We start from the raw sequence: 72089 nt of genomic DNA, 5'->3' as shown, positions 1-72089 counted from the left end.
AGGCTGTCTCTTTGTCTTTCCCTTTTAGGCCCAGCCCATGAGACTGCCAGTTCCTGTGGGCTGAATACCAGATCTATGATTCCATTGAGCAGTCTCCCTGCTGGGTCTTCTGCTCCCTTGCCTTTTTCAACACATTGTGAAACTTGTTCAGTTCGACTAAGACTTTAGCATATCTGTCAGGATCATTAGGGTAAACAATTAAAGGCCCCATATACCTTTCCTGAGGGAAACAAAGAGTATGTTCAAAATCAAGGCGGAGGATCACCAAGCTGAAGAATGCCAAGCCTAATTACAGCATCGCCTGCTTCTGTAAAGAAAAGCAAACCAAACCCATTCAAATTCCAATTTTGGTAAATGTTATACTTCATCATTACACATGAATTTCTACACTTGAAATGAAGGGGATATCACTATAGTGTTTGTTGTGCATATTGTCAGAATTGATCACATCTGCAACCAATTTTTACCCCCAAACCAACAACTTAAATAGGCACTATTTTCCTAATAGCTACAGTGATTGTAACATTATACATTGAACCATCTGTAACAGATGTAGGCCATTCTTTGTTGCCTGAGGTGAGGGAAGGAGGGTAATGTGCTTGAGTTCCATAAATTAGATTTCTGCATGATGCCCAGTATGAAGTTGGAAAACTACAAGCATTATATTAACAAAGAGAGCATTTGTTTATGGTTTTGTTGCAGGTCTGAGGCCCTGCACAGGAAGGAAGTATGTTTTTGTATTTGGTTTGTTCTTCTTTTGTGGTTTTTGTAAAAATTCTAAATAATTAGAGTCAGACGCTCTGCCTGTGACGTGCGGCCAGCTGAGTGTGTTTACAGGGAATCACAGCCGAGGATTGGATGACTGTATTTCATTGACCGGCTGGTGGGCATGTCCTTGTGGAGCAACCACAGACACACTAGTACAAGCCAAGGACCAGAACCATGTTACCCCCTATAACAGACCTGTCTTTTGTAAAGAAACTAAAAACCACGAAACTAGAATGTCTTATTCAATGCAGTGATTAGTTTAGGGATTTTTAATCCCACAAGTATAGAGAGGTGTATCAGCACGACTTCACTGTATAGCAGTATTCATTGTTGACGACAACCTTTTATTTTGTAGTTGTGTTTTTCCCAGTGTTTTATTTTGCCTTATTGTTTGTTTTGTTCAATTGTTGTATGGTTGCCCATATTATATAATTGGCATTATAAATATGTGGCTATAGTTTCTGCTGCTGCATTAATACCTTATTCCTTCTAATTTAAGGCATACTTTTTAAACCAAATTTTTCTTCTCAAACACGTCCTGCATATTAAATGAGTATAGAGATGCATGTATTAAAACAAAAGACACAAACAGCAACATGACTGACTGTCGAGAAAAGATGAACAAAAACATCCTTTCCCGATCTGGAATCATCCGTGACATACAGGCAGCCATTTTCAAAGAACTGTTATTAGCTTCATGAGGCGTTTGAAGAGAAGCTTTTACTTTTTCAGCTTTTCGTTATTAGGCTCAGTCCTAACAAACAGTACCAGCTTGAACAGATCGGAAATGCTGATCAGACCCATGTATTTTTTCGACATGCCAAGCAATACCACAGTTTGCAAAAAGGGAAAAAAACATATGTGAGTAATCACAGTTGGAAATGAGAAGCAGCACATAACTGTAATGCGCTGTGTGACAGCAGACGGTCGCAGACTGACTCCATCTTTATTTGATGTTTTATTTTTTCCTTAGATTGAGGGTGGGAAATTGACTGCGTTTTAAATTTGACGATGTCTTAAATTTGAAGGAATACAGTAAATCCTGAGTGTCTGGGTGGTGTCTTCACCTTCCCTTTTGTGTCCCTCCCAGTCTGTCAGCAGATAACCCACAACCTCTATCACAGGCCCTAAAACATTTTCAATAGTTGGAGTCATTACTGTTACTATACTCTAAAGTAGTTAGGAGCCGCAGCTATGTTAAGATATTAATGTCATACATGTTCACAGTTCAGTAGAGCAATCCAGTTAGTAGATTACAAAAGCAGCTTTGTTGTTTGTTCAAGAAACAAAACCTCAAGAGAAATGACTGCATGAAGAATCCATACCAAATGTCTTTAGAACTTTATAAAAAAAATTTAAAAAGCTAGAGTAAACTAAAACAGACCTATCTTAATATAATGTAATATGTATGACAGCTTATCGGGTTTCTTCTTTTGGTACTGAGATGACACGAGATACTAATGTTGAACTTCACTTTATTATTTCATCCCCTGACTCGAAGTTTTATTTTCATTTTTGATATGTTGTAAGAAAGGTCTTCTCTGGTGTTTTAAGGCATATACTGTGCTGCATATCTGTTGTATGCAAAAAATGTACAGTTTGCTGGCAGATCTCAAATTTGATATTTTATCATTTCCAAAGAAAACTATAATAAAGTTTTTGTTGTTGTTGTTGTTGTTTTTTTAATGGGAAAGTGGCGAAGTCAACATGAATTGAGTAACCATTTCCATGTGTTTTTTAGGTGTTTATTGGCTATGCAGCGATTACATTTTTTTTGTATCAGGGTTGTTTTATAATTTTGTATTGATTAAAAACAAAAATTCGAAGCCATTATATTATATATTATATTGTTTGTGTATTATGAAAGCATATGTTAAATAACTTTAAAATATAACCTGTATGCTAGGGGTATGCAGACAGTTGATAGGTCTGGAAGGGGTTAAGTGACAATCAAAAGTTTGCAAACAGCTGGTCTAGAATGATAACACTTAAGCCTTGCAATCATGATGTTCCGCTTTGTTTGATATCATGTGTATTAACTTAAAATGTCAATTATTTATAATAGGGCCTATGGAAACATTTATTTTGACAGTCTATACATTACTGGGACCTGAATGTTTCTGTATAATTCTGTGTAAATAAATATAAAACTATAAAGGGGCAACAATATTCATCCAGAAATAGGACAGCAGGTTTTTTTTTTAATGCTGGGTTGTTTTATAGATGATAATAATAATAATAATAATAATAATAATAATAATAATAATAATAATAATAATAATAATAATAATAATAACGCAACAACAACAACACAACATACATTTCACTTGTATAGCACTCTTCCTGAAAGCATTCCAGGGTGCTTTACAAAAAAAAAAATATAAAAAATCTAGTATCTAAAAGTCTAATATATACCAGCTACAAATAAACAGACCCAAACAAATACGTTTTCAAACAGGATTTAAAAGATTCAATTGTGCTAGCATTCCTGATATGAATGTTGACCAAGTTCCAAAGTCGACGGGCATTCTAACTAAATGCCTTGACTCCGCTAGAGCTCAAACATATTTTAGGGACTGTCAGTAGATTAGCATTTTCCGATCTCAGGGAATGACCAGGGAAATATAGGTCAGCAGATCTTGAAGATAAGAAGGTCCAAGACCATGTAGGTACTAAGAATACTTTATAATAATAATAATAATAATAATAATAATAATAATAATAATAATAATAATAATAATAATAATAATAATAATAGCATCAGTAATAAAGCAAACGAATGAGATGGATGCAGTAAATGTATCAATGAAATATGTGATTAAAACCAAGGTTAAGAAAAAAATGTAATTGTGAGATTAATTGTGATTGTTTTTTTAATTGCTTGACAGCTCTAATTATGATAAAATCAGGCAAACTGTCATTTCGGTGCCATTCTCACAAGTTTGTCAAATGGATCCACGTTTGTATGATGGTTCTAACAGTAACAACCTAAATCATTATTCCTTCAGTAAAAACCTGCTATTTTAAATATGCTTAATATCAGTTAATTTACATTAATGATTATTTGACATGTATTTTTGTAAATTCTGAGACACGTTAACTAAACTCATATCTCCTTCGACTAAAATTATGTCTTTTGTTAGCCCTAGCTATGGGGTAAAGTAAAAAAAAAAAAAAAAAAAAAAAAAAAAAAAAAAAAAAAAAAGATTTTCCTTAGAAATGCTAGTAAATGAACCAGTGATAACCCAGATTGATCTGCGGTCAGAACCAATGGAGTCTATTAAACTGATCAATTAAAAAGTACTGCAGCTGTTCATTTTAAATAGGATCAAAATTTGCATATACGCACTTTAAAGAGCAAACATGACTAAAGAAATGCATACATACTCAATCATAAATTTTGATTTTCATACACTTTGGGCTTCATTTTCCATTTATGTTTTTTTTTTTCCTACTACATTTAAGTATTAGATATTATTAAATAATTTCATCCCAAATGGCTAATCTAGGGTCACATGACCAAATTTGTCATATTTACCTAAAATACCTTCAGCTCATTGTTGAGTGTCCTCCTGCTTCCTGGTGGCTGGGAGGTTACAGCAGGACGCGAACTCGAGCCATCCTCAAGTAGCAAGCAGCTGACTGTTGGGTGTCTTGAGTAAGACTTGCAAAAGGTACTGCAAAAAATAAGTGTTATTAACAGATTTCTTCAAAGTTATCCCATGTTTTCGTAATATTCTCTTTGTAGGTAGAAAGTAGGAAAGACAAGTTGTAGATATTTTGTAATAAGAAAAAAGAAATCTAATTTTAAATGTTTTGTTCTTAGTAACAACACAGTCTTACAAACAGAGAGGAATGCACGTAACAGCACTTAAAAAATATATAAGAGGTATCCAGATGACAAGATAAAATGTGTTTAAAATGCATACAGTTAATTCTGTTTGAAATTGAGAATATGTTAAATTTATACTAAGGAAGACATCTGAAGACTCAGTGATTCTGAGGGAAGGAAATAACCATCTCACAACCCTAGTGCGTCCCTGGAGGCGCTTTTAATACTGGCCACATTACAGAAATTACCTTGCTTAAGCTTGCTCAGAGACAGTCTCAATGGGAAAATGTGCTGGTGACGATATTAAACATGCCAAATATCTGTGAGTGCAGAAGTCCAGTAAAGAATGATAATTAGGAATACATGGCATGATTTCCATTACATGAGAGTAGGTGTTAAAACTTCATGCCGATATTGGACTCCGCTCTCACCAAGATAAGCGCCAACTAAGACATAGCTTCTTTTACTGTAAAATAATGTGACTGTGTTCCAAGCTGTTTTCTCAGAAGCTATTTAACTCCACGCTTGTGACTGTTGATGTTCTTTTCTCTAGTTCCTGTGACCAGGTTCACAGGATCATTAGGTTCATCACTAGTTGTGTTTATGCAAGTCCTCCTCTCATCTACAACAGGGGTGCTGATATCCTGCAAACTCTGGTTTGCTTCTTGTCACTGGATTTCATTCGACTGACTTCATAAAAAGTACTGATCAATGCGAGGCCCTTGTCCCTTCTCCCTCAAGCATTTCATTCTCCCTTGATGAAACTTTGCTAACTGCAAATCTTGAGCTAGTTCTTTCTACCCCCGCTCTTGCAGACTCTAGGGGTATTTTTCTCTTTAATTTCTTAGAAGCCTTGGGTGGGTGTCTCCAGCATCCTGTTCAATTTGAAAACACAGAGCTGGGTACTCCCGGCAAGGGTGGCTAACCCCTGCCAGCACCAGTGGAGTCTCTTTCCTCTTGTCAGCTGTCTCTCCAGGCTGTCATAGTATAAGAAACAAATAAACTAAATATCATACAAAATTCAGAGGGAATGAAGTATTCATTTAAAACAACCTTTGAAAAACATAATGTGAGAAATCACAACCACTCAGTGAGATTGCTAACATCTTAAAAAGGTAGGGAAACAGAAAGAGAAGTATATTTAAGCATTATGAACTGTTTCGGGCAACATCGACCTATCCTGAAGTAGATTGTATGTTTACATTTTTGGCTACAGTTCTAATTATAGTCTTCACTATTTCCGGTCAGGTAATAACAGGTGCGCCAGGATAAAAGTCAGTAGGTGCACCTATTATTCTCACTCCAGAGTTCCCCTGATCTAACTTACAGACTGAGCTGCTCAGATTGCTAGGATATGGTTTGCCTGGCATCACCTGAAGTAGTGGCATCTGGGATTAATTAACTCAATGGCCTATTGGTTTTAGAGATGTTTTATTTTTGTACTTTTAGACACCATTACATTTGTAATTGTTTTAATGTATGTAAAATTCCTACTGCATCACTGCCCTGTTCCTAAGCTGAAGCCAAATCATTCACGACCTGACATTCCAGCATTTTGCTTTGGACCAGCTCTTTTAAAACGTTCTTTTTCATCCTCGATTTGTACGTTCTAGTCAATTTATCCCAGCACTTGGAGTTTTCTATTTTCATTTTCAGACATTTTTGGAACAGAAAAGAAAAAAAAAAACATGAATTTCTAGCACTGGAGTAACAATAGTAAAATGTAAAACTAACCCTCTTTCACAAAAAAAAAAAGATACCATTTGAAAATGATAGGTTACTCAATTATTCTTGAGAATGATGCACTTCCACTGTATGTGTTTTGAGGAAAGATGTTTTATTAACTTTAGGTATACCAATTATACCAGTACCAGGCCAATTGTGACACATCTTCTAAATTTGATTAAACTACACAGGTTTGTTACACATACATTATTGGTAATCAAGGAATCAAAATATATGATCCTAAGTTTAGTTTCAGGACACCTCCACACAGTACTTAATTTGTACAGAACTACACATTCAAAATTATATCAAGTTTATTTGAAAGAGTACTGTACGTACCAGAGTTAGATGTTTACAATCACGTATTCTGCATCATATACAAAGTAGTTGTATGTGCAGAAAAATAAGTTAAAAGTAACCGCTGGACAAAACTATGCCTGTAGGCTCCTAACCCATAGGGCAGAGGGGCACGTGCCACCCCCACTTTGATTACAGGCAGGGGGTGGCAATGCTCAGTGTATACACACTATTATTATTATTTGTTTATTTAGCAGACACCTTTATCCAAGGCAACTTACAGAGACTAGGGTGTGTGAGCTGTGCATCAGCCGCAGAGTCACTTATAACAACATCTTACCCAAAAAAAAGGAGATTAAGTGATTTGCTTAGGGTCAGTGAGGGAGCCAGGATTTAAACTGAGGATCTTCTGTTTACAAGCCCTTTTCTTTAACCACTGGACCACACAGCCTATGTTTTGTTATGGTTTTGCATTTAAACAGTTTACAAATAAATACAAAAAAAATGGAAAGGCATTCAGAGGACTTTAGAAGGCCAACATTGATAAAAAAAATAAATAAAAAAATCAATAAACCACACCCTACACACTCTCTTTAGCGCACGCAAGAACTTGCAGAATTGGTACAACTGTTGAATTTTAAGAAAACACATTTGTGATTTGTAACTTTTGTAACTGAAGAGGTGCTGGGGCTGTCCACACCAGGCACAAATTAAGCACTGCCCCCACAGTTGTACTGTTTAAAAGGGATTTCTTGGTGCACCATTAAGATTGTCACAATTGGATCTTGTAAAGATAAGGTAAGTTCTTCATTGTTGCTGCAAATGAAAACATTCTATCACGTTTCCTGCATTAAGGAGTAAGTAGCAGGGTTCTGAAAAATATAGCTATACATCCTCACGTGTTTAAATAATATAACCAGTTTCTCATTTCATTGTTAATGTCCCCACAACTTTTTTGCACTTATAACTTTAATGTCTGTTTCAAAGCTATTTTCAAAATGTCTGCTCTAGTGCACTGGGATTTGAGATCTGTCCTCTATATCACTGCAGGAAGAGTGAAACATAACAAATTTGTAAGGGCAACTTTACACCTACACAGCAAAATGTTCCAGGGAATATGCAGATAAGTCATTAGCATCTCATTGACCTCTGAGATGCTCCTGAGTACATATGCAGAGCAGATGCGCCTGTGCATAATGATATGTACTAAAGTAAGGATCTAATAGCTCCATTATTTGCACATTCTTAACTTTGCCCCACTTAGGACTTGGCGTAAATGATGAGATGGGTCTATAAAAAGGTGTGCTTTTATGAGTGTGTGACAAAGTGGCTGAGTGACAGCAGGTGCAGGAGTGATGCAGTGCGTGAAAGAAGCAGACAGAGATAATTGTAATCCGGTTTGGAGGTGTTTTTATTGGAGTTTTTCAGGTCTGGCGACCAACCAATAATTCCCCGACAATACACGCCAATGTGTACAGCACGGGGTAAATAACATGAGAAAAGACGGTCCCAAATAAGAAACAATATTCGCCCCACAATAATACAAACACGGGCACCAGTCCAGGGTGCATGCAGTAGTGCTCGTGGTAGGTGATACACGTTTATATTTGTGACAGTGGTGAAGTGCTATCCGGTTTAGTGCTGGTCCTTGGCAACAGCTCAGGAACTGTGTTAGCTGTCTAGTAATGTACAAGACAAGATGAGACAATTACAAACAAACAAAACACAGCACTCATGATACAGTTTCTGGTTACTTTCTGTTAGACCTTCTCTGTTTTATCCACAACAAACAAATGCGAAGGAACAGATTACGATTCCCCGTCCCCTTTTATGTTGTCACAAATGACCCCTTGGAGTGCAACCGCCTCTCCAATCTGTGGCTGCCATGTCTTTTCCCTTCCGGGTCAATGCGTTATTGCAATGGAGTCTTGCCCCCTTCCAGACTGACAAGAACTGTCAGGCCAGCCCATCCATGGAACTCTGTTCTTGCTGCTTAGTGCCCTCACAGGTCAGGAGGGAGATTTACAACCAAAAATCATTGTATTTCTATCAAGAGTGTTTTCTCCAGACAGAGATAAGTCATGAAAAGCCATGACCTACAGTATTTCTGTCATGGGCAGATGTGGCAATAACATATGTCATGGCCTTTAGTGAGATATCCTGTTTATACCAAGAATGCATGCATCCATAATATACTGTATATACATATTTAATTTTGTTTATGTACGGCTATATAAAAAATTAATTGTATATTTTATTGTAATGCCCACATTCAGATGCACAGGTGCAGTTTAACACCCCACAGCCCACAACTTTTGAGATACACGCCATTGACATATATAGACTTGAATATGAAAGTAACTGGGAAACCAGGACTGAACCTGTTCTAAAACATATATTACAATCAATGTTAACCAGGGTGCAAATTGTTTTGAAATTTGGTGCTAAACTGTTTTGAAAGTTTAGCACCCGAGAGCCTACTGGTGCTAAATGATCAAACCCAGCAGGGTGAGTAGTTCAGACCCACTGAGAAACTATCATCATCTATGGTTACAAAGGAATATAAATTAAAAAAATAAAACATGTCTGCTAGTGCTAGAATTGAATGCTGAAGTACCCTGATGCTAGAATCTAGTTTAATTTGCATCCCTGTTAATGCACAACTGAGCCAAACTAAGGCAAATGGGACAAAACTAACCACAACTCTCCATTATAAATTGCCTTCACCATAAACACAGATCAGAACAACCTGCAGAACTGTTTCAAGCGTTGAGACTTTTAGAACATTCTCACCAACTGTTGTTGCCGACCCAAGACAAGCAACAATTTGCTCCCAACGTTCCTAACCCCACTACAAATGTATTCAGTTTGTTGCCTTGTTATTTCAGTGCTTACATCCATGCAAATATATAGGCTGTCACATTTTAGATGCATCCAAGTCTGTATTAACATGTAGGGCTTTATTATTGTCAGCTTACAGAGTCATTGACACTTGAAATAATGTATGAGGGACAGTATCAGCACAACTGCCACAACAGATTGACATGATTTCTGTTCCTTTAGAACAAGCAAATTAGATTTGTGCCAACCCACCCCTCCTGTTGCATCTAGGGGAGTCTGTGAAATTATTTTTGAGAAGTATTGGATCTACTGATCACTTTGCTTTATAAAGCTTTTACATGCAAATAAATTATATCTATATATAAGGTAGCAGGGAGAGGGTCAGAAAAATATCAAATAAAACATCAACATCAAATATTGTGTCTGGGTCAATTTTTGAGAGGGGCTACGAACCCGAGCCGCAAGGTATCTAAATAGTGCAGACAGTTTGTTTGGGGCTGCTGTGTGCAGAGCCCGCTTGAGAGTGTATATATATATATATATATATATATATATATATATATATATATATATATATATAATATATATATATATATATATATATCAATATATATATATAGTTATATATATAAGGTCCTGAGGCAGCAAAGCAACCCCAAACCATCACACTCTCACCACCATGCTTGAAGGTTGGTATGAAGTTCATCTGTTCAAACGCAGCGTTTGGTTTTCGCCAAACATAACATTTCTCATTGAGGCCAAAGAGTTCTACCTTTGACTCATCTGTCCAGAGAACATTGTACCAGAAGTCTTGTGGATCATCTATGTGCTCTTTGCAAACTTCAGACAGGCAGCAATGTTCTTTTTAGAGAGCAGTGGTTTCCTCCTGGCTATCCTTCCATGAACACCATTGTTGTTCAGTCTTTTTCTGATAGTTGATAAATGAACACTCACATTAGCCAAGACGAGAGTGGCCTGCAGATCCTTGGGTGTCACTCTGGGGTTCTTTGTGACTTCCTTGATGATTTTCCGGTTTGTTACTGCAGAGCTGATACTGCAGATTCCATCTGAAACAAAATCACATTGGAAATGTGGGAGGAAAAAAACTAAACAAAAAAAAAAAACCCACCAAGTTATCAAAAGTGCTCAACCTTTTAAAGTGTAGACATCAAAAACACAACTGTAAAAGCGGTGGGGGTCGAGGTTGCCCCAATTGTTTCTACTAACTTATCTTGTGTTTTTGATATCTCCACTTTAAATGGCTGGGCACTATTGGTAAGTTGACATTTTTTCACATTTCCAATGTGTTTTTGTTTCAGATTATAAATACACTGTACTCAATAATAGTGACATGATTTACTTGCATTCTGAGCAGCCTGGAGCGTCTTCTTGAGTGGGAGTTTTCTTTTCGGAGCTCTTTGTTCTCTTTAATCAGTTTTTCCAACACTGCAAAGGGATTTTCATCATGATTTGATCTATGTTTTCCTCTGGTGGAGCCTGGGGTGACATGACTTCATCAATTATTGTAAAGCTGAGGAAACTCCTCTCAGAAACTTGCTTGGATTTTACATCCAGCGAGGTAGGGTTCCATATGGTGTTCAGCTGAGCAGGTGCCACAGGGGCAGTGGACAGAGCGTGGTTTGTATCGGGAACACCTGAAGGCAGACCATCATCTTTCTTTACACCAATATTTTGTCTTATTTGGAATTGAAAAAGTTTCCTCATGGAAAGTGTTCCATGTTCTTGGCAATTGTCCACAAACATCTTTTACACAGTCAACATTTTTTCCTTACTTCAAAGAGTCCAGAATCTGAGCGGTAGGCTTGTTTATTCACATTTATCAATTTGCAGTACTGGTTTTCCATTTCTTTACAAAATCCAATGTCTAGATTTTTATTAAAAAAAAAAGTTTACTGTGCTTACAACATCCTATTATATACAGTATACCAGACAACCTGTCAATCAGGTAGGGTTTGTGGTACAGTATGTGGGTGCCCACTAACAACACTGTCAATGTAGCTTTTACCAGAATTAGTTATGGAACTTGTCAATACTTGAAAAAGTGCACTAACACCATCTATTGTAAACCTTACCTTGGATTTAGCGTTCATGTTGTATTCCCACTCCCTCTCACCCACCTCACACTCTTTCAAATCCCAAACTAAAAGATATAAAGATATTTAGACAGTTTTTTTTTTTTTTTTTGGTTTTAGAAGGAGATGAAAACATTTTATTTTTTTATTGTGCCAATTAGAATCCCCCCCCCCAATGTTCTCTCAATTTGGAATGCCCAATCACTTTTCTCCTAACCGCAGCAATTCCCCACATCTCAGGAGACCTGATGATTCAGTGGGCGTCCTCCGATCACGACCAAGCCAGCTTCCTTTTTCACTATAGAGCGATGAGGAGAAAAAGTTCACTACCGGTTTTACCTCCCTAACCCACAGGAGTGCCTGGGCCAATGTGACGCTCCCTTCGGAGTCCCCAGCGAAGATCGGTGTACTCCACTCAGCCAGGACTCACCCTGCACTCCACACACCAGGGCGTACTTGAGGCTGGCAAGGGAGAGTGTAGTGTGCATGGGGGAAGGCAGCAACAGGTTTATTAGGTGATGTAATCACATACAAAGACATAAGCCCGATATACGCTTGTGACAGGATTGAAAGGAGTCCCTGTCGTAATTTGCCCTCCCGACCACCGGCAGCGCTGTGTAGGGTTGACCGTGATTGGATCAGGAGGCTGAACTCTGACCATACAGGAAGTTCCGGGTCAGGTGGCCATCTTGGCCCAAGGTAGAACCATGCGGCCGTCGGGTCCCATTATTGCAATCAACTGTGCTGTTCTCATTGATTGGCTGACGTGGGTCAGCGTGCTGATTGCAGGGGTGGGACTTGGCAGTATTTAAGCGGTATGATTTTGCCATTCGGTCTCCCTGGGCTGAACTGAAAATGATGTGCTTGTTGTGTTGCTTTTATTCACTGCTGTTATTCACAGAAGCTTGAAAATCTTGGACACTGTGTTGGATTACCGGAGTGAGGAACCTAGGACTGGCCATTAATCTGTGGAAGGGAGCTAAGAGGCGGTGAAAGGAAACCCACTGCAGTAGCACAAAGAAACCCAGTGCTTCCTTTGTTGTTATTAATTTTATAACTGTGACATTTTTTTGTTTACTCTTTTTATTTCAAAACTGAGTTTACCATTGCTGGTATTCCAGGTGGTTTTCTCTGTTCTATTTTTTTTTTTGGTAAAATAAAACCCTTTACCATTGATGGTACAGGGCTCTAAGGAGTTCTCCATTTCCGGCTCCTGTGTGCTGTATTTCTGGTCCTACAGTGGTATCAGTGCTATGCTGCGAGAGGTCCTGGGTTCGTGCCTGCCCTCCGCCTGTCTGGATTGCCTCACCCTGTGTGATGCACCTGCCTGCGGGAACCGAGAACGCTACAATATAACAGTATCTGCCAGCATAGGATTCTCTAGAACATGATCAAAATGATCTAACCTCAGATTGTAGCAAAAGGTATTCCATTAGTGGTCAACATTAGGTGGTTTTCTTGTTTATTTTTTGCAATACTGGACTGTTCTATTTTTATTGTTTGGTAAAATAAAACCCTGCCCTGATACCATTGATTATTATTATTATCCATAACACTATTCAACCACACTCCGTAATACGTTAATGTAAATAAAAAAGAAAGTCACAAATGCATCTCATGTTGACCAAAAATTACTTAGATAAGCATTCATGTATTTACCCTATAAATTATAAATGACCTTTGCATTGCATGTTAACTGTTCACTGTACCATGTGGTACTTTTTTTTTTAATTTACTGCCATATTCAGAATTTTTTCTGGAAAAAGTACCATGCAAAATTGCAGCCTGCTCTCTGGCTGGGGGGTAGTATAAAAGGGCCAGCATTCTACTTTGTTTGCCTTGGCCAATCAGGATACTGTAACCCTGTAATTAGGGGTCTAGAGGCAAAAACAAGTACCAGAGCTCTGGCCCCACTACAGCGCCTGCTTCCCATTTTAGCACATAGTAAAGACAGAGGCTAATTTACCACCCCTATTTCCCAAGCTGTTTTACATAATTTTACATCAACCACATTAATTAAAATACAAATGAATGAGAAGCGGTAAAAACGTGTTATTTAACACGCTGTAAATCCCATTTACTGTGTGGTATGAGGAATGATGAATACCACGCAGTAAAAATGCTACCAGCCTTTAGTAAATGAGCAGTGAAATAGACATGCAAACAAAAATAAACCATTAACTATACAGAACAGATTGTGCACCATTTATACATGCAGGTGCTGAATACAACCTGTTTGAACAATAATAGCCTGGGGGTGTGGTATTGTTTATTTCTGGTTTGGTGACTTTATTGGCTGTGTTATTACTTCATGAAAATATAATTTTAGAGTAAATAGCTTTTAAAATCTAGCCCAAAATGTTTCAATAATGGTGTTTTAAGAATTTGGATTTTATATTTGGAAAAGCATGAAAACCACATCAGTTTAAGTCAGTAACAGTCTTTGCCATCATAATAATTTAAAGTATACATACCAGTAGAATGAAAAAGCAAAGCACTTTCATGTTCCTGTTCTCCCAGGATAACCTGCTTTCCCTTCAGTGAGTTGAATTTGTAGTTTGAAGGATACTTTACTAGAAATTTTCAGTTCGGATATCTTTTTTGTCCATACTGAAGAGTCAAAAATAATAAATACACATGTGTAGTACTCATCCTTAGCTTGGGCCTCCAGTGTTTTTAGAAGTCTACATCGAAGAAAAAAGCTATGTTTAAAAAACCCTCACTCCCTTTAGGATGAAGCTTTGTATTCTTGACTATCTAGGAATGCTACATATCAAGCTGTTACATTGCAAGTGTCTGGCCTTCAGAAAACATTTGTGAGGACTTCAGCATGTTTTAAGCTTGCGTCTAGAATTTAAAAGTAATTTAAGTCATAGCCTGTGAAACAATTTGCTGAAAATGTTTAATACTTTAAATCAGAAGAGCACTTAATTACAGTGGTTAACATGGCATTCAGGTAGGCTTCTGCATGCTTTCTGATTAAAATGGAGGACAGGCCTCTTGCTTGCCTTTCCACTGTGATGTCATACGGAAGAATGCTGGGGGGGGTGGGGGTGGGCATGGGAGTAAAGCTCAATGGAAGGGACAGCAAGCCCTCTGCTGATCAAAATCAATAATGTAAAACTCATAAACAGAAAAAAGAAATGCACATGTTTTAAACTGTACAAACTATAAACATACCCTATCATAAATACATATAGGTTGTATGAATGTTTCACTTGGAACATTGATTACTTAGGTCCTATTTATGCAATGATCTTATTTACATTATAATGTTGTATAAAAGGGTAGTGTCGTTGCTGTCCATGTTTGATGGTCTGTAGCACATTCCTAGTGTCAGTCCTTTAGTTTTTTTGTCAGTTACCTTAACACAGATGGATTCACACAGGTTTTGTATTAAACTTATGTACATTGGTTTTAATTGATTTTTTTTCTCCAAAACACAATTAACAAGAATCAATAGTTGAGTATTTCGAGAGGGCACTCTTTACATATTTAAATTAACAGATACATTTATTTTATTATGTAGTCTCTGGAGATACATTTTTTAATAACATTTGAAAATTGTCCATATTTTTGAGTAGTGTAGTTTAGAAAAGAGAAAAAAAAAAAAAGGTTTGCCACTATCGTTCATATTATCGGAGGTGTGTGTTTGTTAGGCATATTTAGGCAATATGTGTTATCCTTATTTTTTGTTCTCTTTGCAGCTGTTTATTAATTGGCTTTTATGTAAGGATTAATCCTTAATGGGATCTGAAGTATTCTGAAAGTATGCATGCCCTGGGCGGTTGACAATCACCAGGGAAACTGTTGCTTGACGGGGCATTTGCTGTGGAGGCCTGAGGCTCACAAATAGCTTTGTCTCTCTGCCAGACAGTTTGAGGCTATGAAGTACCGATACAAGCCATGTCTTAACAAATGTGGAAATATAAAAATGAATGCTGTAATTCTTGATATGCATTGTTTGTGTACAACTGTAAGTCGTCCCTGGGTAAGGGCGTCTGCTAAGAAATTAAATAATATTATGACAACAATAATACATTTGTTGAGGACTAGGACATTTGACTAATAGCCTATTTATAATATGTAATACAGAATAGTGATAGTGTTTGCGCCTAAAAATGGTGTGCTAAAAACAATATAATTTAACATCTGTTCTGGGTACCAGGATGTAGTTATGATGGCACCATTACTGGGGGCTGATGAATGAACTACTTTGGCGAGTACCTGTGTTGTCATGACAACTGTCAGCATCTGCCATTTAAGATTACAGATAACAACGCCTTGAATATGGAATGAAATATGCTAGACAGAACATTGCTCTGTATAATTCTCTGCTACAGTGATTCCATCCTATTACTGTGGTTTTCATAGGACCACAACAGAAAATGAATAATTTGACATACCTAAATATTAAACTTGCTTTGTATTTTAGTTTTTTTATTGTAAACTCCCTAAATCTATTTTATTTTGCAATGTGGCTTTCAAAAGGTTTAAATTTAATATTGCATTGTTATTTCAAGCTTAATTATTTAGCAAAGCTCTAGATGACATTAGCAGGCATTCAGAATTATTATTATTGTTATTATTATTATTATTATTATTATTATTATTATTATTATTATTATTATTATTATTATTCAGTTTACATAATTCATGCAGTATTCTGAATAGTATAGCATATTAGTATGTCCTGTACATTTTGTTTCTCAACCCCTTTGAAATATTATTATTTATGTATACAAATGATTTTTAGTTTAGATTTTACAGACATGCAGAAGATTGCTGGTGTCTACCACGACCACCCCTGTATGAAGTGTGTTTGACAGGAGAACATCTCAGTATTTTTATGCTTTTAGCATGATTTACAGGTTTGTGATGACAGTGCATGAGTAATGGGATAATTAGTTTAATATTGCTACACCTGCAGAAAAGGGAGTAAGGGGCCTGTGACCGGGTACACCATACCCTTGTGTGTATTTTGTATTGTCTATTGGTGTTTTATGATTTTAGTTCTCTGTAACTCATGTTCCACCTCTGAACACTCAACCCTGAGCCAACGATTCTTGCCTCTTATGCAGCTGTGCCTGGGCTCGATTGCTTGTTAAATCATTCAAATCAGGCTGAGCTACAGTCTGCATGTGAACTGCTTGGTGTGTATCCCATCATAGGGCCTCAGATAATACAGGGAAATCTAAAAATTGTAAACCAAAAAAAAAAAGTTTAGACACGTCTTTGGATAACAGACAAAATAGGTGGGAATATTCTTTGAAATCATGAAAGACCATTGTCATCTTTGCGTAAATCTCTGGAAACCATGTGTTACTCTTTAGTAAACTCTGGCACTTTTAATTTAAATGAAACATTCTATAGACACTTCAGGCAGATTTTAATGGCTGTCTGAAGCACAGTACACTCTGTGGGAGAAATTCATAGTTGCAGTTGAATGTATTTGGTAAAATGACATTTGAATTCTTAAACTATGAGACTGGGGATGCTGTGATGTTAGTTAAGTTTGTCCTTCCTCCCAAAACAGCCTAGGTGTACTTCAAAAGGACTAGATATTAACAACAGGGTTGTAAAGATGCAAATCGGGGAATGGTTTAGATTACCTGCTGTGCTGACCTGCCAGTCTTGTTTAAACAAACAAAGCTGATTCTTATCTTTTACTTAAGAATGTCTGTTTGTAAGACAATATACACTTTTCTTCCTATAAAGGGTTGACACTTTTCTTTTTATAAAGCAGGGGTTCCCAAAGTTTTGGTGATGGAGGGCCAATTTCCGGAGATTTATGGGTTATTCTTCAGTAATGAGGCAGATGCATCTTGACTTGTACAACTAACCACTTCACTGAGAGCTGAATATATGTACAGTGAACTCTGCTTAATTCAAATCTCTGGGGACCATACAAATAGTTTGAGATGTGCAAAATTTGAATTAAACAAATTATTTAACTTACATTTACAGCTATTTCCATAGTTAATGTGCAGAAATAAAACAGACGCTACTTTATTTTACCTTGATGTTTTTATTTATTTTTTCATTCTGAAATCAACGAAATAATCACACATTTCTATTTAAAGTGCAGCATTAATTATTCATAATCAGCACAGCAAATCTACTGTGTACTATAGGCGCAATTGTTTTTTTTTTTGTTTTTTTTAAAGGGACAGTGCACATATAATGACCGTAACAACTTAATTAATAACATTGGCTTGAGAGGGTCCAGATTTGATCCAAAACATGTAAAAAAAATGTATGCTAAGGAATTTATGAACTTTGCTGTTTATTATTAATTTCCACCAAATTACATGCACAATTTTTTACAAACAATTTCAGAAAATGTAATAATAAAGTAAATGGTCAGAAAGGGTTGGGGGATTGAGGGTCTGGGTTGAGGGTGGGCTTTGGGGGGCTGCACCAAACGTCCTTGCGGGCCACATTTGGGAATTCTTGCTATAAATGGTCGTCACCTGGTGGATATGAGGTGTTATGACTGCCTCCCATGAAATGATTAACACTAGAACCGCCACAGCAGTCATTTTGATGGTTTAGGGGTTTCAAATTTAAATTACTTTGCAGTTGTCTGTTTATATATTTTTTTTAAATACATGTATTAAATACCCTGACACTGTTTGAAAGGCAGCATCACAAAAATAAGCAAGTGTGACAGAAATTTAATGAGTTCTGGTTGTAAAGGGCGCCGAGTAGCGAAAGGGGAAGTCTTCAGATGGGCCGGCCTGACAGTTCATTTCCTTGGTCGGGAAGTCGGTCAGCCTGGAAGAAGACGAGACTCCGTTGCAGGAACGTATTGACACTGAAGGTAAACGAGGTAGCAGCTGCAGGCAATAGAGTCAGCTGTAATTGTCTACCAAGGGGTCATGCGTGATAGCATAAAGGGGCCAGAGAATCGTAAATCTTTTCCTTTGCTCTGTTTGTGTTATAAACTGTAAAGACCGTGTGAGACGCAGAAAAAAGAGTACGAGAAATATTTGTGAGCGTTTTGTTTGTTGTTCGTGTCTGTTTAAGTAACTGTCTGTGTTTGTATATCACTAGACGGCTAAACACGAATCTGGAGCTGTCGCCACGGGCAATCACAAAACCGGATCAACACTGCACTACAGGTCACTGTTAAACTTGTTATCACGCACCACGAGCACTACAGCATTCACCCAGATTTGGTGATCGTGTATTGTATAGTGTGGATGTACTAACTGTGTTTATTATTTGGGACTGCAAACCCATGCAATACACATTGCTGTGTATGGCCTGAGATTATTGTTTGAGGTCATCAGACCTGGATTTAAAAAATAAAGCACCTCTTTTTAAACTGGTTTACAATTGTCTGCCTGTGATTATTCAGCAGCCACTTTGCCTCAGAAAGTTATAATCCTGCCCATCTAGAACTGCCAAAGCAGTCATTTTGACTGCCTTTTACAATACATGTTTTTATTTTGAATATAACCTACAATATTCATTACAAACCTATTGTTATCTCTACACCCACTGAGTTTACAGCAATATGTCTTTGAACAGAATATGGCTCTTGAAGTCTAGACATGCGTTATCCAAAGATCTATGGTAATCCAGTCAGTTCCTTGGATAACTGGCATCTGGCTGTTTACGTGAGCATATATAGTCTGCTGTTGTATAGTATTACTATTTTACTCTCAAAGGCACACAGACAGACAGAGACTAGGCTGAAACTCAAAATAGCTCAAAGATGCATGACCACTCAAGAAGCGCTTGATATGCTTACCGCTTTGCCTGAAAATGATTCTGATGCAGGGAATGTGAATGAACACGACAGCGATGAATCCTGGATTTGTGAAACAGGCAGTTCCACCACAGAAAGCGAGGAAGGTGCCACTGAAGTGCCATGAACACAAAGAGGGCTCCCCAGGCACAGAAGAGGTTGAAACAGAAGCAGCAGTCCTGGGGATTCCTCTGCAGTGCCAGCCGCTTTGCCTGTATCCTCTCCTGCAGCAGCTGTAGGCGTGCCAGCCATGCCAACCACTTCACCCGCAGCAATACCAAGGACATCAACTCCAGCTGCATCACAAGCACAAACAGGCATTATTTGGGAAATTATACACAAAAATATAAACACAGCATGTAAAGTGTTGGTCCCATGTTTCATGAGCTGAAATAAAAGATCCCAGAAATTTTCTATATGCACAAAAAGCTTATTTCTCTCAAATTTTGTGCACAAATTTGTTTACATCCCTGTTAGTGAGCATTTCTCCTTAGCTAAGATAATACATCCACCTGACAGGTGTGGCATATCAAGAAGCTGATTAAACAGCATGATCATTGCACAGGTGCACTTTGTGCTGGGGACAATAAAAGGCCACTCTAAAATGTGCAGTTTTGTCACACAACACAACGCCACAGATGTCTCAAGTTTTGAGGGAGCGTGCAATTGGCATGCTGACTGCAGGAATGTCCACCAGAGCTGTTGCCAGAGAATTGAATGTTCATTTCTGTACCATAAGCCATCTCAAACGTCATTTTAGAGAATTTGGCAGTATGTCCAACCGGCCTCACAATCGCAGACCACGTGTAACCACGCCAGCCCAGGACCTCCCACATTCGGCTTCTTCACCTATGGGAAACTGATATTACTAATATTACAACTCAATACTACATGCAATTGAAAACTACTTCCGAACTGAACTTGAAAAAAAAATGCAGTCTTCATTCCAACACAACAGATGCTGTTTAACACAAAGTGGCAGGGTAGCAGCGAGACAGAGACTCTGAAGCCAGGAAACTGCAGTACAATGTGCGAAAGTGCACTTTAATAAACAAAATAACACCAAAGTACAAACAAAAAGACACACGGGACAAAATAAAGGTTTAAACAAAACTGTGCATTTGCCTTCCCTACTTACAAAAAACTGTTTAGGCTAGGCAGAGGATGCAGAGGGCAAGACACAGACACAGACACAGACACAGACACAGACACAGACACAGACACAGACACAACACCTCATCTCTAATGGACCCCTGTGCTCTCCACTTATAGGATGTTGCTGCTCCCAATTAGCACCAATTGTTCAATTAGGAGCAATCACATTCTCACATGTTTTTGGCAGGAACAGGAATTAATCCCATCCCTGCCAAACACCACCAAAACACACACCACCACAATATTTACAGGCAGAGCTCTTGCTCTGCCACACACAGTAACTGTACGTAATGTGCCACGAATCCTGCGTGCACATGTACGTAACCATACTGAAGCCTGCATGTTTATTCATTGTTTACAAACATTATTAACCAGCTTAAAGGTCTATACTTATCATTCTGGTACATTATTTCTAACACCCATATTCTACTTACTTTTGTGAGCCTTCATAAACTCGGAAGTATTTGATGTGTTGACTACACAACTCAAAGAAAACGGAGAATACTAATGATTTATTAGTAAATACTGACTAAACTCTAGATCCTTAAACATATATATATATATATATATATATATATATATATATATATATATATATATATACACACACACACACACACATACATACATATATATATATATATATATATATATATATATATATATATATATATATATATATATATATATATATATTAATGTTAGTTTTTATTGACTTAGTTATTTGACAGGTTAACCTCTCTTGATCTTGAAACTGGAAGCCTTATATTTGTTCTATTTTGTTCATAGTTCATTTGATATATTTGAAAAATCGAATAATGCATAAAGACTAAAACCCTAGTTTTATATTTCAATATTAATCACATAATGGAGGTGTTGTTCTGTATATTAACAAATTAATATTAACTAACATGTATATTACCAAATATTATGTCTTCCTAAATGTGCACTACACTTCCCAAACCCAAATTTGCTTGGCAATCAGTATTGTTAATAAATCCAACAAACACATAGACATGATAGTAAACAACATACTGCAGAGATCCAACTGCAGCTTTATTTTCTGTCAGTGAAATTATGTCTGCTTTTAATTGAAAGAATTTCAGACCAAGTTCTTAAAACTTGGGAAGAGAAAATAAGTGCCAGAGAGTTACAGTAACTCTTATACTGTTTGATGTGTGAACACTTTTTTCTTTAAATTATATCCCTGACTGCATATAAGGGTTTATGTAAAAAAACAAAATACTTGTAGCCCAGAAAGAAAATGTTTTCTGGATGGTGAAAGGCTGGATATTAGTAGTAAGACAGATTGTTTTTCCTGTAAGCCTTTCAAATCTGTCAGATGTCTTACACTTGTACATGGCTCCAAGACACATCAACATCTAAAGATGTCAGGTTTTCACATCCACGAAGCCTAAGGTTATAATTAAAGCTAATGATATTGACTAAAATAAAGATATGCTTTGAAGGCATTTTATTGCATTATGTTCTCATGAACTCACAGCTTTAATTCTTGAGTCTGGATAATTGAACTGCTTTGTGGAAAAGTGCAAAGCAGTTTAGAAGCAGTTTGAAGCAGTTTGACAGTTGCTGAAACTAAACTTAAACTTACAAAAAAACAGTAACATGGCCTTCAATCCAGTAGTCTGTGACACCTGCATGATGTGGGAAATCTGAGCAGACCCAGTAGAGCTAAACCAAGTGTGTGTAAAGTGTTGCAAGATCCAGGACTTGCTTCAACGAGTAAGTATGCTAGAAATGGAGCTGCACAAAATGATAGAGCAACAGGAGTTTGAGGAGCTGGTACACCTGAAATTCTTGGAAGTTTGCACCCCTAACAGACAGAAAGCTATCAGGGAGACAGAAGAGTGTCGAAACAGTTGGGTTCACATAGGCAGACAGGGAAAAAAAGAAACATCAACAAGAAATCATAAAAGTCAAACAAAGTTGACACAATTCAAAATTTAGATGAACAAAACCAGCATCAAGAGAATGAAAGGACAACAAAATCCAGGGCCCCATAAATGGTGCTGGCCAGGCAGGAAAAAAAAGGGAGGTTGTTGGGTTGTTGTTGGGGGACTCCATATTGAGAAACACAGCAAGTTCAGTGTGCAGTCTGGACCCCCTTACAACAGTGTGCTGCCTTCTGGGAGCCTTTGTCATGCACATCACTAAGAACATGGACAGGCTCCTAGAATGAACAGGAGATGACCCGGTAGTAGTCGTCCACATCAGTACAAACAGCATTGGAAGAGACAGACCAAGATCACTGCAAAACAAATTCAGAGATCTAGGAAGGAAATTAAAAGACAAGACCAAAGCCAATATTATCTGGGATATTGCTGGAACCTTGCAAAGGATCATATGGATAGCTGGAAATAAATAATCTAAATGTATGGCTGAAATTGTGGTGCACACAGGAAGGCTTCACCTTCCTTGAACATTGGACCACATTCTACAACAAGGACTATCTATATAGGCAGGACGGCATGTACTTAAATAAAAAGGGAACCAATCTACTCGGAGAAAGGATCCTCGAGGAAGTTCAGAAGCATTTAAACTAAAAAGGAAGGGGGGACAAATCAACATAAAACAGAAGGGAGACTACATAAAAACAAGAGCAATAACTCAGGTAAGGCAGCCATTAAATGGATTTATCTAAATGCTAGAAGACTGTTAGAACTTGAAGCTACTGCACTAACAAGCAACTATGATGTGATAGGTGTTGCAGAAACTTGGTTATCAGAGAGTGATGGAGATGAATATAATATTGTGGGTATACACTATATAGGAAAGACAGGCAGGACAGAAGAGGTGGAGGGGTAGCACTATACATCAAAAATAGTTTTTAAGCCCAGGTGTTAAATCTGGAAGAAAAAAACAAATGCAGAATCAATATGGGTCAGAATAATGGACAAAAACTCAAAGGGCATAATGATAGGGGCATGCTATAGACCGCCAAATTCGGATACCGAGCAAAATAATCTGTTATACAATGACAATAGAAATGCATGTAGCAAAGGAGAAGCCATACTAATGGGGGATTTCAACTTCCCCCATGTACAATCAGAAAACCTGGTGGGCAGCACGACGGCCGAAACTGAAATGGAAGAAATGACAAATGACTGCTTCCTAACGCAATTTGTCAATGCACCAACTAGAGGGGGGCATGTCTTAATTTAGTCTTTTCAAATAACAAAGACAATATAACTAAAACAGAAGTCGACCTAAAAAAACAAACAAGGACCAGGTGTCACAAACAAAGATTAGATAAAGGGGCATTCAGAACAGAAAATAGGAGGCACATTTTTATATAGACCATTGTGGGAGTCTGGAACCAACTCCAGGAATGTTGTTGAAGCTTACATCCTGGGATCCTTCATGAAGCTGCTTGATGTGATTCTGTGATTTTTTTTTTTTTTTTTTTATTGAGAAAGGACCGAGGTCAAATGTACTGCAAATCTTCAGTTATGTTACAGCCTTCACTCTCACTAAGCTGTTCAAAAGAAGCTCCTTAACAATTTTCATCAGAATTGGAAAAATTGTCTTTTGATAGCCTGTGCTAATGAATGTCCAAAGCATTTCTTTAGATATACTTAAACGGTATGACAGACACATAGTCAGACAGACATCCGCCATATAAAATGATACACTGAAGTTCCATCACAATTGCAGACCTCACTTTGGGAGATGATGAGATGTGAAGTATTAATTGGGTTCTGTTACAGAACATTAAGGTACTATTGTTTTTTGTTTTGTTTGTTTGTTTTGTTTTTTCTAGTGCAGAACATTAACTACACAATAGAACACTGGATATAATGGGTCAATTGCAATGAACTTGTAGATTTAGAACAGAGTTGCGTTCTAAGTTGCGGACCAGATAATAAGCTACTATCGCAGGATCATCCCACCTGCATACTAACTTCCCTTATGAAAATGAAAAAAACTGAGTCTAAGTGGAAATGACAAAGCAGCACACCATTCCCCAATAACACCTGGAGACATGGAAAAGCTAAAACAAATCATGTTATCAGACTTATTTATGTAATTTGCAAAGTTGTATTTGGCCATTAATGAGTGTTAAACAATTGATAAACAATCAATCAAATAATTGTGACACACAGTCTTGGTAATTATACTAAAACCCGTGCCAATGCCTTTTAATTGAGTATGTATGTATGTATGTATTATTATTATTATTATTATTATTATTATTATTATTATTATTATTATTATTATTATATATATTATATATATATATATATATATATATATATATATATATATATATATATATATATATATATATATATATATATATATATATAACATTTTTCACCATTTTTCATCCCCTAGCTCTTGGGATTTATTCAAGTAGTTTGTAGTTCATGTAAATTGTAGTTTTTTGTTAGAAAATGAAGAGGACTAGAATCCAATACAGAAAGCGAAAGATACAGGAAGTAACGAAGTTATAGTCAATCATGTGACATTTTAATATGCCTTTGACCTGGAAAAGGAAGAGGTTGCCTTTAACTTATAACGTGGAGTTGACGTGGAGCTACACACAGCAAAACAGTATTTTATGGCAGTCTTTATCCGTAATTTAGTAGCATTATTCGTGGTATTATTTATTTTTTAAAAAGATGTGCTTTAAGGAAGTGTTTCCATAATCAATGGAATGCAATTTAGCCACACAGTTCACAAATCCAGCTGGGTTTGAGAGCAACATACCGCCGTTTGTACAATAAAACACATTAACAAAAACATTATCTTCATGTAAATAAATTACGTTATTTATTCATTTGTAAAAGTTGCAAAGTACTGCAGTACTAGAACTGTGTTTTTAAAGGTAAAAGCCTATAGTGTGTGAGTATTCTAGCGTTCAACTTTTTTTGTTTCATCTTCTTAGCAAAACTACAGTTGTTTTTCTTTGTTTGTTTTTTTTTTCACACAATGTCTCCGATGGGTATCCGACTTTCCCCTCTCGGAGTGATCATATTTTGTTTATTGGGGCTTGGTGTGATATACCATCTGTACTCCGGGGTTATAGCTAATCGAATAGCCTCGTTTCGGCAACCGAAGACTGTGAATCTGCGGGAGCTTCTGGCACTGTCTGTGGAAGCTGCAGTTCTGGGAGGACAAGAAGTGAAAAGAATTCGAGAAGAAAATGCTCTGCATGAGAAATCTAAAGGGAAGACTAGAGAAGGAGCGAAGGAGATGCTTACTACGGGAGACTTATTTTCACACAGGAAGATGTTTAATCTTATAAGAAACACATTCCCCAATATACGGGTAAGTTACATTGAATAAACTAAATAGTCAGTAGAAACTAGCGTTTTTATTATGTGTGTTTGCGTGTTTAAGTCCGATATTTACGATGATCCCGTTCTTTTTAGATTTTAAACTAGTTGATTTCTATTACTTTGTGCTTTGTAACCGTAATGAAAAGACACCATTGTACCAGCAGTAGGATCAAGTACTCCACGCCATGCACAGCAGTAAAATTGGGTTTCATTGGGTCACAGTGCATACAACTATACAGCTACCTTATCAGACAGTACTGCAGGTGATAAGTGGTGTTCAGTGATGTACTGTAATATTAAATCAATATAAAAATAATACCTAATAGAGACATCACATGGGTTGTTATTGCAGTGTTATCTGGCAATGTGGCCAATAATCCTTACACTATCAGCTATAATACTACTACTACGACTACTACTACTACTACTAATAATAATAATAATAATAATAATAATAATAATACAGCTGATAGTGATCCTGGTACTGCAGAGCTACACCTGTCCTGGGGCAGGTTTTTCAAAACTTTGAATCTGGATCAAAGTGATCAGGATTTTGTAATCCTATATTTTGTGAGAGTATTTTTGTCTGGATCATCTTGATATTGTTTTTTCAGAAAATGTGTGCTGAATTACATTTATCTAGATAACAAATAATCACGATTACGAAATCCAGTTTTTTTGAGTAGGCCAGTTCTTAATCAGGCTTCCCACCCAGAATGGCAGGGAAGCCTATTGTTTTATTTGTATTATGATTACCATTATTCCATCAACTTCAAACTGCTCCTGTTCGCACGCAGTGTAACCAATCAACAAGGATCTTGGTAGGCGTCATCCTGTGTTCATTAGTTAAGATGCTAAACGCACTCCTGCGTCAACCAAGATGACCATCTGAAGCGTTTTTTTTAGAAACCTTTCAAAGTCTTCGTGGGAACCGTTGGGCCGATTGATCTGACACTTGGCATATATCAAAAGCAACCAAACTCGCTTCAAGTTTGCGAAGCAGAAGTTTGTGATAAAGCTTACTGTCAAAATGGCTGCTGCAAATTTTACTGAAATACGCCCCTAACGGCAAACTGTGTTTATTTGAAAGACATTTGACCAATAAGCTCCAAACTTTGTAGGCAGTGGAATACATGGTGTTTTGTAAAACAATATGGCTGCCAGACGGACATTTACTTCTTAGATTTAAAACTGCCTAAGTTGACAAACGGTTTACTTAACTAACTCCAAATTTCACGATCATCATCCCTGTCACTGTATCAGTACAACTCACTCTTTAAAAAATGGTCTTGACCGGAACCAAAATGGCCGTCTAATGCATTTTTTTTTTTTTAGAAACCTTAAGAAATCATGTTGGGAACCAGTGAAGTGATTGACCTGTGAGATATATATCATCTTGGCATATATCACCAACCAAACACGCTTCAACTTTGCAAAGCAGAAGTTTCTGTGACAAATTTTACTGTCAAACTGGCTGCCACCAAATTGGCCAAAACGCACACCAAACAGCAAACTGCTTCTGCTCGAAAACCATGTAACCCATTTACTCCCAACTTGGTAGGCATCATCCCGGTGACAGGTTTGTCAGTCACCTTAGTCAGTGACAAAATAAATTGTGTACAACACAGCATAGGGGCCTTTTCCCATTTAAAGACTTTGATATTTCACTTTTGACGAAATAAAGCGTATTCTCATGTGTTGTAGGTCAACTCAGAAGAACACGATGATGCTTCTGTTCATGAAACTAGTGTGTGGAACCATGTGATCCCTGAAGACATAAGAAATACGATCAGTGAGTCAAGGGAAGTGCCGGCAGAAAGCATCACGGTGTGGATTGACCCACTGGATGCCACTCAAGAGTATACAGGTCTGTATTCAGTGTGCTTTTGCTGTTTTATATTGATGTTAACATTTTATAAAAGTAGTGATGTCTGACCAAAACACTGTATTTTCCAGGGCCCCCCCCACCGAATATCTTGATTAAAAGATTAGACATACAAAGATGTGGTATCTAGAAAAGGAGCGAAGTTGCCAAAAAATGCCTTTTCATAGTTGGAACTGATTTATAACCACAAGCTCATCAGTGATCTTTTTAGTTTTAGAGCCCTGGGATGCCTTGCCATGAATAGTGCTCTATAAGAGTAGATTTTAAATATAAAAAGTGGTGTCCGTGAAGAGAATTCAGACTCATATTTTGGTTTGTGAATGAAACAAATGGAATTCACAAAGTTTTAAACAAAATGTCTAGCACGCATGTTAAACTGGTCATCTTGCAGTTTACATTATAATGTTGTAGAAAATGGTACCACATTTTTTGATGACTTATACTAAAGTTGCAGCAGGATATGTGGTGTCAAATATTCTTACTTCCTTCAAAAATCAGAGTTGTTTATAACACTATAAATCAACATAATTAAGTACTTTTGCAAGAAGATCTTGCCTGAGTTTGCCATAAGATTTGTAGTGCTATGGAAACTCCTTTCGCAAAGTTATTTGTCGCCATTAAGTTTGACCTAAGATGGCCACCTATAATCTTGGATTCCCTAGGTCAAGTTCAATCATGGGTGCTGAAGCTGCCCTCACTACAGTGTCAAAGCCTTATATCTCATCCCATTTGAGGTAGTTAATTCATATTTTCAGGTTGATATAAAGAAATAATGTGTTTTGACGACCATGACAGTGACCTTTTAAAGTTATACGTTTACAAATCATGCAGTCTGATGTGAACTCAGTAGTAAAGTATTTGTTTGTGCTGTTTTCATGCAGAGGACCTCCGTCAGTATGTTACTACTATGGTGTGTGTTGCTGTAGATGGTGTACCGGTGATTGGAGTTATCCACAAACCTTTCTCAGCCTACACAGGTATCTTGAATTGTGTTAAATGTCTTCTCTTATATTTAGGGGTCTACCTAAATCGAGATTTCGCGGATTACGAGGGGTTGAGGGGTCACTGCGAAATTCACCTCTCTTAGGGGCCAATGCATACCGGACAAGTATGGAGAGAAAAATAAACAAACCTTGTTTAAATGAACTGCTGCACAACGCAAGCTATGCATCTTCCTTCTGTTAGAAGCCCTTTTTTATTCCTTCGCCGTCCTGTGAGCATTGCACTTAAGCAAAAAACAAACAAACAAAAAACATACAGAAATAACATTTACAAAAAAAATTCTCCAAAGCGGTTAACGTTCTTGTTTACTATTCAGTTGACAACAACGTTTTAATCAGTCTATCAGTGCGTCTATACTGCTTTTATGTGACCTGTACTGTGCAGTAGAGGGTGGGGACAAAGTTAGTGCTGCATTGTTTTGATTTAGGTTGCTAAAATCAGCATTGGAGGTAAAACGGTAGAAATGGATGACAAAGCAAAAAAGCAAAGTATACTTCAGTGAATGATCGTGTCAAGATATTTCCCAAAGAAACTGTACATGCAGATTGAGCTAATTGTTTTGCATATCTTAATATGTCTTTGGAGAAAATATGATTGATCGCTATTTAGCTTCAGAATCACACATTAAACAAAAGGCTACTACAGAGGCTGCTAAACAGAATGTAAAATAAATAGCTTTCAGAAACCAAACTGGAAAGTCAGCACAGACAAAAAGGATTCCTGTCTGCAAGTTAAATCAATACTAAAACGTATTCTAACATAGCCACCTTGCTTCAGCCTGCTGCATACTTTTTTGCAGTTGGAATTTTAGACCCGAATAGTCACGTTTTCTTTGTTTTGACTCTGTTCTAATAAAATTAATTATATTGCCTTTATTAAAGTATGCCAGATGTCCTTGGGTGACCGAGTTTTTGTTTCTAATCGATTTCCATGTCTCTATAGCTTGGCAAAGCTTTGCCTTACACTTCCAACCAATTCAGTGGATGCAGAGCGTGCAGTCTCATGTATGGGCAAGTCAACTGAAGGGGAATGCTGCTTGCTTGTCTTTAACAAATGACAGCACTCTGTTTAGTAAGGAAGCAAGTACCGCTATTTTTAGGCTTTTTAGTGTTGTGAAATACTGGCTACTTGGGTTTAAACAGGTCAGCGAAATATCTGCGAAATCCTCATTTTATTCCACAACTTACCTGTGCAAAATACGTAAATTTACCGTGATTTAGGTAGACCCCTACTTATATTACACCAAGTTATCGGCATTGGAGTTTTCTAATTTTGACTTTGTGGTTTATTTTTCAGCTTGGGCATTGGTGGATGGTGGTTCTAACATAAAGGCTCGTACATCCTATAATGAAAAATCGCCACAAATAATTGTTTCCCGCTCTCATGCTGGGAAGGTGAAGGCCTTTGCTCAGAAAGCATTTGGAAATGACACAGTTATCATTCCAGCTGGTGGAGCAGGTAAGACACTGTTGACAGTAGTATAATAATATGTATATTCCCACAATTAAATACAATACAATACTATTGTTTTTTATATAGCACCTTTCACAACAGTTATCACAAAGTGCTTTACAATCTTGAATAAGCCACTTTTTTTAAAAATCATAAGCAAATCAGCCTGACGGATATTTTCAGCAACCGAGTTCCTGAGTTGGAAGAACGGAGAGAGCAACCCGGAACGTACAGTGTCACCAGCTCACGAATATAATCTGGACCAAGTTCTACAAGCCTTAAATGTCAGAAGTAGGACCTTAAAATCAATTATCTGCTTTACAGGCAGCCAATGTAAAGAAGCCAAGACAGGGCTAGTGTGCTGTCTTAATTTGGTACGAGCTAGGAGGCGCGCAGCAGAGTTTTGAAGTAGCTGAAATCGTGACATGGTAGAGTTGGGAAGGCCAATAAGAGAGAATTACAATAATCAATCCTGAAAGAGATAGAAGCGTGAATCAGGATCTCTGCATTGAAACAGCATGGGCCGAATTCTAGAAACATTCCTAAAATGAAAGTAGGACTTTTTTGTAATCGCACGGTTATGAGAATTAAAAGATAGCTCAGGGTCAAAGGTAACTCCCAAGATTCCTGGCTGTGGATTTAAGTTCAAGTTGATTGTCATCAAAGAACAGCGAGTAAAAGGAGGATTTTTTCAACTGATGTCTGGAACCAATCATAATAACTTCAGTTTTACCTGAATTAAGCTGGAGAGGTGTTGCACATACTGGGGGATTGATGTGTTTCTATGAAACGAGCAAAGTAAAAAATCAGGAAGTTAATTAAAAATGATTTAATATCTAACTGATAAAAGACAGGGAAGACAAATAGTTGATTTAAATTTGAAATTGGTCTTGGATAGAAAGATTACATTGTTACCAGAGATATTAAGTTTATAGTTGTATCTATCCTATTTGGATTCAGTGTGAAAAAATATGTTTCCAATTGTCTTCTGCTTTACAGGTTCGTATAGTATTTTAGTATTTCTGAAAATATTATGAGTAGGTGTTGAAAGTGGGAATCTCATTGTAAATGTGGAGCAATATACAATTGTAGTCAAAAGTTTACATACCCCAATGGAAATGTGTAATTTCCAGAAATTTCTCGAAAACAGATAATTATAGGAAAAATCTTTTGTAGCAAAAGTTTTGCTTTTGTGGATGTGGAAAAAGTTACAAGAAACAATGTCTACAATTATTTATTTCAGCAATCTTTTTGCAAAACTCCAAAAATGCTAATTCAAACGTATTCATACCCTGACAAGGAAAATGAAACAAATAGCTAGTTGAGGTAACTTTTTGCAATAATAACCTTTTTTTAAACAATTAGGATATTTCTCAATGAGCTTTTGGCTTGATTCTTTAGTGATTTTTGACCATTCTTCAACACAAAATTGTTCCAGTTCATTCAAATTCCGAGGACTTATCTTGTTCACAGCCTTATTCAACTCATACCAATGATTGTCAATCGGATTTGGATCGGGACTTTGACTAGGCCATTCAAGAACCTTGATTTTTATTCTTCTTTAACCACTCTGGAGTAGATTTTGATGTGTGCTTGGGTCGTTGTTGTGTTGGAATGTCTACTAGTGTTTTAAACCAAGTTTTGTAGCAAAGGGTTTCAGATTATTGGCCAGTATCTTTTGGTATGCTATGGAATCCATTTTACCATGTATTGGAACAAAAATGTTCTGTACCATTAGAGGAACAACAGCCCCATAGAAGGATATTGCCACCTCCGTGCTTGAATAGGTATGATGTACTTTTCTTTGTACGCCTCACCAGACTTTATCTAAACATATCGCCTAGCAGCGTTTCATCACTCCACAAAACCTTTGACCAGAACTCATATCCATAATTTAAATGCTGTTTTGCAAACTTTAAGCGATTGTCCTTGTGACATTTTCCTTGGCTTGCGACCATTGTGACCTTTACCATGCAATACTTGACCTATGGTTGAAATGGAAACCCCAGTCCCATTTGCAGCCAATTCACTGAATATGTTTGGCAGTTAATCTCGGATTATTATTAACCTTCCTGACAATTCTTCTACTTGTTCGTGATATAAGAACATTCTTTCTTCCAGACAGAGGGAGCGCTGTGACAGTACCATGAGTCTTGTACTTATTGATAATAGTCCTCTCATGCATGAATTATGAAGGCATCTAGCAACATTTTTTTTAATATATTTTATTACACTTTAGGCAATATAAAATAGGAAAGTTTTTTTTTTTAATGCAAAAATTAAAGAAGTGTCAATTTTAGTGGACAACATGCATTAGGGAAATACAGAATTACTCCATGCTCTTGGCACAGCTGATTGTAAAGCGAAATCTGAAATTCTTATTTGTTCAAATAAAGCAAACCATAAATGCAAAGGGTAACCTCCCTGTACCAGTCCAATGAATACTGTATCATTTTGTTCACATTTAAATCCACATTGTGAACAAAAAAAACCCCTCAATGTAAAAAAAGAAAATATATAGATATAGATATATAGATATAGATAGATAGATAGATAGATTTAAAAAAAAAAAAAAAAAAGTATTTTTTTTCTTCAAGGTTTGCTTCAGTTAGTGCAATGTATCATACATTTTCTGTTCAATATTTACATGTAAACTGAATTTTGTGTATGTTAGTGCTTGATGTGAAAGTTTGCAAAGCAACCTGGACACAATGGCCCCTGGCACTTCATGCAAATATACTTTGTTTTTCGTGTGCAAGTAGCTTCATGGCACCTGTTGGCATTTTTTTTTTTTTTTGCAGTAGTTAACTTTGGCCAGTGATCGCCCACACTGAACCTCTTTTTCCATCACGCTGGGGTGCACCAGCATTGATCAGAGCTCGAGCTATGGATGCCTTGAACTGTATTTGGTCCTTGTCACTAAATCCTGACATTTTGCACAGTAACTGAAGTGGATGTTTGGTTTTATGACGATCGGGGGGAAAAAAAATAGTGAGCATCCAAGTGTTCTTTATACCAAATTATTCCCTGAACATCACTTTTATTGAGGTTTTTTTTTCTTCTTGTAAAATGTTTTCTGATATGCTCGACATGCTCAATGTCGCAGAACTTTTCTGTCCCGTGCTGCTTTTGTTTTCATATATACAGTAGTTGTAAATTAGTTTATTTACCAGCAGATGGCGACCTTAATAAGCTAGGTTGATGTCCACTGTAGGACAACATGCATTAGAGGTTTTAACCCTCTGCGGTCCATTTATTCAGCACCTGTCAGGTGCGTTGGGTCCAATTTATTTTCACACGTGCTGTTTAAAAGTATTTTTCTTCACAGTAAAACAGGTTTAAAAGGCACTGCATATCAGCAGGACACTCAGTACTGCAACTCCAGCCCTGCCCCACTCATTGTTCGCTGTATTTATCACATACCCCTTCATAGTCGTTCATACTGATAAATCCTCTCCTGATCACTCGTTTTCTCACCAAACTCCTCAATAATGCGATCCATGTCATTATTTTATAACTATAACATCTCAAAAGTGATATTCTTTCAGCGCTGGATGCTATCTTGTTGTTTATGTCCGTGTTATCTCTGTGGTGCATGGTCTAGCTGTATTGCTCAGATCCACCCCTTTTTTTTGGCTTCTCTCAATTCCTATCAGTATCACTCAGCCATTGAAAGGCTCAGCTTTTTCCAGAGAAAAAACGACTAGAGACCTGTGCTTGACGTCTTTCTGATGATGTTGGACACGGTCCAACAACGGACTGGAAAGGGAAAATTGTAGTGTCGGACCTGGTCTGACATAGGAAGACAAAGGGTTAAAACAACGATTCTGTAGGAGAAAAACACTCCAGTGTAGCTGTCCACTATAGTTGCCTGTATGCATGAGAGGGATAGAAACAATAGTTGAAATTGGGATACTCAAATGCTTGGAAATCATCTTATCCTTCTCCAGGTTTGTGACAAATCATTTTCTGCCTAAGGTCTTAAGCTATCTCTCCACTTTTTCCCATATCGACTTATTGGTAATAATAGCAGTCATCCACTGCCTAACCCTTTTATACTCTCTAAGAATTTTCACCTACAATCCACCCTTTTCTAAACTTTTCTAGAATTAGGCTCTGCATTATCATATTGAAATTTCTAGCACCTTGTAGACAATACTATCATTGCATCAGAGGGTATGAATACTTTTGAATTAGCATTTTTTGAGTTTTGCTGAAATAAATAATTGTAGACAGCTATTTCTTGTAACTTTTTTTCCTCATCCACAAAAGCAAAACTATTGCTACAAAAGATTTTCCCGAAAATTATTTTGTTTTGAGAAATTTCTAGAAATTATACATTTCCATTGGGGTATGTAAACTTTTGACTACAACTGTATATTTGGATTCAGTTGGAATTGGCACATGGCTAAAATGTATATTTGCTTTTTTTCTCAGGATACAAGGTCCTTTCTCTTTTGGATGTGCCTGATGAGAAGCATGAAAAAGCAGATGTTTACATCCATGTGACTTATATCAAGAAGTGGGATATTTGTGCCGGAACTGCCCTGCTTAAAGCACTGGGAGGTCACATGACAACTCTCAAAGGCGAGGAAATTGACTATGCTGGGTCTGAAGCAAACGAGGGAGGGCTTGTTGCTAGCATAAACATGAACCATAAAGCATTAGTTTATAAATTGCCAAACATGTAACAGGTAAAACACTCCATATTTCATATTCAAGTTGAAAAGTTTGTTAAGTAAGTTTCAGGAGGCTTTATATTGGGTTTTCAGTCCGGGTTTGATAAAGATATTTTTACAATGTTAGGTTCAGTTATATCAAAGATATGTTCACAAAACTGGATAAATTGGACACAGGGTAAATATTGGAACGCATGTTCCTAACGCTGATCTTAATTGTGTGTAGGGGTGGAGAGGAGAGGTTATTTAAGCACCTCCACATTGGGAGATACGTTTTCAATCCGTGTGCATTAAAGTCGTGTAGTGGGAGTATGAATATACTGCTAGGTTGTATATTTGGCAGGGGTAAGGCCTGTTTTGCTGCACAAACAGTAAAGTTGACTTTTAAAGACTTCATTGATTTGCGCAATGTAAACTGTTCATTGTGTCCTCCAGTCTTCTAAGCGGCCAGTCTGAATTGTTCAATATGTTTGCCGTTTGTCTTTGGCTGGAAATACTAATCAGGCTTCTTGGACTGCCCATAGTGTAACGGACTCCTTAGTAAAGGTGGATGGGTTAGTGTGTGTATGTGTGTGTTGCTAACTTATTGGATAATGTGGTGATCAGTTGTAACAAAGCACTGCCTAATTTTATCTTCCAAAACTTTCAAAAACACAAATGACAACTACAGTCTGATATTTTTTTTTTTTATTATTTTTTACATTATTTATTTTGCTCATGTTCACCCATAACTTCATTCCATGAAAATGTTTTGTTTGTTACACTATTAAATCATCAATTAATCATGGCAATGCCAGTATTTTGTGGGAATGAGTTTGTCCTAATTCACAGAAGCTCGTGCTTGCCAGGAGTCTAGAACTGATGACATTTACATTTTGGATGGAATGGTTGTCTGTAGCAAGTTGGGGTGTATATATATATAGTGAATGTATAGGATATTTCATCCACAGTACACTTCATGTAAATGTATTTTGGCATTAAGTTATAAAACATTTGTATAAACTGTTCTCTTCTGTTATAAAACGGTCATCTCTAGAAAATCTTATATTATGTGTACACATTGTAAAAGGTTCTGCAACACACACACTATAGATATATATAAGGATATCTATATATATATATATATATATATATATATATATTATATATATATATATATATATATATATATATATATTATAGTATACATACACTAAAGTCACTATCTCCAGTTTGGAGGGGTTCAGTTATAGGTATTAATTTATTTGCATTTAACATGTAGTTAGTTTTACTAATGTATTTTCAGAATTCTATAGGGAGATGAATAATTAATAAATATACCTTTTTATTTGTAAAGTCTAATTGTACAATTGACTGTATTGTAGCTTACAATGGTGACATTGCATATTCACTTTGATTGCTGTACTTAGTGTATGTATTTTTAAATGGGCTATACTTTGAAAAGCGTTCATTTGCTATTGTGTTGTGTTAAATATGCAATTGTGTAGCCTTTCAGCTTTCTTCTGCTCATCATAGTTGCGGTGTGTTAAATGACAGTAAGTAGGTAGGTTTGTTGTAGTAAACTCAATATAGTACTGTGCATCAACAACTGACTTCACTGGTTATGAAATAAAACCTATAATTGCATGTTTACTGATGCCTACAGTTGATATTGCATCCAAAATACATATTTTACAATTAAAGTTGAGTAGTGTTAAATATATTTTCATAAACTACAAAACTTAATTTCTTTGTATCTGAGAATCTTATTTGTATTTTGTTGAGCTTCAATTTTGTTTGCTTAAAGAGTAAAAAATATTATTTCAATTGATCAGCGGTTATCCCTTGTGTCTAGCTTGAAAGATTTCAGTGCAGAATAGATTTTACTGTAACTCCACTTTTTTTTTTTTTGTAGCTAAATGTAAATGCAGTTTAAAATAGTTTCCAACTCTTAAGAACCGTTTTGATATTCTTTTGCGTCAGTCTGAATTTTCTGCTGATTTACTGCAGATACTGAAAAACTGTTTGATGTACAGGTTTGTTGATTGAATTAAAAGCTTGGACTCAAGGCAATACTATGATATTTGTAGAATATTTCAGATCACATACAATTAAAACAAATATTTTAATAAATAATTCTGTTTAAAATGACACTGTATTTTATGTATTAAATATTGTTGCATTGCTGTGCCAAAATGGAATTGGTGGAGAAAATAAAAGGAATACTACGATTTAACATTTCAATGTTTCAATATTGTATTATTAGTAGTAGTGGTCACAGTCATAGTAATAGTTTTAATATTAATGTTATTATTAAATTCTCATTTCAGCGTAATTCAAAAAGGGGCTGTATTTTTGGTCAAGGGCTTAGCAAAATAATCTAATTACCTGTGATTGAAACGGAAACCCCAATCCCACCTGCAGCCAATTCACTTTGAATATCTTTGGCATTCAATCTCAGATTGTTATTAACCTTCCTCACAATTCTTCTACTTGTTCTTGGAGAAAGAACCTCCTTTCTTCCAGACTGAGGGAGCATTGTGACAGTGTGACTTCGTGATTATAGAAATAACAGTTGAAATTGGGATAGTCAAATGACAGAAAATAGTTTTCTGCCTAAGGTCTTCAGATAACTCTTTACTTTGACGGCAATAATCCTTTGCATAACCCTTCTGTACTCTCTAAGAATGTTAACCTACAGTCCAGCATTTTCTAGACTTTTCTAGAATTAGGGTGCATTATCATACTGAAATTTCTGGCACCTTGTAGGCAATACTGTCATAGCATCAAATGGTATAAATACTTTTGTATTTGCATATTTTGAGTTTTGCAAAACAAATTGCTAAAATAAATAATTGTAGACATCTATTTCTCAACTTTTTTTCCCTCATCCTCAAAAGCAAAACTTTTGCTACAAAAGATTTTTTCTACACTTTTTTGTTTGAGAAATTATACATGTGGTATAAAAAATTATAATGTGGCATGTAAACTTTTGACCAACTATTTAATACAAAAAAAATACCCAAAAAAGAATGGAAACAATAAACAGATGCCCCTGTCTATTGTTTATGGTTTCCATTCATTTTTGTGTTTTATTAAATACAGTTTTCAGCTCTTAAACAGTTGCAGAGTTCAAGTTACTTCTAAAATGGTAAAGATAACTTGAAATCTGCAACTGTTTAAGAGATGAAAACAATTAAAAAGGTTTAAATAAGCAAATTATCAGTTCAATTAAGGGTCTAGGTAAGTAATTGAGAGATCAGTTACAATGAAAGCCAGCAGACAAAGTGGGCCCCCAGGACCAGGGTTGGGAACCATTGATAGGCACTGCAGTTAATATCCGCTCATTCCAAAATTCACCACAGGAGGGCAACATGACTCAACAGATTATAAAGACCCATATCAAGTTATCCAAGAGTTAACAGGATCACGCAAAAAAAGCTGAAACTAACACAGATGTAATATAGCACTTCAGTTGATATCAGCAAGGAAGCAGCACACTGTCAGTCTTGGCAGCCAGAAAGTGTTTGGATGTACTGTTGACTGTCATGAGGCAGAAACTATAATTGCAAATTTTACACTGGAAAATCTCAGCCAGGTTCAAAAGGAGGCTGTTCTTCGATAAAAGCATGTATTATGTAAATTGCATCGTAAAAAGAAAATGTAAAACTACATACAGTATAGGATTATATCTTTTTAACTCCGAACCTAGAGTTCGGAGGTTCCTTCAAGCATATGCTCAAGGCCAGTCATGGAATGCCACCTTCAATATGTGTACATTATGCAATATAAAACCAGTGAGGTGGGTACATTTACACTGATGCACGCTTATTAATTGCCTAGGAAATTACTAATTAAAAGATACAGTATGCAAGTACAGTAATACCTTTATTTAGGTTCAAATTTTTATATTAATATTTTTTCTTAAGCTACAGGAACACACTGAAGTGTTTAATAATGTGAGGTTTAGTCACTTACTTGCAGTACAATATATGAGTAGTAAGAACTAACTGGATGTTACAATTTATCAGAGGCTTTGAGGCAAACAAAATATACAGGTTAAATCTAAATAAACCATGTCATATGCGTAGCAATTATCCATTGTCGATGTTGCATCCTCAAAAAATCAAGCAGGTTAGTTAAACACAATCTCCTTTTCCTAAAACCATGCTGACTGTCTCCCAGGATACTGTTACCATATACAGTTGTATGCAAAAGTTTGGGCACCCCTGGAAAAAATGTATGTTATAATTAATCTTTCAGTGAACAAAAGTTGACCTGACCTTTACATGGTACAAAGTTAAACATGACACCTTTCTGCAAATTCCTATTTATTTGCATTTATTACAGATTCAAAATAATAAACAAAAGTGAACATGGTGCGTGCAAAAGTTTGGGCACCCTGTTGGACTATTCTTAATTACTTCTTAAAAAGATGATTACTAAGACCCTGAAAGGTTGATTCACTCGTTAGGGCTTCAATTAGTCAGGTGAAGTAAATTCCAGTGTTGAATTATTACTCTGAAGTAACTTCATACCTTCTAATCTGTCAGACTGTGGTGGTTGTTCTGCCTGGTTTCAACAACAGTGGGCTCCTCTAAGTAGATGTCTGAGGACTTGAAAATGAAGATAATTGACTTTCACAAAACAGGAGGAGGCTATAAAAATACTCTCTCAATGCTTCCAGCTAGCAATTTCAACTGTCAGAAACATTGTCAAGAAATGGAAGTTAAATGGAACTGTTAAAGTCAAGGCAAGATCTGGAAGACACAAGAAAAATATCACATAGACTTGCCCGAAAACTGGTCAGATCTGCACAACAGAACCCACAGGGCACTGCAAAGGACCTTCAGAACAGTTTAGCTGACACTGGAGTAGTTGTTCACAGGTCCACAGTACAGCGTACCTTACACAACAAGGATCTACATGGGAGAGTTGTCAGAAGGACGCCTTTTCTACAACCTCATCACAAAAGTCAGAGACTAAAGTATGCAAAAGATAACTTTCACAAGCCTTAAACATTTTGGAACAATGTGCTTTGGACTGATGAAACGAAAATTGAATTGTTTGGCCACAACTAAAGAAGGTACATTTGGAGAAAAAAAGGTGAAGCATTTCAAGAAAAGAACATCTTGCAACTGTTAAGCATGAGGGTGGCTCTATTATGCTTTGGGGTTGTGTGGCAGCCAGTGGAACCAGAAATATTGTGCGGGTGGAAGGAAGAACGAATTCAACTAAATACACCGTGTAACAATTATTATTATTATTTTATTGTTCCTGGTTAGTAAGTGTTATTTCCTAATTACTTATGCGTCAAAAAGTATAGAAAATGGCTATTATTCCCCACAAACTTTGCTTTTGTGACCAGGACAGGTAAATTTCAAAATATCACTATTTCCAATGAGAAAATGGGCGCTTTTGTGTCTTTTCGTTCACATAAAGTCAGAAAAAAACAACATATGAATCCAAATTAACATGTATTTATACTAAAGTAATACAAAAATGACTACAAAAGATTTAGAAGTGAGTAGTTTTTTGAGAGTTACGATTATACTGTACCTCTGAATTTGGCGGTCTATAGCATACCCCCATTATTATGCCCTTTGAGTTTTTGACCATTATTCTGACCTATATTGATTCTGTGTTGTTTTTTTCTTCCAAATTTAGCACCTGGGCTTCAAGACTATTTTTGATGTATAGCGCTACCCCTAAGCCTCTTCTATCCTGCCTGTCTTTCCTATATAGTGCATACCCACTAATATTATATTCATCTCCATCACTCTCGGATAAACCAAGTTTCTGTAATGCCAATCACATCGTAGTTACTTGTTAGTGCAGCAGCTTCAAGTTCTAAGTATTTAGTTCTGGTAGAAAATGGTACTGTGGCAATGCAAGAGTACAGGTGTGTTAAAATATTGAAATGTTTTTTTACTTGGCTTCCAGTACATATGGCAATATATCGAACAGTAATTTACATGCTTCCCGGATGTAGCAACACACCTTTATTATTATTATTATTATTATTATTATTATTATTATTATTATTATTAATAATAATAATAGTGTTGTTCCTTTGTATTTTTCTTAAATATGTATTTATTTATAATAACAAACAGTGGCTGACCTAAATAATCAATATTATTAATCCCATGCGTTTCCCCTGTAGCGATTATAAACTCCTTGTTAACAATACAGCAGGAATAAGTCCATACTTTAAGGGCAATGGTATTTATAGATCATTAAAACAGACCCTTTATTGTTTTTTTTGTTTTTTTATGTGAATGACTAAGAATAGCTGATAAATTAGATTACATTTTTAAAGAGCATTGTGCCAACAGTGCTTGACCTTTCAGAGTTTATTTTTGTCATCAAAGACATTTGCTTTTTTATCTTTATGACATCTAAAATCCAGTCACCTAACCTTATGACAACCCCATTACTCGTATTAAAAGCACTTAGCTTTATGTCAGCCAGTGCCACCAAACCAAGGAGCTCTTTGACAGCATTCAAAATCAATTACGCTCCTTCTGTGAACTCGTCTAAACATTAATTCGCAAAATGTCTCATAGATCATAGAAATACATTCTGCATACGCTGTGGAGATAAAGAGAAGTCAAGCAAAACAATTAAATTTATACTGATGCCTTTTATGGCCAGTCTGTAACTGCCTCATAAGGCACTGACTGTAAATCTATGGGTCACAGTATAATCAACTTTATTAGAAATAGTCTTTACCAGAAATTGCCTTAAAGGTTTCAAAAACTGGTGCTCACTGTAACTTCAGTCGAGCAACTATATTTATATCTCCAGTTAATTTAACAGTGTTTATATGTCAGACCAGCTAATGGACAATTTAACTCTTGCCCCAAACATGAATGTCCTCACTGTCAGCACAGAGCCCAATTGGTGTTACCAGGCTGTTGCTAAAACTGACAGCATTTTTAAATAAAATAAAATAAAATAATAAGACTGTGTTTTGTGCTTTCACCTTATCATATTTTTTTCACATAAAATATTTTTAAATTCTAGATCAGGACTTTAATTAATGTCTGTCTGTTTTCTGAAAGCATATATTGTAGGAAATAATACCTCATGTTTGCTTTGACTAGCATAGTGGCAGAATTTGCTATGTTTCTTATAACTAAATAGTGAAAGAAAGCGTATTTTGATTTGGTTTTTTTTTGTGGCAGAAAACAGTGCATTCGGTCTCTGTAAATTGTCCATAATGCACAACTCACCATTAACTGCACCTTGTGCTTTACAACACACCTGAGGCATGAGCTATATCAATACAACCCACACCTTCTTGTGTGTTATTGCTTATCTGTAAGGACTTCAGTGTCTCTCAGTAATGTTTTGATGCATGTGTCTAGTACTGAATAGGAGAACATTTGTTTTTAGCAGTTAGTGGTTCCCAACCTTTTTCCAAGATGGGGCCCAATTAAGGATCGGACCTTTTACACACTTCACTTCCCTGAATGGCCACATGATGATAGCCCTCAGCACAGAACAATAAAGACAACCTAGAAACAATGTTTGTGTGTGTGTGTGTGTAGATATATATATATATATATATATATATAAAGAATATATATATATTATATATATATATACTATATATGATATATATATATATATATATATGTATATATACAGTGAAACAGGAAAATGAATGATGTTTTAAATTCTTCATAAGTTAGCTATATGAATATTTTATTTTTGATACTATATTCTATGAACAGTAGTAAACAACATGCTGTCAAACATTAAGAATTTATATCACAGCTGATATCTTAAAGTGAGGGTGACTGCAATGCAATAAAGTACATTTTTATGGACAGGTGTCTTGGAAGATGGTATAAGGGTGGCAGTATCACAGGTGCAAATAACATTGGCTTATTGGTACACATTGGTCAGCAAGAACAGTATTATGATGGGCGGTGTAACAAGGAAGCGCTGCATCATGTTTAAACTTGCTTTGTCGATGTTTACTTTCATATTTAGCATATTAAGACGTTTCCTGTTTGATGAGTTGTTTATGCACACAAGATATTATTTAAGCCAGAAATTTCCCTATTCTCCATCTGGGAGGTGGTAAGTCATTGAATAAGTGCCAGGCTGTCTGAGATGCTCACATATGAGTACAAACATTTGTTTAAAAGTAAAGCTGACAATGACAAAAGTACTGTAATGAAGGGAATTCAATCACTTTGCCTTTGATGGATTCCATAGATATGGAGTGATTCGGTTTATTCATTCTTTAAAGAGTAAGTACCAGGGTTCCAAGAAATACATAATTATACATCCCCACGTGCTGCTACAACTGTTTAAATAACATACCTGACATTTTTCCTATCATTGTTAACATCCTTAAAGCCTGCTTCAAAAGTTTTTTTTCAAAATGGCCGCTCTGGTGCACTGATAGCAAAAGGATTATTGCCCACATTGTCAAACAGGTAACACAGCAATAATGATCCATGATGTGGTACGGAACAGAAAAGCCAGAACACTGGTTATGTTTTTGTTTACTTATTTATTAATTTATTTTTTTATCCTGCAGTGGTTTTCAACCCTGGTCTTGAGGACCACTGTGTCTGCTGGTTAGCACATTAACAAGACCTTCATTGAACTGATAACTTGCTTATTAGATATTTTTAATTGTTTTCAGCTCTTAAAAAGTGGTAGATTTCAAGTTAGCTGTAATATTTTATATGTAAGTAGAACTCTGCAACTGTTTAGAAGCTGAAAACAATTAAAAAGGTCTAATTAAGCAAATGATCATTTCAATTAATGGTCTAATTAAGTAATTGAGAGGAATGAAAATCAGCAGACACAAGGTGTCCCCAGGACCGGAGTTGAAAACCACATTTAGAGAACAGATCTCAAACCCCAGTGCACTAGAACGGCCATTTTGAAGAGTTTTGAAACTGACTTAGGAGTGTAAAAATTTGTCAGAATGTTAATAATGAAAGGAAAAATGACAGGTACGTTATTTAAACATTTGTAGCAACACGTGAGGACGTGTAATGTTATATTTTTTGGAACCCCGCTATTACTCTTTAAGGAGCATGTGACAGAAAGACAATGATTCTTGGTGGTAAATATCCCTCCTGACCTGTGAGAGCGCTAAGTAATGGGAACAGAGTACCCTGGACTGTTTGTCCTGGCACGTCAAAATACTTGTCTGTCTGTTCATTGATCATCTGTACCTGCACACTGTTAACCACTTTGCCATAGAGCACTACATTCTTAAACAGCTAGCACTTCAATAAACAGTCTTTTTCTTACAAGAATGTAGGACATATATTGTCCCAGCAGGCAGCAGTGTTACAAACCATTCCTTTGATGTTAAACAGCTTCAAAGGTCTTTGTCATTTGCCTTTTAAACCGGTGGGTGATCTGGGATTTCATAAATAAGAACAAACAGTCTCTGTTCTAAAATAAATACTTTCTAAAACATAATCAGATACATTGACTTGACAGTGTGCTTCTACACAACACATTTGTAATTAATATCTTCTAACACCTGCTTTTTCACAAGCAGCAAGGGAGGCCTCAAGACAAAATGATTATGCAAAAGTGACATTGAGAACAACTCATAACAGTCTATACACCAGCTGGACACAGGAGAGTTTCATTTCACCAAGTATATTTATTAGGAAATCAAAAATAATTATAGTGAAACAGTAAATACTGTAGCACTATACATTGTTTTTATAGGTCCACACACAGCAAAGCTGCAGGTTAATTTACTGTAATCCCTACATTTAATAAAAACAAATAGATGCTAAGTGACATTTGCCACCACTATGGAAATTATCTTAATTTCTTCTCTGCCTAAATTAAAATAGTCACCCCCTGGCCTTCAGCATGAGAAAGACTTTTACCTCAGTACATTTTGTATAATGCTTGACAGTAGTATACAGTAGTGTAAAGTTTGCGTTTTAGCATATAACATAAGCAGTTAACTATAATTATAAGCCTATACATTTATAATGCAGTATAAAGTTGTTGTACTAGAAAAAAATCTATATTTATATAGATGCCTGTGCAGATTATTCATTTGTAAAAGACAGGTTATCTATTGATTATATAGAGTTCATATTAAAGTAACAAAGTAGCAGCAGTAGTCTTTATTGTACTTTTTATGCACATAATGGACCATCAACGTTGTTGCAGGGGGGAGCATGTAGAGTATAACGCATGAAGTGATGTTGAAAAATCCATGGCTGTGATGAGCTGTCATACCAGTTATGGCAATCACCATTGTAGAACCTGAGAGCTCTTAAAATGGACAGCTATTATGTCACTCAGTTGTTCTGCATTGGTAGTAAATGCACAACCACTGTACTAATGGGACGCCCGGCTAAGTAAAAGATGTTATTTTGATAAGGGAATGATTACCCATCCAAGGATGCCATAACACTGTATTTAGTTATAAAGCAGACCACCAAATCCACCACAAACCAGCACATATCTTGTCTTAGCCTTTAATATACAGTAGTCTCTGGCTAAGAGAACACCCCTCGTGACACAAACAAAGCGTTCTCTAAGTCAGAGTTGACCAGCAGATACAATATGAATCAATCAATAAATAAATAAATAAATATGTATTACTTGTCATTACACACGTGAATCAACATATGAAATGAACAGATTTCCATTACATGAGAGTATATGCTAAAACTTCACGCTGATTTGAACTCAGCTCTCGCCAAGATAAGCACCAACTAATATGTAGCTTTCCAGTAACCTAATGTGATCCATCTGCATCATCCATTTGCGTTTCTTTCCATCTGTTGATGTAGATATCCTTCTGTCTGGTGTTGATGGCTGAAGTGTAATGCTGGCTGCAGGGACCAGCTTATTTTGCCTCCCAAGCACATCAGCACACACAACGGCTGCGATGCTGGTTCCGGGGATCAACCACAAGTGTGGTCTACCCAGCGCATCAGCATGACAACCGTCTGGACTGAGCTAAGTAGGGTACATCTCTGGGGTCTTCAAGTGGGCACCTTCCATCCTCAGTGTTTCGTTGACTAGCCCATGACACCTCAAGAGGGCTCAACAGTGATTCTGGTGTCCCAGCATCACCCCCCTCCATCCCCCACTCAGCCCAGCTTACTTACCCATACATCAGCGTTGCTTTCTTTCTATTGTGCTTGAGATCCCCATCCAGAATCTTTCCTTCTCAACCATAACCAGTTGTTGCTCCTTTCTGCTGCTTCAGATAAGTTCTTCACTGTGTGACACAACTCTTGGCCACTGAATCCGACGTCTCTGAGAAACCGGGTTGTAGAGTGTGCCACAAATCCTTGACAACCCACCTCCACTGGGTAAACTCGGACTCTCCATTCTCGCTGTTCCGCTTCAGCAGCTAGTTGAGCATACCGAAGTACGAGAAAAGCAATATGGAAGTGTATGTTAATAAACTATAATAATAAAGTAACAGACAAACTGACATTAATAAGGTGATTAGATTAATTATGAATACATGTACAAGAGCAATATTCAAGGCATGCACAAAATGATTTAACAGAATCGTGAAGCAACTCACCAGAACAGGAGACACCAAATTGCTTGGTGACTTGTGTCTGATTTATGTTTTTCTCAAGAGCTCGAATAATTTCCAACTTTTCTATAGCAAGAGAAACAGCGGTGCATTTCGTCGTTTGTTTACATGCCATTTTGTAGTGATGAGGTGCACTCGTGGAAATCTGCACACAAAACGAGGCAATGATAAATGACACTCTCGTGATGACAAGTCACATTTGAAAAGATTGAATAAACCATTTTAATTTAAGTTAATGGTGATGAGTTATCAAGTTTCAAAACAGTACTGCATCAGTTGTGAACGAATCGCTAGTGATGCCAAGAAGGTGTTCTTTTAAGTGAAGTTCCTGTTCCTTTAGCCGGAGCATTTACAATGAGAAAGATTTGTTTGACCATAAGGGTGTTCTCTTAGGCAAAGTGTTCTCTTAGGAGGTGTTCGTATACGCGGAGACTACTGTGCAGTCAAATGGAACAACTGTCATTTCCAATAATCTGTCATATTTTAAAGATGCAGAGTACCCCTTTGAAAACAATGTTTTGTTCTAATATACTGCTATGGCCAAAAGTTTTGCATCACCCCATATAATTAACTAATTTTGCTTCATAGAGTCAAATGAAACCTGCTGAATAATGTTACGTTAACATATTCAATTACATACTGCTTTGTAGATTTCCATATACAAAAACTTGACAAAAATTGAAAAATGTGACATTTTGAAACCTAACATGAAATACTGTACTACTGTTATGGCTTCCAGTAAATTTTTGTGATATAATTTCTTTCTAGTTTCTTTAATTACATTGTGTTTAGTTATGTCTCAATCCTAAAATTCTAGATGGTGTAAAATGCTATACTGCTTGCAAAGCAATACTTATTTTGATTGAATTAATTTCTAGTCAATATTGTTAGTTGTGTAAACATATCATTTAAAATATTTTTCACAGCCACTTAAAAGTTAATTAAAATGGGGTGCAGCTTGAACGGATACCCCTTTTACATAATTTAGAAAACATGGACTATATTATTAAACCATTATTTCATCCTCGACCAATAAATAGTATTACAATTCTTCTAAACGCAAAGGAGATGCTTGTCAGTTCTACTTCAGTTGCCTGCCACAGACATTTGTAATGTGGGCTAGATCAGCCAAAGTCTCTTTAAATTACAGTAGACCATCTAGTGCACACAGCAAAACAAAAGTAAACTTCATCCAAAGTGACACATCACTAGGTGGCACTGTCTCTTACTTATACACTCTTTGGCTGATCCCTTGTAAAAGTTTCCTATAGTAAAAGCAAAGCAAAGGGTAATAAAAGAAAAGTGAAACATGGTAATGCATTGTGTAGGTGAGCATTTTAAAGCTCAGAGAAATATATTTAAAGCATATTGAAATACATGGCAAACCATGCAAAGTATAACCACGGAGAAATTACTGTGCTAAATTAAATTACTGTGGTAATTTTAAGGGATAAGTGGTTATTATTATTTATTTGGCAAATGCCTTTATCCAAGGTGACTTACAGGTGTTACGGAGCAGTACAATGATACAATGCAAGATTAGTATTTAAATACAATATAGTTTATAGTAAGTGCAAATTAGGATTACAACAAGTTATATCTACAATTACATATTAGTAATGCAATAGTGCAAGGATAGTGCATTAGCTGAGGATTCAGTAACATGGTGCTTAGGTCAGGAAAGTCCAGTGCATAGTAGGAGGAGTAGATCAAGAGATCTACCAGTGCAGCCTGCACAGGTGGGTCTTCAGGAGGTGGTGGAAGGCAATGAGAGACAAAGCAGTCGTAAAGTTCTCCGGTAACTAGTTCCACCACAGAGGGGCTAGGGAAGAGAAGGAGCGGGCATGGCAGGATGGAGAGTGGAGGGAAAACATGATCAGTCGGATCTCTCCTATGTTACAGTACAACGCGCTCTCCATAGGCACAATCGCCAGACTCACGCTTCACCTATCAGTGGAAATCCACTCAATCGAAATCATGCTTGGAAAATGTGGACGTTATCGATTCTGTGTTTTTGTTCATCTGCGCTTCACTTTAAGCGGCTAGACAAAGATTGAATAATTATACACAGTGGTTTGGAGAATGTATAATACTGTTAAAAATCAAATCAAGATCTTTTTTTTTTAAAAAACTTTCATTTTTATTTACGTTCAGGGTTGGAAACCTGTGCTACAGGGTGATGCAAAACCTTTGGCCATAGCTGTATGTCTAGGGAACTAGAAGAGCAGCTCCTGACATGAGGTGAAAACACCTTGACACATACTTTTAAGTATTTAGTAATCACAATTGTAAGAATGATTGCAAAATAGGTGATATATTTGAAGCTTCTTGCTCTTTTATTTGTAATATTCTAAACAAAAAACAAAACTTTGCTTGTGGTGTGACATGGATATCCAGTTACATTTTTATAGCAATCCAACTAAATATATCTAGTGCTATGCTCAATCTGTTTGACCAATTTATAATATCTGTTTGTTATATTTTGTATTAAAATGCCAAGTAGCACGTGTGTAAGCTGGGTGTAGTGTGCATTGATTTATTATTATATGTGTGGTTATGATTTCCCTGATATTGTGTGTGTTATTGTGTGTGTGTGTGTTTGTTTTATATTATTGCGGTCCTTATCTGTGCAATTAAGGTGATTCTGAGTTAACTGATTAATGGGAGGCGGGGGGAGGGTATAAAAATCTTCCAGGTTAACCTTTTTGTTTGTGAGCTGATAGCACAGGGCTTGGTGAAGTGGACGTTTTTGGGTAAGACAAGCTTTTGTTTATACTTGTTTCAGCGTTTAGTACGCTGTCAAAACAGTTTGTGGTCTAATTTGTTTCTATGGAATAAACTTTTCTCCACTCTGTTAGTGGTGCAGCCAGAGTATCTCCTGGACTCTCAGACAAAGGTTGCGTTCTGTTTTGTTTATAGCAAAATATGGTTTTCGCTTTTTCTCAAGCTGTGGCTGTAAATCTGGGCAGTTCAATACTGATGTGTGTTACGGAGACATTCCTTTTCTTTACTCTCTCTCGTTTGCTACATTATTTCAGTAGATCTATAGAAACGTCTTATTATTTTTGGGTGATTGTTAAACTATGACTGACACAGTTTGTTGTTATTGGCTTTTGAGTGTTAGTACTATTTGTTTGCAAAACATGTTTATGTAATGCTTTGGATTTATTTTCATTGAACTGTTTTTTTTTTTTTTTATCTAATGCTGTTAAATAGTGTACGTCTTACAGCTTGTGATGACACTTGTTCTTTAAACTGTTTCAAGGGGACTGCCAAATGAATTGGATGCCATGGAAACTCCCATAACTGTTTAAGATGACTTGCAAACTGTCTCTACTTGAAGTATTGCTCTTTTCAATAAACTATTGTTTTTAAATCTTGATTTTTTTAAAATGTTGTACTTTTCAAACATATTCTCAAGTATGAGGATACAATCCTCACACTGGTGAATCACAAAATAACCAGCATGCTCTTCTGGTAATTATGTGAGTCCTGTTTAAAAAGAATGTTAAAACTCTTTGTGGCTTATTTATTATGCAGGTGTTTATTGTTGCTACTCGCTGTAAGAGCATATAAACTGATTGATTCTTGAAACCACACAAAGGACTCTGAAGCACTCCTTTTTTTTTTTTTTTTTTTTTGACAGAAATGTACAGATTGAAATGTTTTGGAGAAAAAAAAGCATGGCTTATTGAAAATTCAATATAACACCTCTGACTTGGCAGGTGTAGTGTAAATTATTCTGTTTTAAGAAGAAAAAAAATCATGAAATTGATTTCTATATTAAATAAAGATTGTTTGGTTTTCTATGACGGCATAATTGCACAAGTGACACTGCTTTTTTACAAAATGCAATTGAAATCCTTTCATTGTTGAACTTTTTGTCAGTGTCATTTTAGTTTAGAAAAACCACAGTGTTCATAGAACAGGTTAATTCGGCATGTGTCATTATGAAACTGCTGTGTATTTACAGCATCATCATGTGTAATTATGCTATTGCACATCCAGAATACAAAGTATGCTTTATTATTTTAAACTTATTATACAAAATAAAGTAGTTGAAATTATTTTTGTATAATAACTACAATGCCTACTTGTTTTTATGATTGATCAAGCAAGCAGTACACATTTACTCCTGTTAAGTTTGTACCAGTTTTAAAAAAAAAAAAAATTAAATACTAGGGTGTATGAAGGAGCTCTTCAACGAGCATAATTAAGCTATTTAGCTTTTATTCCGATATCTGCAGGGAACGTTGTCATAGCATTTGGACTGTGCTTTACAAAGGTGAGCATTCTCTGTTTTTAATGTGTTTCTTTGAAAGCAGATTGGATCCAAACTCTTACGAAACTGTACCTGTGTATCCAAATTAGATTGTAAGTTCAGCTCTGTGACCTTGGTTTGGAGATGAAAGGTAAAAGGATCCGCACAATCCTACCTGTGTGACATGAACTTCAAAAAACCTAAACTGTAGTTTGTGAAATGTAGAAACACTAACATTTCCGCTAGAATATTTATAAATAGCTTATATATTTGCATAGATATTTTATATACGTATAAAAAAATAATTGGTGCATTTCAGGGACATCAACAGGTGACAATGTGTTCACTGTATTATCAATTCTGACAAGTTAACCACTCAATATGGATGTCTACACAAATGAGGTTTGACACATTCATCTTATTGGAGTAATTACCCACAATGCATATATTCAAATGCAAAATACAAAAATATCAAGACATTTAACTAAAAAGAAATAAAATAAATAACAAACTCGGTATCAGGCTATAGCTAAAGTGGTATACGTGGTTCATTAAGTCCACAAACGGTGGTCCTGCTGCTGAGTATTTGACAACCTCTACAGTTGATTGTATCACGGTTATTAATGTTCAGCGCAACGTGCGGGCTAAGAAGGTTGTTTACAGCCTTTAGTGTTTTAAATCCTTCCCCGACAGAGTGAGACACAAGTTTTAAAGAAATGCTTTGTATAAAAAGAACTCGTCGACCCACATACTATATGCACTGTAGTAGATGCTTACAAACATAATTTCAGCTAGGTCAAATCCAGCTTTCTTCATTGGAGCCCCCCCACACCTTTCCTTTGGATTTAGCCCCCCCCCCCCTCCCCCCCAGTTGTACATCTTTATGTACAAACAAGAACATATGTATGTTACTCCACAATAAACCACAGCAAATAACCAATAAAATTTAAAAAAAAAAAACTAGTAGTTTATTTACTCTTATTGCTTAAAAAAAAAAAAAAAACTGTTCTGTTTTGTTATAGATATGTGGTTATAAAACTGTATGTACTGCCAGTACTATATCAAAAAAAAAATGATTGAGTGGGTTTGTGTATAAATCCTCAGTTATTTAATTGTGTGAGCCGTGGGTTGATACATTTATCTGAAAAATTGTCACTAGTACAGGAGCAGCAGCTGTGATTTATTACATAATCTTATTTAAGAATAATTTTTAAATCCTTTACTAAGATGTGACTGTAGTGGTCGTCAGTTTCATGAAAATATATAGATACGATCTTGACTACGCCATCTATGTTTTAAAGAGGAATAGAACCTCTTATGTCAATTCAAAGAGGTATGGGATATAAAGCATGTGGTTCCCCAATACAAGCTCATTTCAACTAAATGAGAGTCAGACAGAGACAAAGTTATAGTTATACTCATCTGAGCAGGATAGTTTATTGTAACAGTGATACATAGGTTTCCAAAGAACACCCGATGGCTGAACGCGGCATAGGGCCTTGTGACAGAAATACAGTGAGGTTTTGTTTGTAAATCTTCCTCCCAACCTGTAAGAGCGCTAAATAGCGAAAGGGGAGGTTTTTGGACGGGCTGGCTTGACAGTGTTTTCCCCGGGCCGGGAAGTCAGTCAGCCTGGAAGAAGGCAAGACTCAGTTGCAGGAAGGTATTGACCCGAAAGGGAAACGACGTAGCAGCTGCAAACAACAGAGACAAATAAACTCGTTTACCAAGGGGTCATGCATGATATCATAAAGGGGACGGAGAATCGTAAATATTTTCCTTTTCTTGGTTTTGAGTTAGGAACTGGAAGGACCATGAGAGACGCCGAGAAAGATGTAGTAAAAAAAATTGTGATTTGTTTGTTTATTCGTGTCTGTTTGGTAACTGTCTGTGTTTGTTATCACTAGATGGCTAAACGCAAATCTCACAAAGCTCAGAAAATAGCATTTTTCATAATAACTACGTATTGTCATAATTTGCTAATGTTGCAGTTATCTTCAAAAGGCCTTGGGCAAATATGAAATCTACTTAAAATGTTATGCATTTTTTTTAACATGGCGAAAACCAGCAACTTTCCATTGAAAATCAGTGGAGTCGAGTATCTTGTTAAATAGATTATCTTTTGAAACGCCCTTCTAAATATTATTGGCTGAAGCAGTTTTAAGTGAAGCTGGATTTTCACTGATTAAAATATTAGTGTGTGCTCCCATTGACTAGAAAGGTTGCAGTGTTTTCAGCATAGTGCGAGATTGACAGTTGGAAGTTTGTCTGGTTGATCGGAAATTTGCAGGTCCGTACAGCCTCTTGTATTAATCAATTGACAAATTAATTATTAGATGAATTAACAAATGCATTTATGAATTACTGTATGAATTGACAAATTTATGGACACATTTGTTATTTTCAGCTCCTCACATTACACATTGGTGTGTACTCCCGGGGCTTGTTCTTTGGTCACCAGACCCGGATTAAAAAAATAAGCATTTTTTTTTTTTTTTCCTAAACTGGATTATAATTGTCTGCCTGTAATTATTCCTGCACTGCATCACCTCTGTACCTGTTCACTATCAGAAGCCCCTTTGACAGAAGCCTATACAAATCTTGAGTCCTCTGTAGTGAAGTTTCTTTAACACTAGAAAACAAAAAATTAGAGCGAGCACAGGCAGACCAAGCACTGACTCAAACTGGGGACAACATTTGCCAGGTGACCTCACCTGTGATCACGATGCCCCAGACCAGACCCAGCCAGACATATCGCCCAGTGAAATAAATAGTGCCCACAATACTAAATAGAATAGTGACAAGTGCACTTGACTGATATATTTAGTGCATAAACATAGAAAACCATGCATATATAAGAAACATGAAACATGAAAATACAAATAAAAAAAATTAAACACATACGTAGCTAGAGCTGGAATGAGTGCTGAGTGATGAAGAGATGCACACCTGTCCCCAATGCAGCAGCCCAGCTTGCCAAGCCCCCCCTAAGAAACTAATCTCTAAACACTGCTATTTTAATACACTCAATATTAAATGATTGAGAGCTTTTAAAAATGTATTACAGAGGGAAAAACTGATAAGACCAGTAAACAAAAAAGCAGTGGCTGGCTGATGTCCTACAATGATAAAAACAAAAAGTTAACACAACTAATGCTTTAAAAACAATTAAATCAGCCATTTGGTTATACAATCATTAAAAGAAAAGAACACTAATACCTCAGGGAATTCAGGGAAACATCTGTCCAGGCTGTACACAAAATACGCTGGAACTATCCCTATAAAAACACCCAATAAAATAATAAATACTTTCAGACAATTCAAATAATACCAACTACGATTAGGATTAAGACCAGGACCAGACACATGGGGAAACTAGGCACCTGCATTGAGCCCAAAGTCATAGGGGGACCCAAAACGATATATTTTTTAAATTTTAAAAACAGATTCGGAATTGCTTTCAAATTGAAAGAACTTCCTCACTGACATTCCAAAGGAGGAAATCTCACTTGCGTTCTCACAAAATAAAACTGGCTTGACATGGAATTTACTTGTGTCGCTGCGAGAAAGTGAGTGAGAGTAAATTCCAGGTCAGCCAGTTTGATTTTGCTTGAATACAGCAAACAATGTGTTGGGGCCAAAAAGGCATAAACACAAGAAACAGGAAGAAGAAGAATGGAAGCGGCTAAGGAGGCAATAGAAATATTTGTACAAATCAGCGAACCTCCGAAAACCTTATCCGACCCTGGAGAAAGGGCATTTTCTTAACGAAGCATGTCAAAAACCAGCTCCGATCAACGGTAAAGCAAAGAAAGCAAACTGCCTTTGCTTTATCGGCGATTGAGAAAGAAGTAACCCACGTTAAACTGCATTTGACTTAAGGTTGACAACCATCCACACATTTAAGACCAGTAAAAAAAAAAAAAAAAAAAAAAAAAAAAACTTTAAATAAAAAAAAAATGTTTGTGATTACACTGTGTAATAATTATTTTATTTTTATTTTTTTGGTTCCTGGGTAGTAAGTGTTATTTCCTAATTGCTTATACCTCAAAAGTATAGAAAATGGCTATTATGCCCCACAAACTTTGCTTTTGTGACCAGGACAGTGATATTTCAAAATATCACTATTTCCAATGGGAAAACGAGTAAAATGTGTCTCTTCGTTCACATAGAAAAAAACAACATATGAATCCAAATTAAGATGTATTTATACTAAAGTAATACAAAAATGACTACAAAAGATTTAGAAGTGAGTAGTTTTTCGACATTTACGATTATACTGTAAATCACTTTCACGAATCAGCCCCCAAATGTAGTCTCCCATCATGTTCTCGTCATACTGTCCTTGGTAGCGGCGTTCAAAGTCCAGTATATCCTGGTGGAAGCACTCGCCTTGCTCCTCCGAGTATGCTCCCATGTTCTCCTTGAATTTATCAAGATGAGCATCAAGGATATGGACTTTGAGGGACATCCTACAGCCCACTGTGCCATAGTTCTTCACCAGAGTCTCAACTAGCTCCACATAGTTTTCGGCCTTGTGATTGCCTAGGAAGCCCCGAACCACTGCGACAAAGCTGTTCCAAGTCGCTTTCTCCTTACGAGTGAGCTTCTTGGGGAATTCATTGCACTCCAGGATCTTCTTTATCTGTGGTCCGACGAAGACATCGGCTTTGACCTTTGCCTCAGACAGCTTAGGGAAGAAGTCTTGAAGGTACTTGAAGGCTGCCGACTCCTTATCTAGAGCTCTGACAAATTGTTTCATAAGGCCCAATTTGATGTACAGTGGTGGCATCAGCACCTTCCGAGGGTCCACCAGTGGCTCCCACTTGACGTTGTTCCTCCCCACAGAGAACTCGGTCCGCTGTGGCCATTCCCGCCTGTGGTAGCGCGCCTTGGTGTCCCTGCTTTCCCAAAGGCAAAGATAGCAGGGAAACTTGGTAAAACCGCCTTGGAGACCCATCAGGAATGCCACCATTACAGCCTCTTGATGCCATCTCAGAAAAATGCAGATATGTATCCATTTAGGCAGCTAGAACTAAACTGAACTGGTGGGCTTAAGGCCCCTGTATGTATACTACTATTTATATTACTGGAAAGTTCTAGAAGTTACTCCAAGTTTACTCAGCACTGAATCTATATGGAATGTTCTAGAAAATAGGTAAATTTCAAAATATCACTGTCTTGGTCACAGAAGCAAAGTTTGTGGGGAATAATAGCCATTTTCTATACTTTTGAGGCAGAAGCAATTAAGAAATAACACTTACTACCCAGGAACCCAAAAAAAAAATAATAATTGTTACACGGTGTAATCAACACTTTTTCTTTTTCCAGCCACGCTTGCTGTTGCAGTCAGTGCTGTTTTTTCAAACTGTAAACCCAACACTACGTACAGGGATTAAATAGCCAGGGTACAGTACAGGGGTAATCATTCAGTAATGAGGTGCAAATAGCTGATTTATCGATCTGTCAAGCTTTTACTACAGTAATGTTCTGCCTTTTGTATTGCAATCTATGTGAAAACTAGGTGAAAACAGCTGATTGGTGGATTAGTAAAACTGATTACTACAGTAATAGGCAGTGTGTTTGTTATTTAAATCTATGTGAATGGCAAATAGATCCAAACAGCTGAGTTTGCCCGAAAGATAAGGCGTGTTTAACAGGGTAAAACGGTATTTGTCCGATATAAACGGCTGCCCGAAACAACCCTGTATGGTTTAAATGGTGGATACTGTAATTGTGTATTTGTTGTTATTCATATAAGAAGATAGGGGCCCAGAACTGTGTGTTTGTCTAGGGCCTCTGTGATAGGTTAATACGGCCCTGATTAAGATGGCGCAACCAGTTTACTTTGTAACAAGTGGGGAAAACTCGACAAACTCTACCACCCAGGACACTGCAACACAGCAGACAAAAGAACAAATGATTTAACAACTTTCCCAGGTGCATTTATATACAAGATAATTAAGCCTTGATTGCTGTTAAGTCTGGCCATCTTCTGTACGCTGCTATCATCACCTGTTGCAATACACCAGCTTATTTACAGATTTAAGCTTTCAGTTCTGGTAAACATGTATTGTTTAAGTAAATTATTAACCTTAGACTGTAAATATATCCTAATAAGAGACCCTGTCTTTTAAATCATCTCTAAATCTGCTTCAATTTAATTTTCTACCATAGTGGCAAAAGTGCATTCATTAGAGTGTTGTATACTTAAACATATTCATAGGGCGCTACCCCAGAACATTGTTTGGAAATGTTTCTGTAACAATGTTTAGCAAATTAGATCAGGCTTGCTTTGAATCCTAATAACAACGCATCCCGTAAGAAGGGGTGGTCGAAACCAGATTACTAGTCATTTGTTAAAAATAAAAATAAAATGTAATTCCTTAGAAAGAGTTACATGCAAGTTTACTTACACATACAACTTTTGCATGACAGTGGCCTGTTTCACAAAAAGCTGAGGTTTTCCCAACCACCTATGATTATAATTGAAAGTGAGTCCTTTTCTAACACAGCCCCATTAAAATTAATTACCATGCTGCTCTTGTAGATTATTGCTTCACTACGTTACCCATCTGTTTTTACGCACATTTCCACTAATGAGCCAGAGCGGACTTTGATTATGTGGTTTTGAAAACACAATGGTTTGAAATCACATTATAATTCTTGTATCTGCAGAATAACTATATTTAAAGGGTTCTAGATCACAATAATTTACCTTTGCTGTATCCTGTGTATAGCAGCAATACATTTTTCAACATTCCTTTGATATTTTTATACATCAGGAGTTCTAATTAGGATAGAACATTGTAGTGTCATTCTTACTGTATGTGTGAGAGTTAAATACAAATATTAAACTTGACCACCTGGAGTCCTGTATTACATTGGCGACAAGGCTCTTCAAGGTAAAGGCCAAAGTATTTTTTTTTTTTTTTTAAATCAATCAATAAAAAAAAAAATACATTCCCAGGGTTAGGTGGAGGTCTGCCATCTAGAAAGGGGGCACAGCTGCGGTATATTAAGTCATCGCTCCATTGGATTGGAGGAGAAACAGCTGCATCGCTAATCAAGGGGGCATGACTGAAGGTACAAATAGGGGACGTGGCTAGGTGATCTGTTCCTTTGTTTATGGTTAAGAGAACGCTAAAGGACTAGCAAAATATAACCAGGAGTGTTTTTTGTTTTGTCCAGTCTAATTGTACTGTTTGTTGTCATTAGACGGCTAACACTATCCAGAGACTTCGCTAAAGGCCAGCCCAAACCTAGACAACACTGCACCATTGTTCACGGACTATTGTATTCCACACTACATGTCTGTGTTTTGTGTATGAGTTTAACTGTGTCTATTTTGGGACGGCAACCCGTTTTTTATTGAACTGTGCAATATACATTGCTGTGTATTGCCAGCCCTCCATTTCTTTACTTTTGTCATCAGACTTTGAATTATAAATAAACCACCATTTCACCAGTACCTTGTTTGTCATTGTTTTGAGCACTGCATCACCTCTACACCTGTGCACTGCAAACCACTTTTACACTTAAATTTACAAAACATTGCTAGATCAATGGAAGCTGGGGATCAGCAAGCCGCTAGAATGGAAAAGCTATGTGTTAACACAGTAGAGATGAAGCTGTATAAGAATAATAACCCCAAAATGAAAGGAGAGAAAGCATGCACTGCACAGACTAGGCCACGTAGATTCAGTCAGGGGAAACAAGCAGGCAGTTTTAATGATGCACGGTATTATTGCTGTGGCCAGAGAGGCCACATAAGCAAAGCACACATGGCTACAAAAGGAAAACCGTGCCATCAGTGTGGTAAAGAAGGCCATTTGCATCAGTGTGCAGAACAAAACTGAAAGACAAAATACATGTAGTCACAAACCAACCCATGATGTCCCAAACTGCTGCTAATTCTGAAGGTGAATATGTATTTGTTATCCAGTGTAGCAGCAGATGGGGAAATGCAAATTCTTATCAAGGGGGAACATGTTAAGATGCTCATTGATTATGGTGCCAGCTGCAACGTAATTAGCACAACAGTATGGAGCAGTTTGCAAGCTAAACGCTTTATGCAGTTTACACCAATTGCGAAGAAGCTGTATGCCTATGGTTCTAAACAACCATTAGCAATTGATGAAACATTTTTTGCAGCATTACAGATGTTAGGCAAAGGCATAGCAACAGCACTAGGTGTTCTGTACATAAGGGTAAACGCGAGAGTCAATACAGTGCATACTGTTAAAAACACAGAGGACTGTGCACTTGCCCCAAAACAAATACAAAGAAAGTTTCGAGGGATTGGGGAAGCTAAAAGATTTTCAGCTATGCATACATATCGACTCCAGTGTCACACTGGTGACACAAGCTGTTTGTTGCTTATCATTCAGCATGCATAAGGCCATAGCAGAGAAACTAAACTACAGCAAACTACAGCAGCTGAACACATGGACATAATTGAAAAGGTTGAAGGGCTCACCCCCTGGGTCTCTCCGTTGGTTGTAGTACCAAGGAAAAGTGGAGGCATTTGTGTTTGTGTTGGCATGTGGCCCGTGAGTAAAGCAGTTATCTGTGAAAGGCATCCAGATCCCACAATAGATGAAATCTTGGAAGACATGACTGGGGATGAAGTGTTCACAAAGCTAGATTTAAGATGGGGCTATTGCCAGATTGAACTGGAACCACAGTTACAGTTTAATGACACTTGCAACATATAAAAGCTTATACCTCTACAAAAGACTGATGTTCGGCATTTCATTAGCACTCGAGACATACCAGGACATCATCAGACAGGTTTGGCAGGGAATCCAAGAGGTCCAAAACATATCTGATGACATTGTTGCATATGGAAAAACTAGGGAGGAACACGATGATCGTGTATACCAAGTACTACAGGCGCTACAAGCAAAAGGATTGATATTAAACAGAGAATGCCTGAGATGGAATTTATGGGCCACGTTCTGTACAAAAACGGGACTGGAGCAGCCAGAGCTGAAGTGGATGCTGTCCAGAATACATGCAGACCAGAAATTGCAGCTGAGATTAGAAGCTTTCTAGGTCTGGTAAATTATTGTGGATGTTTCATTCCTGATTTAGCCACGGTGTCAGAGACTATGCAACGACTTACAAAAACAAACAGCAGATGGGTTTGGGATGAACACCAGGAAGCAGTATTTGAAGAACTCAATAACAGATTAACGAGTTCCAGTACTATGGCATATTTTAAGCAGGGACTGGAGACTCACGTTATTGTAGATGCCCTGTGGGTCTAGGTGCCATCCTGAGCAAAAAGCAAGAGAAGGAGGCACTCGCCATTGTTGGGGTTTGTGAAAAGTTCCACATATTCCTGTATGGAAAAGATTTTGTAATGATAACTGAGCACAAGCCTCTTGAAACAATTCCTCTAAATCAAAGCCACCAGCAAGACTGGAGAGATGGGCATTACTTCTACCACCATACACGTTTACAGTCCAGTACAAGCCCGAGGCAGAAAATGCTGTTGATTCACTGTCGAGGCTGACACGCCACCAGCCAGCATTCACAAATCAATGTGAGGATTACATTTTACAAAAAGGGCAGTTCCACATACTCTTACACCGAAAGATCAAGGAAGCATCCATTGCTGACGAAGTGGATCGAACAAACATCTAACTGTTTAAGAGAGGAAGCTGAGATGATAGAGATCTGGGACAGATCAGAAGGGAATAGTCGGACCAAAGGCAAGATGGGACAGATAGTCAGCCTGAACGCCGAGAAACCCGACCCAGCAGAGTCAGGCACCAACCTCTCCATCTCGGGGACTATCTTAGATAGACACAAACCAAGTGGAGCAGAATAACCTCTGGTTCTGTCTATGTGGCGGGGCAATCTACCCCTAGTCACCATAGGTGAAATGTTGTAGTTGTTTCAATGCCAGTCATGCAATTTATAAACATGACATTATTGTAAGCTGTTTTAGTTAGGTATTAAGTCTATTTTGAATCCCAGAAAGTAATTGCAACCATTGATAAGATGACCTAAGAAAGAGATGAAACACATGATGGTAATGTAAAAGTAATGTAAACAGTATTGTATGTTCTAATGGTAAAATGTAAAAAGGGGAGGGATGTAATGTTGTACTGCCATCTACTGGCAGCAAAGTGTAGTGCCTTCTAGGTGGAAATAGTAGGAGGCTATTAGAATGTGTCACGGTGGCAATACGCAGTAGTTACTGTATGTGTGAGAACTAAATAAAAGGGATAAACTTGACCACCTGGAGTCCTCCAAGTATATTGTAGGAATAAAGCATTTTAGTCAATACTGTTAGCCAGGAGAACATCATGTGTAATACCGTAATCCAGTCACTCGGTTTCTTCAGTAATTGCCGTCAGCATTGATTATACTTCCCAACGCCAGGGGTGGTTAAAAGTATGTAAATCCAACATTTCTGAGCAATGGAAGATTACTACCAAAATGTGACCTAAATAAAAATGCAAAAACATGTTGCTTCTTTTGCCAGTGTTTCTGTTTTGTTAATGCCCATGCTGTAAGAAGTCACTTTTATCAGTAAGTGAATTATTGTTTTGTTCACTGACAGAATGTGCGTTAAATTACCATGTTGTCAGTCAGGATTTAGATGTCTCCATTTCTCATTCACCAGCACACTGATGTTGATCTTTCTGACTGAATAGAATGCAGTGGGATGAGCCCACAATCATCTATTATGTAGAATAAGCTGTTGTAGAAAGACCAACTGGATTACTCACCAATTTCTTGTTTTTTAGAAAAAGCAGGAACACACTGAAAGGATTTGCTTTGTTTGGAGAGTCTGTTTTATTGAAAGAATGAAAAAACAACTTAATTTGGTCTATGGGCTACGTAAAGTACTAAAGTGATTAATTAGGAATAGAATAGGTGTAGAATGTAATAATCTTCCATTGGAAACAAATTGTGATTGAAATATTCCACAGCCATGTAGTGGGACTACCCAGACACTGGCCCCACATATACTACATATAGTGAAGATCCTGGGGTCTGCCAATACATGGCATCACTTAACACTATCATTTCAATTATTTAGTCAATGTGTTTATGTTGTGGAATGGCATTTAATTTATTCCAGTTTATAAATGAGTTAGACAAGTTTGATAGTAATGGAACAAAGTAAATAATGTAGGTGTTAATTGTGCATTTTGGGGTCTTGGAATGTAATAGGATTGCAGGTCAGCTACCCCTGGACATCTTGGTTTGAATGTGGTTTTGAGTACCGTAATGTTGGTATGTGTTCTCTTTATCAAGCACCTACATTTATCAGTCATAAAACAAGCATGCTGTCTTACTGTAGGTTTACTGTATAATACTTCTGTTCTTTGTAACTCATTGTAAACAGCTTTATAGTTTTATATGCTTCTAGTGCTTAATGTACCTGTATATGGTCTATGTACTGTAAACAAAATTCCCTGGAGTATGTGGTCATGTTTTATTAACACAATGTGTGTACCTTTTAGCTCTGTGGGCTCTTAAAAACACTGGACAGGTAAACAATTACGTGTTCGATTTAGTTTTGACACCTTTAGGGTAGTTTAAAATGTATTTATTTCTTTGTGGGATTTATCTAATCTGTCCAGGCACATTTCATTGGTTGCCCTGGGTGACATTTTCCTATTTCATTGCAATGCCTGTTAAAATATCAGCCCAGCTGTCTATACAACCCTCTGGGCATCACTGTTCCTTCTAATGTGTCGTGAGGGAAATCACAAGTGGGAATGTCTACACATTCTCTCAGAATCCAGTTATAAACAAGTCTGTCATGCACTCGTTCTTATCTAATGCACCTTAACATATATCCAGCGCCCACTGGAGAAAAGATCATTTTATGCTTCATTTTAAAACATGCTGATACTTCAAAGTATAAAAGTATACAAAACACATATTTGTAAAAATTAATTATTTATTAGATTAATTAATGTGGTGGAAATGAGATAGTGTTTTGCATAAATTCAATATTTAAGCCTCAGTTTACCATGTTCGCTTAAATCCTTTCGTGACAGTGTGTATGAAAAATGTTGTTTGAGATTCAGTAGCAGGTTTTATTATTATTATTATTATTATTATTATTATTATTATTATTTCTTAATTTCTTTATTTACTGTCAAATTAATATTACTGTTATTGTCTGTATTCAAAAAACAAGGTGTAATCAAACACAGTTGTCAAGGTGACGAATACAGTCTGTAAGGGAGTCTATATGAGTGAACCAGATGAAAGTGTCTTTTATATCACCTATTATCATATAACACAGCTGTAGGATATAAATGGACCTTTATGAGATATATTTTGTGGAGATGCTTGAATATGTTCGAAACATTCAAAGCGTACATCAGGAGTATGAGTCGTCTCACATTTCAGCACTATTTTTCCCTTAGTTCCATGAGAGTTGTGACAGGAATACCCACACACATGATCAGTCAGGCTCTTTTTGCCATCCTTGTGATGACTTGTAATGTCCACTCATAAGTGGTCATATGTAATCATATATGTATACTGTCTTTATGTAAGGTATTTCTGTTTTGAAATCCTATTTTGAATATCCGTGAGTATTCAACCATCTGACAACTTTAGAAAGCATATGATATGATAAACTTCACTGGAGGTGAGACATTCATCCAGTAATCCAGTTGCATATTTGCTTCATTAAATGTTTTTGAAGGTGAGTTATTTTGTAATTTTACATTTTATTTATGTATTTATTGACTTTCTGTGAAATTTAGATCAAGTAATTTGGACAGGTCAGAGAACGTCAAATTGAATGCTTCTACCTCCATCTGGTAAACTGTTTTAGAGCAGATGGTTTAAAGCTTGCAACGATACAATAATAGCCCACCTGAAGTGACAAAACATGTTCAAATCAACTTGGCACTGTGCTTCTGATATTGTTTCATGAGTTCCCTTGTGCAGCCAGAGGCAAAACGTTTATCTGGATTTCACTACAGATGCATCACAAAATGTGTCGCTTAAAATGTGACTTCCCTCCTCCCGCGCTGGATCACGCAGCTTGCCAGCAGAGCGGTTAATGTGTGTAATTCTGTTCTAATTCATTGCAGACATATTCAGAACAGCCACAGGACTTCCCTATTCTATTTAGCATTGTTCTTGGTGTATAGCTTTTAAATATGAGAATGTTGACTTTAAAGCATACTGTAATGGTAATGTTTTGTTTGAGAATGAAAATGAATCTCATTATTTCAGTATTAAAAATGTTTTTTTTTTTTTACCACAGCAATCTATAGTTATGTATGTAGAGTGACTGTATGGCTCCAGGTTCACTGGTACATTTTTTAAAATTATTATTATTCACATCTCAATGCATTGTGTTATCTATAGATAGAAATGGATACAAAAATGTCTTTCAGCACAGTTATTAGTACTTAAAAAAAAAAAAAAGTATCAATCCATGAGGTCTAATCCTTTTTTAAACAAATATGTCCTAGTTTGCAATTATCAGGCAATACAAAATTGTAATACTGTATTTTGCTTAAGAAAGTAGATTTTGCACTAGCTATAATGACTAACAGATGTTCCCACAATTTAAAGGTAAGGTACAAAAAAAAAAATAATAATCATACTCTCACTTTGATTTCACTTAAAAGCAAATTATACCATTCTTTACATCCTAAGTGCTCTTCTGTTTTGAAAGCAGTCTATACCTGTGAGGAGACTATCTCCATAGCTTCAAGCATAACGCCTACAATTTAAACAGTGCATACATTATTGTATAGTGTAAGATGACTTAAAGCTTGATTTCAACTGTTCAAGATTGCTGTCCTTTTATCAGCCCTTGCTAGTCTTACAGATCTGCTGAATCTCACGATTCTGCTGCTGTTAATAGCTTTGTTTTGATACAGTTTGTCCTTTTTTTCAGTTTCCTTAATAGGCACTGTGGCAGGCTGGCGAGTGGATAGAGGCCCAGAGACAGACTGCAGTTCAAAAAATATATACTTTTATTATAAATAGATACAAAAATAAAAAGGCACAAGGGCCAAAAACAAAGGCATTGAAACACAAAAACAAAGACAAAAAGGAAAATGTACAAAATAAAGGTTTCCAGGCTAGGCAATGCCTTCACTGGATTTAGAAAATTGATAAATCACAACCAACAAAACACCAACCTGCTTCCTCAGCTCCCTCCTTCCAAATGAGAAGCAGAGGCCTCCTTTTATGTCAGGTGGCTGGGCGCTGATTGATTGTTAATTAACCTAATCAACCCCAGCCACCTGAACATAATAAACCCAGGCAGGTAAGGGAAATTAACCCCATCCCTGCCAATTTAAAAAGGCCAGAGCTTTGCTCTGCCACAGGCAACTTATTGCATAAGAATACATTATATTTGCAAATTTAATGTAAAAAAAAAAGGAATACCGTGAAAAAAAGTGCAACAACAACAACCAACGTAATAAGGTTTTGGGTTGTTGTGGCAGAGTGCCCCGCCCCTTTGTTTATTATTATTTTGTATTATGATTTATATGTGTAAATGTGACTCCAAAAAGCTGTGTTTTGTATATTGTTTCTATTTTTAAAAACCTTGTGAGGATGCGTGACTGATCAGCTACTGATTATTTAACTAGCTGACAGTCACGCGTCCTTATTAATCTCATGCAGACTATGGCCGAGGGGTAATAAGGTAATTAATTAATAACTAGTTAACCCCTTGACCAGAATATAAAAGCCTGCAGCTGTCCGCGCTTGAGGTGGAGTGTATCTACTATTTGTTTGTTTGGCCCTTGTGCCCTTTTGTTTTGTGCTTGTTTAAATTTTTTATTTATTATTTAATATAACGTTGGACGTCGTAGCGTCTCAGTTTGCCCCTCCATTCCTCACTGTTTGGAGTCTGTGTTTCTGGTCTGACGTCATCACTGCAAGCCACCCTTTCACAGTCGTTGAGTAATTTACTCTCCAATTTAAACACTATAGGCCCGACTTCTGCATAGGAGCTGCAGGTAATTAGTTTCCCCACATTAAATATTGTAGCATCTGGTCTCGCAGACCTGCCGAGGGGGACTCTTTGTGTGCAATGTTGAGTTTGCGGGGGGACCGGGAATATTACTTTGCATGGAAATAGTTGTATTCTGTGTGTTGCTATACAGTGTGAGTGATGTGTCTGTGTTGTGATTACTTGACTGTTTTCAGCCAGGCCCGCTGTTTGCCGCCTACCAGGCTGAGTGCGCCCTGCCTGGAGTCTGTGTGCTGCTCTGTGATTGGTGTGGAAAAGAGGGGGTGGGGGTGGCCAGACCTGACTCTATTTAAACCGCAGCCTGCACACTGTATTCAGTGTTTCCAAATTGGGCAGTTTTATGCACTATTGGGCTTGTATTTTTTGTATTGTGCGAGAAAAATGGCTTTGGGCAGTTTCCTATTTTTTGGGATAGTTTGGGGCATTTTTGCAGGTATTACATTTGGATATATTTTGAATAGTTTTAAAATATTTACAATATTTTTAAGCAAATACTAAGCTATATGATACACAACCCTTAGTGTTACACGGAACGGAGTCAACGATCTCAGAATTATACAACACAACAATCCAGACAATAAATGCAATTATGAATGATAATCAAAACAGAATAATAACAACAAGAACATTTTCCCCAAAACAGTTCCCAATACCAGCATCCTCCGTACCTCATTTGCATGCCAGCCCCCTTCCAGGTGAGTCTGACTCTAAGTACAGCACATGAGCTGCCAACAGGCGGCAGTGGTGAGTCAGTCAAGCCATGCCCTTTACACAGCCCCCATCGCTGGGCCTAAAACCTAGAGTCCACAATAAATAGGGCAGGTATTGTGGGTGCCCTGGCTACCCCCAGCTGGTGACTGGACTGACCTCTGTGCTGGCCATGGGGGCAGCCAAGTTTGCTCCAATGGTATGGGGCCAAGCAGTCTTGCTGGAATGCAACTGCTTGGCCCCGGGTCTGTAGTCGCACTCGGTGGGTCACCTTGGACAGCCTCTCGATGACAGCACAAGGGGTCTGACTGAGGTCTAGCTCAACCCTCAATTCAGCTATTAGGTCTAGGATGACCTGCCGAGTCAGTAGTGTAGTCGAGTCGGAATGTGCCGGAACATTGTTCCGGTACTTTTTTCAATAGGCAGAACCTTGACTTATAAGAGTTAACTTGGGAATCAATTTAAAAATAATTTTGATGCATGTGCACCAATGAAGTGATCTCTTTTCCGTGTGGAAATCAAAATAGTCTGTCTGTACCATGCAATTGAATAGGCATTAGGAACCAGATTCCCTACGTGCCACTATTGATAGGGTATGAATCGGAGTCTCCGTCTCCAATAACCGGACGGTATTTTAAATGTTTGCAGAGTCAAGTCACACACATCTCCTGATTCCTGCACAATTGTACGACTGTCAGTCGTCCTTGTGATGCAATGAAGAGAACATTAGGAACTTCTATTACAAACTAAAGTATTAAAGTTTAATAGGACTAACAATGTTTTTTAGTAAAAATGCTAATGAAGAAGTAGCCAAATTATGTTTTTTAAAGCAGCCAAAAACCACACTTACATTTGACTTTATATATATATATATATATATATATATATATATATATATATATATATATATATATATATAATCTCGTAAATGTATATAACCAAAGCATAAATAAGTGCTACATTATTTGAAAATGCGGTAGGTCGAGTTAAAAAACATACATTCAGAATGTTGTGTAAAATTAAATTGTCCAGAACTGTCAGCAGATACAATCTTTAAAAATAAACTGAAAAACAATTGTAATTATACATTTCTGATATTGGTGACAAATAAAAAATAACAGCCATTGTGTGATTCGTAATTTTATTGGATGCAGATATACGTGATGTACTATACAGAACGTTGTGGTGATTGAAGTTCTGTGCTGTTGATGACCTCATAATCAAAAGTAATAGAAAAAGAACAAGCATGATAAAAATAACCACCAGAGACAGTATTTACCTGCAAGATGCTGTCAAAACAAGAACAATTTGGCTGGAAAACTGTCAATCTGGAGGCATTACTAAGGGAGTAGCTTCTAAAAGTCGCATGTGAGATGCATGCATTACCTATTAAATGTTTCCTCAAGCTCAATGAACAAATAAAATGTGAATTTGTATCATTTTTGTTTAAGAAATCTATATTTTGTTGGCATATTCAGAACAACACCACTGTGCGAAATGAGCTTTAGTACCAAACCCTCCAGCATCCTAAACAAAGTGACCCTGGGATTGAATATGCTGGGTCATTTTCATCGTGCCCTTCTCCTCCAAACATGTTCCTGACTCTCCTTAACAAGAGCCAAGTATTGCTGCATCAGGAAGTGTACTACAGCAGATGTCCTGAAACCAATGACAGGTCTCTGCAGGTGTGTGCTTATACAGCTCTTAGTTACTCACTTCTGCAATGGTTTGCACCTTGTAAGAAGAGATGTATAGTTTTTAGGGGGTCAGCAATTGCCTAAGGCAAAATCCTTACATCACATTATAATGTTTGCCATGGTGATCAACAATGGTCAATAGTTTGAACAACCTTTAAATATTGTACCATGCCTTAAATTAAAAGAAAAGCTAGTTATTGACATACATTTAAAATTGATTGATAAAATCAGGTCCAGGATGGAATCCCGAGGCATTCGCACAGAAATAATTTTAAATTGTTGGCTGAAAAACTGGTTGTGGTGGGAAAGATAAGAGTGAAACCAATTATATACCACTCATCCGAAATGAAACAGACACCAGTGATGTATGATGCCAAATGCTGCCTCAGAGAACTGAGCAGGAAGGTAACCCAGAGTCACAGCTCATGTGGATGTTGACAGAGGAATCAGCCTAGAGCATAACTGGAAGGTGAGACATTTCCAATACCAATTTCAAAATTGCAGGCTTGAAACTGGACTATTCCTCCCCTGTTATTAAAAGGAATTACAGATAAGCAAAGCAAATCTGTCCTCACAAAGGTGTTCTGTGGTGTAAATGGTTAGAATTCTTTAAATCCTGTAATAAGAGAAAAACACATCCCTGCCTTAGCCAACCAAACTACCTCTAGTCATTGTCTCCATTTATCTTGGCTTCACAGACATTCTATTATCCTTCCACTGACAAACTATGACAGGCTTGAGAAATTAAATGGAATTGCTTCACTGGGGGTCTTACTAAAACATTACACATTTTATTAGCAACAATGCATTTACTTTTTATGTAGCGTTGGAATACAATTAGAACAGATAGTGCGGTATATTTGAATCACGTTTAACCCCTTAACTGCCAGCTACCTCAGATTCCAAGGCAGTATTTGTACATGGGAAAACAGCTGGAAATTCCCTTCCATTAAAGATGTGTTATATTGTGTGGCAAAGTCATATATGGGCATGTAACAGAGCCAGGAGCCCTGTACATGTATTTGTTTATTTATTTTAGAATGGGGTACCCCTTCGCCCCTGTGTTTAGTGTGTATTATTTTGTATCTGTTTTGTTTCATTTTTGGTAGTTAGTTAAAAAATATATATGAAGGCGTAACCATATATTATGTTATTGTTTTGCAGCGTGGATGGGAAGCTCCATCCACATTAAAAACCTTGTGCAGAGGGTGACCATCTCCCGAGTTAGTTAATTGTTGCTAATCGGGAGATGGTCACCTGAATATGAGCCTGCAGCTCTCTGCACTGAGGGTGGGAGTACAGAGGAGAGAACGGGAGAGCGAGAGGAGAAACTAAATGAAACTAAAAATACAAAACATAGGATCAGTGAAAGCGATCTGCCCAACCTGACCTGTGTGTTTTGTATGCGAGATTTGTTTTATTTAAAACCTTTATTTTCGCTCTGTGAGCAGTGTCTTTTTGTTTAAATATTTATTTGTGTTATTTAAAAATAAAACTGTGTAAGCGCCATTGCACTGTACCTGCAGTGTCTGTTTTTGGTTTCTGCATCTAGCCTGACATCACCACCTGGCTACCCTGTCACAGGGCACTATATAAATTAATGAGATTAGGGTGCAGAACCTCCAGTCTGGAATAATTTATATAGTATTGTGTGCGGTATATGGGGATTTTAAGTTTTGTTGTTAATTTGGTCTATCCACCACTAGTGGCCTTTGGTCTTGAGTGGTTTCTAGAAGCTTCTGAGACAGCCTCTCATGATTGATTTGGAGAACAGGAAGTTCCTCCTCCTAGAGAGTCAAAAGGAAGCTGTCATGACCCAGGAATGAGGAAGTAATCAGGAATGATCCTGTGTGGAAAGCATGTGTTGCGAGGGCTGGAGACTTCTCTGAGAAACCAAACAAAACAAAACTAACTAACTTTGTGAATCACTTTGTTATTTTTTAAAAGGTTTTGAATGTGTTTCATTAGTCTTAGATTATTAGTAAAACAACAAGTTTGTTGAGTTGTTTATATTTTGTGTTTGCAGTTAGTGAGTCCGTGGAGCTAACTAAAAATAACTAAAAGCGAACCAAAGTGGTGGGCTACCGGGAGCCTAACAAGGTCTTGTTGTTCAAAGTGTTTTAACACTAGAAGGACCGGACATACACGCATACCTATAACCCCCGCAGCAGTCTTTCTGTATTCAAAACACTGTAAATAGTATAACGAAAGGAGAAACAGTCAGTGTAATTAGTTTTTTTTTCTGAACAATTGAAGCTTGTTCATTTTTATTATATATATATATATATATATATATATATATATATATATATATATATATATATATATATATATAAAAATATATTTTACTAATCAAAACAAGAAAATGTAAATAAATAAACATCTGAACAGACATTGGTTTACAACATACATATTTATAAAACTGAAACGATAGCAATACATTTTTTCAACAGCAATCGGTTTATTATCAGATGCGCAAAAGCAACTGAACAACGTAGATAAATAAACTTAAAAAAAAACATTTTACAGAAGCGCATAGCACAAGAAGTTATAAAATATATATATATTTTTTTTTTTTTTTGAAAAAATGGTATTCCTTTACCTTGAGTCTAAGGCTGTTCACAATCAATACAGATATTGTGCTTCTCCGCAGGGCACAGCTGTCCGAAGCTTTATTTTTATTGCACTTGCCAACCTGGCATTGGAGGCTCTCAGCGGGGTTGCCAGCCTCAGCTGTGGGTGCACGCCTGGCAGTCTCCCTCTGTTCCAAATGCTTCTCGTGAAGGTCCTGTGCTAACTGTAAAATATATTCTCTCCTGGGTAAATTCTTCTCCGTGCGCTATTTGTAAAGTACCCAGGAGTTGATAGCTGCTAGGTTCAATACATTGTAAAACACCTGAACAGACCACCGTCGGGAGCCAGCTTTCAGAGAATACTTCTGTACCATCTGATCCAAAACATCAACTCCATATTTTCTTGCGTTGTAAAACTCCACGGTCTCTGGTATTTATTTTCACTAGTCCTGATGCTAATTGGCTGACCAAAACAGCACAGCTGGCAAGCAGGTGTCAGCCTTTGAAAAGGCTGATTGAAAAACAATAGACTGTCAGTCATTCACTCAGGCAGAGAGTAGAGACTAATCTAATTACAGCTAAGCACATTGTGGATTGGTAAATAAAAAAATAAATAAAGTAGAATACAGTTCTGTATAATCACAGTATAATTGTTTTCTGTGTAGCCGTCAATGTGACTGCTCCCAGGGCTTTTAGGTATAATGTAATATATCTCCTTTATTTCTGCACTCCCACGTTTCATGCTTTGTGAGAATATTTAATATATACGGACAAAAAAGTACATGAACGCGCAGCCCCTTATGTGTGACATGACTGGAGAAAATTACATTTTAAAACCAAAAACCGTCAAAATGACTGCCGCGGGGCTTCTAGTGTTAAGGGCAGAGCATAAAAGTAGCTATCATACAAAGATAGGGAATGTGTTGAAGTTTTGGGCAAAGAAAAACATATCTGGTGTCTGTGGAAGGAAACAAGAAGATAATTACCAGGAAATTATCAGAGAAACCACAAGGGGCAAATGGACAACAAATGTAATTAAATTACATACCTTTGGTTGTTACTGGAAGCCTTCACTGCCACCTTGTAGCTCTCTAGAAAAGCTTCACTGAGACCTTTTGGAGGACCCCACTGATCCACCACTCACGTCTAGAGGTCGCTATGAAGACGAAAACCAGTGAAATTGGAACAGAAAAACACCTGGTGGAGGGATTGTGTGTGTCTCACAGAATTTGATCAAGACTCATCTGTAAATAATAAATATGCCTGGTGGCTAACAGTGAAACTGCATACAGTCTTGTGTATTTCAAGTTGACAATCAAGCACTTTGTCACAGATAGTTTTAGAAGTGGGATTTTAAAATTGAAGGTTAATCAATTCCCACAATTATTGGCTGACACTACCACTTCTGCCATGGAGGGCATTATTAATGCCTTGTTGCAACCACGGTTCAACAGAAAGCCAAGATAGTGCACATCAAAGAGAAGTCATCCAACAGGTGTTGGGGGAATTGAAGCGATTGAAA

At 36.9% G+C, this 72089-nt stretch overlaps 1 protein-coding gene across 1 annotated transcript; it reads left to right on the top strand.

Moving 5' to 3' along the window:
- Positions 1-24984: 24984 nt before the first annotated feature.
- On the top strand, positions 24985-35796 carry bpnt2 (3'(2'), 5'-bisphosphate nucleotidase 2). Its single transcript, XM_041247578.1, has 5 exons — positions 24985-25759; positions 27475-27637; positions 28537-28632; positions 29954-30115; positions 34547-35796. Exons 1-5 carry the CDS (start codon positions 25421-25423, stop codon positions 34798-34800), a joined length of 1014 nt encoding a protein of 337 aa, XP_041103512.1. The 5' UTR covers positions 24985-25420; the 3' UTR covers positions 34801-35796.
- Positions 35797-72089: the final 36293 nt, after the last annotated feature.

Source organism: Polyodon spathula, chromosome 4, assembly GCF_017654505.1.
Source record: "Polyodon spathula isolate WHYD16114869_AA chromosome 4, ASM1765450v1, whole genome shotgun sequence".
NCBI lineage: Eukaryota > Metazoa > Chordata > Actinopteri > Acipenseriformes > Polyodontidae > Polyodon > Polyodon spathula.
This window is presented reverse-complemented; position numbering and strand designations above follow the sequence as displayed.

Bases quoted from the DNA above. Each gene is read 5' to 3' on its own strand.
- bpnt2 (XM_041247578.1), top strand. From the start codon at position 25,421: ATGTCTCCGATGGGTATCCGACTTTCCCCTCTCGGAGTGATCATATTT. The intron at 27,638-28,536 runs GTCTGTATTCAG...GTTTTCATGCAG, and splicing joins TGCCACTCAAGAGTATACAG to AGGACCTCCGTCAGTATGTT. The intron at 30,116-34,546 runs GTAAGACACTGT...TTTTTTTCTCAG, and splicing joins CATTCCAGCTGGTGGAGCAG to GATACAAGGTCCTTTCTCTT.